General features: G+C 45.2%; 3 protein-coding genes across 3 annotated transcripts; 1 reads left to right on the top strand and 2 right to left on the bottom strand.

Annotated features, from left to right (window-relative positions):
- Positions 1–5,693: 5,693 nt before the first annotated feature.
- Positions 5,694–16,230, bottom strand: LOC135310328 (butyrophilin-like protein 9). The gene is given in 7 exon segments (XM_064437592.1): positions 5,694–5,939; positions 5,941–6,434; positions 6,987–7,013; positions 7,751–7,771; positions 13,333–13,431; positions 14,048–14,320; positions 16,158–16,230. Coding segments are annotated over 7 exon segments (1,056 nt in total). The 3' UTR covers positions 5,694–5,870.
- Positions 16,231–26,185: 9,955 nt separating this feature from the next.
- Positions 26,186–50,477, top strand: LOC104047295 (deleted in malignant brain tumors 1 protein). The gene is made up of 9 exons (XM_064437569.1): positions 26,186–27,070; positions 27,273–31,032; positions 36,834–36,860; positions 37,953–38,282; positions 38,676–39,003; positions 45,355–45,686; positions 46,528–46,851; positions 48,299–48,613; positions 50,019–50,477. Exons 2-9 carry the CDS (start codon positions 31,002–31,004, stop codon positions 50,396–50,398), a joined length of 2,067 nt encoding a protein of 688 aa, XP_064293639.1. The 5' UTR covers positions 26,186–27,070; positions 27,273–31,001; the 3' UTR covers positions 50,399–50,477.
- A 9,974-nt stretch (positions 50,478–60,451) lies between these two features.
- LOC104047296 (soluble scavenger receptor cysteine-rich domain-containing protein SSC5D-like) lies at positions 60,452–67,922 on the bottom strand. Its single transcript, XM_064437577.1, has 7 exons — positions 67,171–67,922; positions 65,086–65,112; positions 63,664–63,993; positions 62,941–63,270; positions 62,199–62,528; positions 61,305–61,634; positions 60,452–60,737 (listed from the first exon to the last, which is right to left on the bottom strand). The coding sequence occupies exons 1-7, from the start codon at positions 67,199–67,201 to the stop codon at positions 60,703–60,705; spliced, it is 1,413 nt and encodes a 470-aa protein (XP_064293647.1). The 5' UTR covers positions 67,202–67,922; the 3' UTR covers positions 60,452–60,702.
- Positions 67,923–71,267: the final 3,345 nt, after the last annotated feature.

Below are 71,267 nucleotides of genomic sequence, written 5' to 3'. Positions count from 1 at the left end.
GCATTACAGCGAACATTTTCACTTTTACAAAAAGAAAGAATTCATTCTGTAAGCATTTTTTAAAATGGTCAATATTGTTGATAAAACAGGAGCAATAAGGGCAACAGGAGCACCTAGGGCAATAAGCTGAATCAAATCAGATAATAGGCATAATGCCACTAGTGTCCCCAAGGGACAAATGTGCATAGCTATGACTTTTGGATGTTTAATGACAACCATTAATACAAAACATGCTCTCGGCTACAGGAAAACCTCATTTTTTCACTTTTCTAGTGAAGGCATGGCCATTTGAGAGAAGAGGACATCACTTTCTATATGCTATAAACTCAAAACAGTTTCAAGGCAACACTGATATAGCAGAACACAATAAGGAAATTCTCCCTTGTTCTGTTTTAGATAATGCAGAATCATATAAAATTATCATAATTGCAGACCAGAGGTCTGTTCATATCTTGCTGAAAATACGATCATTTTAATTTCTTAGCTTGAAGGTGGTTCCTTACCTGGACAGCAGGAAGGAAAACAGCCTTCACAAGCTTCCCTTGCATTTGGGAGAACTGGAGTTGTGTGCCGAGAAATAGATTGACTTTATTACTGTTTGCTTATTTTGCTTTCATACGTTGCACGGTCATAGAGTTGTTTATTAACCCAGGGACTTGGGTAAAGAGATATCACTCCAATAAAAGCAATACCTTTATTATCACAGCCGTGACACAGGGCTCTGTTCATCCCAGCTGAAACCTCAAGGTGAGGTTGAGTTACAAGGTAACACAATTGCATCCTTTCATATGATGGTCTTCCCCGGTACCTCAAGACATGGATTATTTGCCATGTGAACACGTGGCTTCAACTAGAGCAATGAATACCATGCTTTGTGTGAAAGGCATGCTATGAAAGGCAAGCATGAAAATACAACTCTGAATTTGTTGGTTGGAGGGAGAACTGAACTCCCCTGTCCGAGGTGTACATCTAGACTGTTGAGCTGCTGCCTACCTAAAAGCCTGTCATCATCCATTCGCACCCATCTTTTTGGTGATTTTCAAATAGCAGCAGGAACTTTTTTTGGTTCTTTGAAACAAAGGACACCAATAAAAGAGGATGGATTTTATATCCCCTTCTTTCTGTGCTGAAGCTATGAACCTACTTTTCCCAGGCCTCTGCCTTTATTACTACTGTGAAGTGGTGTATGGAAAAGCTGGTTGTCTTGTTTCCCTCTGGAGCTGATGGAGAAAGACAGGCATCTCTAGAGCATGATTCATCCCAGCAGGCTGAACAGGGAACTCCTGACTTAGTCTGAATACAAGGAAGAAGTGTATGGCAGGTGGAGAATGGTCAGGCAAACCAGGAGGAATGAAGAAGCATTGTCTGGGCTTGCACAGATGGAATTAGGAAGGTCAGAGCTCACCTGAAGTTAAAACTGGTGAAGAACAAGATACTTTGGCAGCAAAAGGAAGACTCAGAAAAGTGTGGAATCACTGCCTAAAGGGGTGGGAAATTTTCAGGTTCTAAAAGGACCTTTTCCCCCATTCTGAAACAATCTATGCCAGACTGTGGTGTAAACCTTGTCAAAGGCTGTGTGTCTTAGTATTTTTAAACCCAGGTGCATTCTACCCACTGGATTCCTTTTCTCTACGTGCTTATTGGCAGCTTCAGGAAACACCAGGCAGTGCAGACAGGTATGATTTCCCTTTCCAGGAGCTGAGCAACTCTTCTCCGACAGATTGCATTTGTCCCTGTGCCAAGAGTTCTTGTTTTTAAAACAGCCTCAATAACCTCATTGAGGTGACAGTCAGATGGCTGCGTAGTTTCCAACATCCTATCCAGAGCCTTATATGTAAACAGGAATTACAGAGGCAGCCACCAGTCATCAAGTGCACGGTCATTAAGTAAACACTTGGCTGACAGTTCTGCAGTTTCCTTCAGGACTTCTTTGTGACACCATGTTATTCTGACTTACCGATATATTTTTTGCCCCAGTCCATTCCCAGCCAATGGAATTTTCACTATAGTCTTGAACATCCTTTGCAAGATGATCTTGATATTACTGATTTTTTGGATCTCAATTTTTTAATATATATTTGACCTTACAGACTTTCCACTTATTCTGATTTTCCATTTTCTTATGCTGAACTTTTCTGTGTGACATGGTCTAAATTTTCATACTGAATCAGGGACTTTTTTTAGACAAGGTTTCTTTCTGTCTGAGGTGAGGCACACAGTCTATGAGAGCTTCCAAAGCAATGTCACTAGCGGTGTTCCCCAGGGGTCTGTGCTGGGTCCAGCCCTGTTCAATATATGCATCAATGACCTCGGTTATGGGATCGAGTGTAACCTCAGCAAGTTCGCTGATGATCCCAAGCTGGGAGGAGCGGCTGATGCACCCGAAGGCTGTGCTGCCACCCAGCGAGCCCTGGCCAGGCTGGAGAGCTGGGCCCAGGGGAACCTTGTGGAATTCAACCAGAGCCAGTGCAAGGTCCTGCCCCTGGGGAGGAACAACCCCCCCGCACCAGCACAGGCTGGGGGCTGAAATACTGGAAAGTGGCTCTGTTGGGAAGGGCCTGGGGGTGCTGGTGCGCAACAGATTGACCATGAGCCAGCACCAGGCCCTTGGGGCCAAGAAGGCCAACAATATTCTGGGGTGCATTAAAGGGAGTGTGACCAGCAGATCGAGAGAGGTTATCCTCCCCTTCTGCTCTGCCCCAGTGAGGCCACATTTGGAGTGCTGTGTCCAGTTCTGGGCCCCCCCAGTTCAAGAAGGGCGTGGAACTGCTGGAGCAAGTTGAACGGAGAGCTACCAAGCTGATCAGGGGCCTGGAGCATCTCCGTTATGAGGAAAGGCTGAGAGACGTGGGTTTGTTCAGCCTGGAGAAGAGAAGACTGAGGGGGGATCCCATCAATACCTATAAATATTTAAAGGGAGGGTGTCAGGACAATGGGACGAGGCTCTTTTCAATAGTGCCCAACAACAGGGCAAGGGGCAACGGGCACAAGTTGGATGACGGGAAGTTCCACCTAAACATGAGGAAAAACCCCTTCCCAGTGCGGGTGCCAGAGCAGGGGCACAGGCTGCCCAGAGAGGCTGTGGGGTCCTCTGGAGACATTCACACCCCGCCTGGACGCGTCCCTGTGCCCCCTGCTCTGGGTGTGCCTGCTCAAGCAGGGGGTTGGACAAGGTGACCTCCAGACATCCCTTCCAACCCCAACCAGAGCCTTGTCCCATCATCCAGACACCCACCTTTTAGATATTTATAGGCATTTATGAGACACACACATGCGTGTGTGCGCACACACACCCCCCCCCCCCACCCCCACCCCCCCCAGTCTTCTCTTCTCCAGGCTGAACAAGCCTAAGTCTCTCAGCCTTTCCTCATAAGGGAGATGCTCCAGACCCTGATCAGCTTGGTAGCTTTCCGTTCAACTTGCTCAAGCAGTTCCACGCCCTTCTTGAACTGCGGGGCCCAGAACTGGACACAGTACTCCAATGTGGCCTCACTAGAGCAGAAGGGGAGGAGAACCTCCCTCGCCCCGCTGGCCACACTCCCTTTAATGCACCCCAGAATATTGTTGGCCTTCTTGGCCCCAAGGGCCCGGTGCTGGCTCATGGTCAACCTGTTGCCCACCAGCACCCCCAGGCCCTTCTCAACAGAGCCACTTTCCAGTATTTCAGCTCTCAGCCTGTGCTGGTGCGGGGGCTTGTTCCTCCCCGGGTGCAGGACCTTGCACTTGCTCTTGTATGTCCCTTCGATATCCCTGGAAACATTCCCATGGTCCTGTCTCAGGGGACTTCAGAGAAGCAACACACCCCTCAGATTTGCAGCACTGCAGCTCCTCCGTGCACATGGTCCCAGTCATGACTTACCATCCCCAGCAATTGTCTTCCTTCTCTTAGAGCACTTCCTTGTGGCTGGGCTAAACCCCGACCTTTGTGTCCTGCCACGTACCACCACACTCTTATGGCCTCAATTCCAAAAGTATGTCTTTGCACCATTACCTTGTATCTTGCCTAGACTGCACTCCCATCTTGTCTAGACTGTGCTCTTCCTAGAAAGGTTGGCCTAGATGATCCATGGGGTCCCTTCCAACCTGTGATTCTGTGATCTGCAACCTCCCTTATCTCCAACAATCTTGTCCCCTTATCCTCTCTTAATGAACACACACTTTTCTTGCCCAGTGGCAGCGGGCTGGTTTTGGCTAGGGTAGAGTTATTATTTCTTCATAGCAGCTACTATGGGACTATGTTTTGGATTTGTGCACGAAACAAAGCGTTGATAATGCAGAGATGTTTTTGTTATTGCTGAGCAGTGCTTACGCAGTGTCAAAGCCTTTTCTGCTTCTCACACTGCCCCGCCAGCGAGTAGGCTGGGAGTACACAAGATGTTGGAAGGCGACCATGGCTGGGACAGCTGACTCCGAATGACCGAAGCGATATTCCATACTGCATAACGTCATGCGCAGCATATCAAGTTGGGGGAAGAAGGAAGTGGGGATGTTTGGAGTGATGATGTTTGCCTTCCCAAGCACCCGTTATGCGTGATGGAGCCCTGCTTTCCTGGGGATGGCTGAACACCTGCCTGCCCATGGGAGGGAATTAATTCCTTGTTTTGCTTTGCTTGCATGTGCGGCTTTTGCTTTACTTATTAAACTTTATCTCAATCCATGAGCTGCCTCACTTTTACTCTTCTGATTCTCTCCCCCACCCTACCAGGGAGGAGTGAGCGAGCGGCTGCGTGGTGCTTGGTTGCTGGCTGGGTTTAAACTACAACAGACAGTTATCTGTGAAATGCTCTAATTTCACCGTCAGTCATTGTTCAAGGCGTTGGTCACTTTGAGCAACTGACACATCTCATAGCATTGAATCAGTGCCCTGATTGTCCTTTCAATTATTTAAGAAATCTTTATTCATGAGAGTTTTTAACTCAGCTAAAGCGGTGGGATTCAGCTAACGTCTTTTTAAATGGTGGCTTCTGCTCACCCTGAATTACAGTTGATATTCAGCTTGCAAATTAAGTCACTTAATTCTAGGTGCCTGCACTGGGTTTATATGGCAAGCTTTTGGTAGCAGGTCTACAGGTGTGGAGACCCCCTTCTTCTCCTGCTGAGGAGGGGGAGTGGTAGAGCAGCTTTGGTGGGCACCTGGCATCCAGCTAGGGTCAACTGCCTACATGAGAGCATGAGTTATCTACTCCATTAACAGACAGACGACAATAGAATATCTTTCACTTGCCTGAAGACAGACATCTATTGCTACTTGAGATGTCACATCACATCTCCCCTCATCTTCAGCAGCTGTTTCAGGAGGGTCTGAGAACCCCATAAATCCTACAGTCTGATAGCACTGTGGGAGCTCAAATTGCGTTAGGCTTCCACATTTGGGCAGCTGAATCTAAGTCTTGACCCCCACTCCTTAAGTCAAATTGACTTAACCAACTGCTTAGTTATAAGCATTTGTTCCTGAATTTTATGACATCCAGTACGATCTGCGGGTTTCACCCTTATCACTTACCTCCTCTTATAGCAGACCTCCAGAAAGACTACTTGAATTTCATAGTTACAGCTTAGTTGTTATTAATAATTTTCTGACTGTGTACAAAATTTGCATTCATATTCTTCCTGGTAAACTGTTCTGATGGGTTTATTAGTTAAAAATCAATACACAACAAATACTGAAATAAATCCATATTTCTTTAGTCCAGGTAAAATGAAATAAAAATGCAACATTTGACAGGTCTGGGGTTTTACAAAATTAGTTCTTAGTACAAGATGAATCCCTAAGAAGTACTTTAGAGGCTATTTCTTTCTTGACCATGGTTTTAAGAGCAGGTATTACTTTTCCTCCCCTTCCTCTCTGCTTTCACATCCTCTGCAATTCTCTACATTATTAATTTGTTAATCTCTTCCTGGTCCTGTGGAAGGATGTCGCAGAGAGGGTAATGTGTTTTAAGTGTGTACAGGGCTTACTACCAACCATTTGCCATCAGAGCCTGGGCTGAAGAATGGGTACAGCTTCCCAGAAAACTCAACCGAGAGAGACTCGAGAAGGCACTTTTCTTCAACATCAAAGAATGAAAGCTTGTGAAGTTCCTGATCCAGGAAAACACCTACCATGTTGCAGGGCTTGTAATTTCTTACACCATTCCCACCAGTTAAGCTGTATTCTCCCTGAGAAAACCGCAGACTGAGTAAATTCCCCTTTGGGAAAGTATTAATTGTGTTGCTCCTCAGTGTATTTCTGATTTCCTCACACACCACACCCAGCTCCCACTCTGATTTGTCCCCCACCTCCACTTCCCAGTAATGTTTCTCTTCTGAAAACCCTTCAGTAGCTACCACCACTGCTTTGGGTGGGATCTCTTCCTGGGTAGAGGACTTGACCTTGTTTTTGTCCTCAATGACGAGGCAGGGATGTTTGCAGTCCTCATCCAGAGTGATATTAACTTGAGAAAGGAAGGAAAAAAAAAAAAAGAGAGAAAAAATACAAAACACCAAGATTTTCAGGAAAATAAACAGTAACGTCAAAGGAAGTGAATAAAAGAGAGAAATTTTGAAATTAAGAAAAGAAACCCTAAATGCCCCAGGAATATACAATGTGCTTTTATCAGACAAAAGCTCAATAGCAGAAATAATATCTAGCAGGGCATGTCTGTTCTCTGGGCCGTTATTACTTAATCCGTACTCTGACTGAGGAGATCCAGGCTCTCCGGTCAGACCCATCTGGCAGCTGGATTTTTTGGAATAAAACACAAAACCAGTTCTTTCAAAAGTCAGATAATATGTAAAAAAGTGCCAGTTCATGCAGAAACACTTCTCCCCAACTTGTCACACCGAGAACTTTGTGGACGGAAGATGCCTAAGAAAACCTGTTTCAACCAACAGGCCGCAAAATTTCCTCAAATTCTGACAGCCTGTGAGTTTTTCATAACAAAAAGGAGAGACTGTGGTATATGCATGGAAAAACATGAGGTTAATACAGGTGAGATTTGGCTTACCTGCATTGCTGTGAGCTCTCCTGAACTCTGCAAGAAAAGAAATTAATGATTAATTAAAATTACTGCAGAAGGTTAATATACCTAGTTTTAGTACAGTATGGGGTTGGAGGGGTGTAGATTTGATAAAATCAGTTTTCACCTTTATCATGGTTTAGCCCCAGTTAACAACTAAGCACCAAGTAGCCACTTGGTCACTCCCCCCAACCCAGTAGGATGGGGAAAGAAAGTCAAAAACCAAAAAGTAAGAAAATTCATGGGTTGAGGTAAGAACAGTTTAATAATTAAAATAAACCAGTAATAATAATATAACAAAAAGGAAAACAATGGGGGAGGGGGGCAAAACCTAGAGGCAGTGCCTGGGGGAAGAGATTAAAAAACCCAAACAAGAAACACATGATGCAACCACTCACTACCCACCCCTAAGCCACAATCACTGCTCCCCACAGCCAACTCCCCCCAGTTAATATACCAGCTATAACATCATATGATATGGCATATCGCTCCAACCAGATGGTTCCAGCGACACCCCATCCCCTCCCAGACACTCACACCCCCTGCAGAGCACTGGAAGACAGAAAAGCCCTTGACCAGCACAAGCACCACCTGGCAACACTTAGCACCTAATCAGCAATTACTTAGCAACACCTAAAACATCAGTGTGCCATCAACGCCATTCCCACACGCAAACCAAAACACACCACACCAGCTACAGTGAAGAAAACTAACTCCACCCCAGCCAAAACCAAGACAACCTTTCAACTCACCCAATTCATTCTGGACTTTTTCTGAAAAGGACAGAAATTTATATTATCCTCATGCATGGCAAGGCTCTTCTGTAGGATATCTGTGCTAATAAAAGAGTATTTCCAACACGACATGACCATTTTCCAACACTACTTGACCATTTTCCAACACTACTTGACCTGGCCTAGGCTTTGGAAAACTATGCTAGCTTAACTTTGGAGGGCTAGAGGTTATCTAAACCCAGGCTAGTCACCTGAGCTCTGCGTAGAATCAGGAGAAAGAGAATGGCACATCAGAAAGCGTTTGTTCTCTGCTGTTTCAGCTGCCTGTCTGAAACTATTCTTGAGTGTCTTCATCTCTCAGCGAGGGAGCCAAGAACACTGCCTTAGCCTCAAGGCCCCAGATTTAGATAGCTAGTTAGGTGGGCTGAATCACCTGCGGGTACATACAGGTCCTGTGGCCATACTTCCAGACTCAGATGACAAACAGGACCTTTGCGTGACCAACAGTTAAAATGCATAGAAAAATATATACTTTTTTTTACTTCTTTCAAAAATATCTATTCATTAGTAGGAAGGAAAAACCTGTTTTCTACTCAGCTACAGCAAAAATTAAACCCCTGAAGAACTGAAATTGTGTTCCCTTGTTACGGAAATAGACATTCTGGAGTCCAAGATTCTGTAAAATAAATACTGGTTTTAGGGATAACTAAGTCTAAGTGTGGAGGAGAATGAAGTGCTGCAATAGCCCTCAAACCACGGCACAGTTCAGTTCCAAAATGGTATTTCGGATTATAAATAATTGAAATTATTTTTAAGGGCCAAAGTTAACTTAATATTCTTACCAATTTTGGACAACAAGTCCTGATGTTCTACAAAGAAACAGCATTAAATTAAAAGTTAGGACAACAAGATCAGGCAAATTATGGTACAGTCACTATGCTTTTTGGAATACTAATATATAGGTTATCTATATATATAGGTTAATCTGTTGATTAATTTGTTTATATATCTGTTTATATCTGTATTCATATATACAGGATTAATCTGTTTGTAGAATAATAGACATGTATTATATAAATTTTCTCTAGTATTAAATAAAGCGTTGCACAAAAATTCCTGAACACAAGACATGACAAAATAAATCAATGAAAATATCAGAACCAATCCGGGAGTGATTCAGAGCAAAGAACTCCCAAGGATATTTACAGTTCACAGAGAATCATAAGAGAAGGAGAGTAAAACCTCTCTCAATTAACACAAAGCTTGAGATTATATTTGCCTCTTGTACAGAAATAAAACCCAATGTTATCCTTTTTATGGTTCTTAGCTTCACCTGGGGACCCAGTTGTTTTTTGAGGACTCTTATTCTCAGTGATCAACAGGAATTGCGCTGGGATTTTCTTCATTATAGTCTTTTTAATGCTGTGATTGATGCTTTAGTTCCACTTAAATATTTTCTAGCGGTGGAAAAATAACTCTATATCCATATATACTATCTATATAGATATATAACTACAGATAAAAGTCTGTGTGTACACATACACATAACACAACTTATCAATTATCTTTTTGGTTGGAATAGGGAAGATAATCTTTGCAGATGTGAAGTTCTGAGAGTGTTTTCCAATACCAGTGGTCTAAATTGCATAAAACGCCACTATTTTATTAGAACGGTCACCTGCAAAGCATCATTCAGGGTATGGTTAAAAGGGTAGAGTGTGGTACTAAATGCAAAGTAGGAAAAAAAAAGTTATTTTACCCTTCTGAAATCTCTCCTGTTCCTCAGCTGAAAAACAAAGCAACAAACCCAGAAATAGCAGAGAATGTTACATTTTTCAAGACAAAAACACACAAAATGTGAGTGGGAATTTCAGTGTTAGAGAATGTTCTCATTTAGGGAACTGAGGCTTGACATTAAGCTCAGGATAGAATTTCAGAACAGGTGGGGGATCAATTCTCCTCTGAAGATACCCATCCTGTAGAAGGAGTCTAGATCATTAGCTTAGACTAGATACGTAAAATTCACTGGTTAAAACCAGGTGATATTGAAGATAATAATACCAGATATCATTAGTTTAACTGAAAACCCTAGCTTTAGAATATACGGACATTTTCAATATGGGCCCTCTTTCATTATAACTTTTTTAAAATATAGAGGATTCTTCTAATCAAAGGAGACTCAAAACCATCATAACAAAGAAGTCAGAATGTTGTCTTACCTAGTTCATCATTGAGTTCATCTATCTCTGAAAGAGGTTACGTTTAAACATTAAAACATTTCCTTTCCTTTTTTTTTTTTTAAAAAAAACCACAAATACATTGACTTCTCTATCTGTTCCACTATGTTCTGTATAGCAAGAGCTAAGATTAAATTAAATGATTGGAGCTTCATAAAAAAGATCAGATGTTCCCCTGCTATGCAGCAGCCAGAGTTATTGTCTTCATTATGGTGGTACCTTTCCTTAAGGTGGGAATAAAAAGGCTGGTCAAGAAATTCACCTTGGTAAAATGAAGTACTTCAGATGACTGACCTAAGGGGAAAAACCAGGACTAATACTTAATAAGGATGTGATTGAATAGCATTAGCATGCGATTGAATGGCATTTGCACACCCACCTGCATTAGTAGTTATGTTGAGACAACTGAATCATATCCAGATAATCTTAAACATGGCTTTATAAAACCTATACCTGACGTTTCTCCATGGTACCATAAGGACTACTAAAAAGTTTCAAAAAAGTTTACTGGATTTACTACATCCCTGGCACACTTTGCATACCCAGCTCACTTGCTCTTCACAGTAAAAAGAATCTTCGTGTTCTATTTTTGTACAATGCAGTCCTAATCAGGACTTTTACAAAAGATCAGAAACCTATTTTTAAATTATTTTTCAGACTCCGGGTCTTAATTAGTTCTTTTACGACAGATGGAAATTCAGCATGAACCATGATCCCAAATTAAGAACGTATTAACTTACCCGAATTAACCAACAGAACAATTTGCAAGCTTAAATACTCAGCAAAAAATACCAGCCATAAATCACACTTCTCCACAGGATTGGTCCTGTTCTTTGCAGTAGGTATCTATTATCTTTAAATGGTCAATATACCAGTCACTAGTATCTCCTGAGCTCAGCTTTTATCTGGTTCTAAAGGACCAGAGAGATTTATAGATAGAAATTGCTGAGAAAAAGCTGCTACACTTACCTTTTTGAATTTCCTTTTGTGCATTTTCTGTAAACAGATAAATACTTTTATATCCTAAAAATAATTCTTCAAGCACTTAACATTCATTTTAAACACTACACAGAAGTGATGAAGCGACAATGATTTGTACAGAATCATAGAATCATTTAGGTGGGAAAAGACCTTTAAGATCTTCTTAAGACCTTAAAGATCATCTTACAAGATGATCTCCAGAGGTCCCTTCCAACCCCTACCCCCCTACCATCTTAACACTGCCAAGTCCACCACTAAACCAGGTCCCTAAGACATCTACATCTTTTCAATACCTCCAGGGATGGTGACTCAACCACTTCCTTGGGCAGCCTGTTCTGATGTAGTACTTTTTTTAAAATTCCAAAATATTTTTTTTTTGGTATGCAAATTTTTGATATTAGTCCCCGGGCAGCTGTTACCTTCCTTAATTATTGCAAAGGGGTATGTTCTTTCCTTTAGAGTTACCATCACTATAAACCAGCCACTATTCTGCTTTTCTTCTGTAAATCAAAAGTCCATGAAAAAGAATATATCTCATCCTGAAGTTTGAATTGTTCAGAAATTGAATTAAACATTCAGACGAACAATCAGGTTTTCATCGTAAAAAATGAAAATAACGTCCTAGCATGTGGTATTTTTCAAGCAGAATATGTTGGATTCTCCACTTTACAAAGGCTGCATTTAGCCCAGGAAGTTTAATTCTTTTACTTGTCTCTCTAGTCATCAAAAAGTGAAAAAACTCCATCTACAATTTAAGGGAGTAAGTTGGGCTCCTCCTCTGAACTGCATCACGATTTCCTTCATTGCTGGTGAAAGATGCAAGCTATCTAAAAGAAGCTAATTAATTTTCTCTTTTTCCTAATTTTTTTTTTTTTAAATACAAAAGTATTTCTAGAAAAAACATTTTATAAGTACCTCCAGTTTTCACATGAAACAAAATCTGGTATTGAAAATTTGGCATCTACTGAAAAGTGGAGTGGGTCTTGGTAGGGAAAAATTGGTCTGAACACACCTTCTGGCCAGAACATGCTGCCACTTCTATGCCCCGCTCAATCACATCTGTGTGGCAGCTTTAACCACGCTCCAACACGGTGTTTGGGGTGCCTGAGGGGAGTTTCTATCACAGTTTTGCATAAGGGCACTAGGAAATGTTCTAGTGCTCTAAAGAGCCTGGACGTGACAGCTCGGGGAACGGCCAAAAAGTAATTTTTGCAGAAATGGTAAACTTTGAGATAGATAGTCACGGGCAAGAACACCTGAGTAATTTTTTGCACAAAAGGTGACTTGTACCAAAAGCTTTTTGCCACTTCTTTCAACATCTGCAGGCAGAAAGGCAGAGGTTAAATGGGATGCAAGAATTCCCTCATTTCTCATCAGTTGCAGGAATCAGCAGCGGACCAGTCTTTCTGTGCTGGCTGTGCAGAAGGTGACTTACTCCCCAAAGGCAGCCTAACTGGATCCTACAGGTAGATAGGGTCAACCAAAGTCCCAGTTTTTTGAAGTCTCTGTCATAAAACAACCTTAGGAATACAACTATTTAGCCTTATGGTTTATAACCCTGGCCAAGATTTCGACATATCTTTCAAGATATTCACGGTGAGATATAGTATTAATATGACTTTTAAATATGTTTTAAATATGTTTTAAATAAATAAATATAAATAAATTAATATGACTTACGTTCAGAAGTAGTTGTCTTATTGTTCTCTGAGAGAAAGAGAGAGGAGAGAGGCAGGGAGAAGGAAAACGTTATCTTACTTCCTTCTTGCTTGTAGGTTTTCAAATGAAACTTCCCATATTTCATAGTGGTCATGTTTGGTAAGGAACTTATTTTCAAACTATACTGGTTTGCATATACTTATATCTTCCATTAAAATAATGAGTAATCATACAGTATTTCATAAATAAAACTAATGATGCTGAAGGCAGAAAAAAGTCAGACTTAGTATACTGTCTTGGCAACATAATTTTGTTGTAGAACTATCTTAGCAAGAAACTAGCTTATAAAGCAATGACTTGCAAATAATTTAAGCCAGTGGATACATTTGGGTACACTAACATATTTCAGTTATTTGAAAGAATTTTTATATTTCAAAAATGAGATTAAGTTGCAACGATAATTTCACTATAGTAATATATCAACTCATGTTGGCCAATGTGATTGTACAGGTGTATACCCCAAGATGTTGGAGTTAAGAGATGCTTAAAAATGAATATGCAAGGAAAGCAAAAATACAATAAAAACCCATGGCTGAAGGACCACCAGGGTTACTGTTCATAACCCTGTACCCTCCTCCCCAGATAATTCTGGATGCGGTGATGCTGTCTTTCCACTGGATTGTATGAAGAATTCATCACTTCAGCATTACGAGTGGAACTTACTTCTGAGTTTATAAATTGCAGCAATAACCAGGAGCACGTTCAAGAGCAGGATCACGACAAAAGCCGCCAGCCAAGGGGAGGTGGCAGGAAAAAAGACATCTGCAAATTATTTCAGATGATCAGTTATAACTTTCCTTGAACTACCTCCTTCATACTTTGATTACATGCCTAAAGTGAAACAAAATTAATTTGGATCTAAATTTCATTCCTAGACACCTGTAGGAGCAGTTCAGTGGGACTTTTACATCCCTAGACTATTTTATAAAGCAACATCAGAAATTCGTGTAAACCACTGCATAGAATAGAATAGAATAGAATAGAATAGAATAGAATAGAATAGAATAGAATAGAATAGAATAGAATAGAATAGAATAGAATAGATATTATAGCAATAGAAACAGAAGCAGAAGTGGAAGAAAATGAGAGAAAAAAAGAGAGATGGAACAGCATCCTCCATCCCTGCAAGTGAGAATAGGCACCACTCAATTTCATTTCCCCCAGATGGCATTACACCCATGGAAGGGTGTTTTTATCAATAACATTTTGACAGTGTTTGGAGGTTCCCATGGAACCTAATGGTGGTTCAGTGCAAAGACCAAGAAGTATCACAGAAGAAAACTTCCACTAGAAATCTGAGGTTCTGAGGTAATCTGCTCTGCATGCATCAGCCCGCTGGTTTTCCTCCCAGGCCACAAGGACACAAGGTTATACTCACCCGCAATGACAACTGAAGACTCTGTTGAAGTTTTCAGCAGTTTATCAACTATTTTGCAGGACATAGAGTTTCCAGATCCTGGTTTGAGAATGATGGAGCTGCTGGTATTACCAGTGGTGGTGTCAGTGGTGAGAGGAGTCCCACTGACATTGTCTCCTCTATCATCTGTCCACAACAACTGAACTTCAGAAAATAACCTCTCAGAGAAACATTTGAGTTGAATACCATCATCCTTATAACCATCCAAAACAAGCAATGGATCATGGCCACCACCTACAGAAGAGAAGGACAAATGGGTGAGCGGTGCTCAGCAATCACGGTGGTTTTAAAGGGGGAAGATGTTTGTGAGAGGTTTTGTGTCTATGATGCTCTGTAAGTGCTTCCCCACTGAAGCTGCAGCCCTTATCCTATGACATTAGCACGTCCTCTCACAGCTCTGATCAGGAGCAGCAGCTTCAAATTTGAGGATGAAGAAAAGTGCACAGAAGCATTTGAAACACAAAGCCATCCATTTCAAATTATAAACATCCAGCGCTGCCACACATGACACAAGTCAAAACTACCTATCACCTCCCTTTGTAGTGCTGACAACATTAGGTTATCTAGGTATGTTCATCTCACCAAATTTTAGCCACCTAAAAGTATCTCACTGAGGCAATCATCTTGTAGAGAAACCATGGAGAAACTGCCGTCCCCGCAGACTGACTCATTCCTGGGAAGATGGGAACCTGAGATAAATCAGTTACGTTATGCTCATCTCCTCCTATTGACCACACAGGTACCTTAAATAAATAGTTTTCAGGTGCTTAGTTTTAATGCCTACAGTTGAGCACACTGAATCCCAGAACATACATCTGTGCTCACATGAAAGCCAAAGAAATCACAGAGTCACAGAATGGCAGGGGTTGGCAGGGCCCTCTGGAGCTCACCCCGTCCCACCCCCTGCGTGAGCAGGCACCCCCAGAGCAGGGGCACAGGGCCGCGTCCAGGCGGGGGGTGAATGTCTCCAGGGAAGGGACCCCACAGCCTCTCTGGGCAGCCTGTGCCCCTGCTCGGGCACCCACACAGGGAAGGGGTTTGTCCTCATGTTTAGGTGGAACTTCCTGTCATCCAACTTGTGCCCATTGCCCCTTGCCCTGTTGTTGGGCACTATTGAAAAGAGCCTCGTCCCATCGTCCTGACACCCACCCATTAGATATTTATAGGTACTGATGGGATCCCCCCTCAGTCTTCTCTTCTCCAGGCTGAACAAACCCACGTCTCTCAGCCTTTCCTCATAACGGAGATGCTCCAGGCCCCTGATCAGCTTGGTAGCTCTCCGTTCAACTTGCTCCAGCAGTTCCACGCCCTTCTTGAACTGGGGGGGCCCAGAACTGGACACAGCACTCCAAATGTGGCCTCACTAAGGCAGAATAGAGGGGGAGGATAACCTCTCTCGATCTGCTGGTCACACTCCCTTTAATGCACCCCAGAATATTGTTGGCCTTCTTGGCCCCAAGGGCCCGGTGCTGGCTCAGGGTCAACCTGTTGCCCACCAGCACCGCCAGGCCCTTCTCAACAGAGCCGCTCTCCAGCAGGTCCCCCCCAGCCTGTGCTGGTGCGGGGGGCTGTTCCTCCCCAGGGGCAGGACCCTGCACTTGCTCTTGCTGAATTCCCTGAGGCTCCCCTGGGCCCAGCTCTCCAGCCTGCCCAGCTCTCGCTGGGTGGCAGCACAGCCTTCTGGTGCATCAGCCGCTCCTCCCAGCTTGGGATCATCAGCGAACTTGCTGAGGTTACGCTCTGTCCCATCATCCAGGTCACTGATGAATGTGTTGAACAGGACAGGACCCAGCACAGACCCCTGGGGAACACCACTAGTGACAGGCTCCATCCAGACTCTGCCCTGTTGATCATGACCCTCTGAGCTCTGTTGTTGAGCCAGTTCTCTGTCCACCTCACTGTCCACTCATCCAACCCACACTTCCTTAGCCTGCCTGTGAATTAAATCAACTAAATCTGGACTTCCTTCAGTGGAGAAGAAAGTCATAGGGACCATCGGTTCAAATCTATTCATAGCCTCTGAAATGGATTTAGTACAGAGTGAAAGTAATTCATTACAGAGCAAAATTACCTGCAGTGGGATGATGTGCAGGTACCAATACCAAGATGAAGATGACTGCTCTCACCTGGACTGAGAGCTCCATACCTATCTGGAAGAGAAAAGTCTATGTTTGAATGCAAAATAAATGGTGTAGGGTGCTGCACCGCTGAGTTACATCATTCCCAGATTCACTCCAACATCTTGTTGTCTGCTTATGTGCACTACCCACATGCTTAGCTGCAGCCCAGATGAACCTGGGGAGTGATTCAGCAGCCAGAGAAGTCCTATGATTGTTTTTATGGTCTGTATGGAGACACTCCAATACTGATAGTAGTCAATAGTTAGGAAGTGAGCAACCCCTTAGCTGGGCAGACATGTGTCTTGTTTGTAGTACCAGTAACCAGTAACAGGACTTGAGATGGCTCCTTGGAGTTTAAAGGCAAAGACAATACAGATACAAAAGGCCAAAACCTAAATAATGCCTTTAAAAATAAAAATAAAATTAAAAAAAGAACACGTTGGGATTTTCTAAATTAAATATTTTCACTTTGGAAATACTATACCCATTTTTTCTCTAATATTTTTAATGAAAGCAGAAATTAAAGTTTCTAAATTAACCAGGATTTTAAAGAAGTTTCCAAGATTTATATAACTAAATGCACTCTTTCACTCTCTCTCTACATATATAGATACAAAACCATATATAAATATTTATATTATAGTATAATAAATATAACTCAAATAGAAAAAAACTGAAGTTCTTTATTTGACTTTGACCTTACAAAACATAATAACCTCTGCTTTGAAGCGCACCACGTGTCCAGGTAGGTCATGGATTTGCTTCTCTCCTCCCCACCACACACTTTTTTGCAATACAAAGTGGATCCTCTCATTTGTTACGGCCCATCCAAACCTCCCTAAGGATTTTCAGAGTTTTCACTGGTCATAATAACTAAGACAACTAAAAATTTCTCAACGCATACTTTCACAGAAGGAGAAAATATATCATGATCCAGAGGTGACTGATTTTCTTCACTACTGGTAAAGGGAGACCAGGAAACTGGATTCTGTTAGAAGCCTTACACTCAGCCAGCTAACGATACTGCATATGAGTCCTACTTCTTTTATCTTTTTAACGCAAAATACAGTTTGTTCCTATAGTCATTAAGAATGTGAGATTTTGACCCATTTTTAAAATTTGTTTTTATAATTTCCTCTTTTTTTTTCAGCCTTCACACACCATTTTCAGGACTTCTGCTGCTGCAGAGATAACGAGAAATTGTTTCATGTTGGGATTTGTATCATAGCTGAGTGTGATAGAGCCACAAGAACTGAGATGCTTGGCATTTAAGGAAACAGAATAGAATAGAATAGAATAGAATAGAATAGAATAGAATAGAATAGAATAGAATAGAATAGAATAGAATAGAATAGAATAGAATAGGAAAAGCACAACATACTGCAAAATGTGTCATGGTTTCAGCTGGGATAGAGTTAATTTTCTTCACTGCAGCTGGCCCAGTGCTGTGCCTTGGACTTAGTATGAAAACAATGTTGATAACACACCCATGTTTTGTCTGTTGCTGGGCAGTGCCTGTATTAGTCAAGGACTTGTCCAACCTCCCATGCTCTGCCGGGTGCACAAGAAGCCAGGAGGGGAGGGGGCACAGCTAAGAGAGCGGATTCAAACTGACCAAAGGGATATTCCATATCATGTAACGTCATGCCCAGTATGCTACTGGGAGGAGCTGGCCGGGGGAGGGAGGCAGCAATCGCGGCTCGGGGACGGGCAGCGTTGGTCAGTGGGCGGTGAGCGGTTGTATCATTTGGGATTTCAGTTTTTTCTTTTCCCTTTTCCTTTTTATTATTATTATTATTGTCATCATCATCACCATTATCATTATTATTTTATTTTAATTATTAAACTGTTCTTATTTCAACCCACAAGTTGTTTTTTTTTTGCTTTTGCTCTTCCAGTTCTCTCCCCCGTCCCACAGGGGTGGGGGGAGTGAGCGAGCGGCTCCGTGGTGTTGAGTTGCCAACTTGGGCTGAACCACGACAACACGTAGGATAAAAAAGCCATGAAAACAAAGAGCAAGCCTTGAAGTGCCCGCCAAGTACTCCGTTGAGACTGGAATGCCAACACCATAACAAATGCAAAGACTGCAATGAACACCCTGAATAGGAAGAATGACGCTGCACACTGAGCACAGCAGCTACAAGCAGGGGCCAAGAGGAGGATGAACAACAAAAATGAAAGGAATAATATAGGAAAAAAACCCCAAACCCCACAAAATGGAGAAGCACAGTAAGGAATCTGTGCCCATTACATGATATTGATGCTCATCTGTGGCTTTCCAAAGGGTCCCACTGTCGGAGCATGGATTTATCTCTGCTAAATCTGACCCTACTCGACCCCAAAGCCAAATCTAACAGTAAGCATGATTTCAGGATAGATAGACAGATATGAAGGTCTGTTTAGGTTTTTCTTTCACTCCCAAGCAGCTTTTCACCATGCAAAAATACACACAAAACAGACCTCAGCAGAGATAATCCCCAGATCTTTCAGGACAACACCCAAAACTTCTGGCAACCAACACAACACAACACAAAGCCCGCAGTAAACAGAGGTCTAAGAAAACATTCAGAGCTCTTCTCTACAGCAGCAGCCAATAAATCTTTGCTTCGACAGAGAGAAACACAAACCTGGATTTCCAGAAATGCAGCCGCTCCTTGAAGAAATCTGCATGTAGGTGCTTTGCATCTGCTGGTACCTTTGGACCCTGTCAGCCACTGCAATCCTGACCATAAAATGAATCCTTTTATTTCCAAAGATTACCTGTTAACCTTTGCAATGCAGTACAGTGAAAGTGAAAGACAATAAAAATGGGTGGGGGTGGGGATTTATACTTTTTGATACCCTACGATAAGTAAAAAGAAGTGTAAAGAGCCCTCAGAAAACTTCAAACACTCGAAGCTTTCTATAATGTTGTGAAAAATAGACCCCCAAGAAACTAGTAGGTCTGGCCAACAAATTACAGTTAATCTAAAAGTAGAATAATCACTGGAAAGAGGAATGACTGTTATTGACTGTGCTGTAAAAAATGCATTGTTTTACCATCCTAGTAGTTACCCGATATTTGCCTTAGCCATGCTCCAAAGTGCTCGTGCAGAATAGGTTTAGAAGACCTGGAGGTAAAGCAGGGGGGGGTGGACTGTCTCCCATCCTGAACTACTTTTAATAGAAGGAAGAACCATGGTGAGGGAGGAGAAAAGGGGACGGGGAATAGCAGATTTTGCTAGGTGACAGTGTGAACTTGACATTGGGTATTTTGGAAGAGGTCTCTGGGGAGAAAAAAGCCTTCCTACTTGCAAGCTGGCATCTATGTCCTCACTTGCTTTGATATTAGAAGATAAAATATGTGCCCTTTCCAAACTGACAGCATTCTCTGTCTGTGTATAAATCAGTGTTAAATACTTTGCATTGCATAAAACCTTCCCCCTCTGGAAGTCTTCCATTCTTCTGAGGCTGTTTCTATGGAGCAAAAAAGAAAAAAAATCCCTTCAGTTAAAACATGCACACCCTGCAGAGGGGGAGTTTTAGCAAGTGAAAAGGCATGGGGAAGAGAAGTCAAACAGAATAAACTCACGCGGTTGTGTCTGACAAAATACTCCTTGCAGAGGCAGTGTCATCCCACCAGAGGGAGTTGCGACCTCGGCGGAGCTGCATGGAGTTTGCTAAAGGCAAGCCCTACTTCTGCCAATATTTCTATTTTTTGTGGATTTGGAAATGAGGAAGGGCGGCTCTTTCCTTCTACTGGTCATGGGAAGCTTGTGGATTACCTCTGACAAATGGCTTATTTTCCCTAGAGATGTGCAGTTCCCTTTCTGAACCCTTCACTTTCATCACCCAGTTGCTACAACTGCACATCCCTGATGACCAAGACAGTAAATATTATTCTCTATAAAGCATGCATTTTTAATAGTGTCTATTGCCTTGCGATCAAATGTGCTTTTGGAATTAAGTTACCTGCCCCCAAAAAGCCATTAGTACCAAAAATTATTACACCATTACTTGCCTCACCATTAATTTCTTTCTTTATTTTAATGCTACAAAACAGGTACATATGCAAATAAGCTGACAAGGGAACTTGGAAAAATGAGCTGTACCTGGACCTCTGTCAAAATACCTGGTGATGTGCAATGAAGGGCAGGTCCAGAGCTTGAACACCTCCATGTCTCTGCTCCGACAGGATTTGGAGCGAGTCAACCCTGGGTTTCTGCCCTGGTACTTCCAGGCTGTGGTGGGCTATCTGCAAGCAGGATTTTTGCAAGAAGAGCATGGACTAGCATCCAAAGAACTTCTTGCTCTTCAGCTGGAAAAAAACTCTTTGATTTCTTTTCAGGACAAACCTGTGTGAAGGCCTCTGGTCATTTTGCATACAAGACAGCCCAATCACAGATTCCCATTCAGATAGAAAAGGATGAATCAAGACACAAGGACTTCCTAGATAGTCTCTGCAACCTCAGGAAAGCTCACCTCACCCACCACCAGGCTAGATATGCATACCAAAGATGTTGCCTTTGGGTGATGCATCAGCCAAGAGTTGGAGCACCCTGCCATCCATCTCCACTGTCCTACAACTTAACCTCTTGTGTGCCTGCTGTGACCTTCTCCCACAACTGTTTTCGGGTGTCAGTCCAGTTGTGTCTCTCAGAGAAGAGAGGGATCACAAGCTGATGTAGAAAAAGAGGCAGAGACCTACTAACAGAGTCTGGGTTCATTATTAGTTAATGAGCTGGTGGATAACAAAACCACAGTGTCGATGTGATGGATAGTCCACATGCAGCCCAGCCAAACATATCTCTTACTGTGTCTCCAGGGCCTTTCTTCAGTGCTCGCTAAATGTTTCACCACACCCCAGTACCAAGTACCTTCCTGGTATCATCCTCATCAGAGACTGAGAATGGGCTGTTGTTTACAGAGAGATATTTCTAAAGGCTTGGCAAGAGCTTTACAGACCTCTCCTCCCCCATTCCTTTTCCAGCTTGCGGGTTTCACAGATGAGTCCTTGCTGTCTCCATCGATGCATAGGTGTCATCCACGAGGCATAAGAGAGCATCTGTTGCTGGTCTAGTGCAGGCCAGTGGAGATGGGAGTGACACTATGCTGGTCAGAATGGCCCTCCAGGTGCTCAGAGAAAAAAAAATACTAAACAGATTGTGTGGGTACAATTATGTCCTTGAACAGTTCCTTATTGGCGACCTTCTGCTTCATGCCCCAGTTTAGCTTTGGCCCCTCTTTGCTGTCATCCTAACAGATCCCCAGGAAGAGGCTGACTATAAATGCACGCTAGCTATTCCTTTGAGGATTAAACCTCTCTGAGCAGAAGGGGAGAGCTTTTTTGCTGTCGCCACTGCAAGCCTAAGCAATGGGATCCCCAAAGCCTCACCCAAATCAAGGTGCTCATGGGAAGGATGTGGCACTGTTCATTTCTCCCAAGATATGCTTCAAGAATGAGGAACCCATCTTGTTTCTGCAGAGCTGTTCCGTACCTGAGAAAGATTTGCTTTGGTCTCCTGGTTAGTTGAAAGCTTTCCAAGAGCTGTAATGAATGACAGGTCTGCTCTCCAGCAGAGAAAGCCTGAGGCACCTCACCAGACCGCTGCTGGGGGAATGGGGAAGAATTCACATGTCATTCACCTTGACAATGAACGCATTTTCTTCTTTGAGCACCTGAAATGACCCTCTCCACTGCAGTTCTACTTTCAGGAACTTAAGGCAGCAGGAGGATACCTCAAACACGCCAAGAAGAGGAAAGGTCATCTCATCTGAAAGGATGATGAGCTTTTTGGTAAATGTGTGAGTATTTCTTTAAAGAGGATGTAGGTGAAATACAGACATTTAAAACAAATCCAGTAGCAAAACTACTGGGAAAAGTAGTTTCAAACAAAAGAACACACTAAGAGGTGTTAAAGCTTCAGGAATTGGACTTAACAGTTGAAAAAATTAAAATACGTATTTGAAGTGAGAACAAAAGTAATTAAATGAAATTAATAACTTACACTAAAGATCTTTTTAAAAGAGATGAGCAATTTGTTAAATAGGTAACTTCTGCAAGTGGAAGAGAAGAACAAATATTAACACAATACTATTTGCATCTATAGTAATCTATTCTATTACTTTGTACATAAGATGAACCGAGAAGAAAGACTTCAGTCATCAAAACCTGGGTGAAAATATCACTCAACAAATGTTTACAACTGAAAAAAAAAAGAACTTTTCAACCCTAAAAAACCAGTCTCATAGCTATTGACACCAAACTTAAGTCATAAGAGCTGGGCCATTGTTAGCACTTGGCAAAGTTGTACAGTCGCCTTATCTCAGTCAGCAATTGGACAGTGTCTCCAAAATCTAGTCATTAGCAAACAGCACATACTTCCAGCCGTCACAACTTCTGATGGTCAGTTCCTGTGCCTTTCATCACCCTTCCAAACTGATGTTTATAGAGACAATCCTTTCCTGCTTTGCCCGAGGGATATAACGTTTGCAATGACTGACGTCAAACAAAAATGTGTACTCATTAGGACATGGTGTTTTAATATGAAGGATCAAGCATTTTTCACTAATCAAACCCTGTTCGGTGTGCAAAGCTAAATTTTGTAAACAAATTAATATCTACTTACAGTTACTTCCGCAATTGCACTATAGCACTTAACTCCTTCATGAACTATTTAATGCCTCAAACTCCCAAAGTTGCAGAACGAGTAAAAGTCTTGACTGTCACACAGCATGCCAAATTTAAGGTAGCTAAAGCCTTCAATTAAATATATTTACAGCCATTTGCTCCTAATGAAAGGGGGGTTTTGGTTTTTTTTTGTTTTGGTGTGGGTTTTTTTTGTTTTGTTTTTTGTTTTGTTTTTTAACAGTCCCAGAAGCTGCCATGATTTTAACACGCAATGCTCCAGTTTACACAGGTCAAAGGTCTCAAATGTCACCAATGCTGATGGTTTATCATACACCTTTCTTCTACACATGGCAGAAAGGTAATGCAGCTTGAGGCCTTTGATGAGCAGTTTGGGGTCTTGCACGAGAGTATCACTGAGCTGCCAGACAGCTCACAAATGAAAGCCAAGCAAGAGAAGAAACGTGAAAGCGGACAGATGCAAAATTGTTGAGACAATGATGGGGAACCTGCAAAATTAGAGCTGGTCTGACTTGCACATGTCCTTAGTAGGACTGTGGCACATGGCACAAGACTTAACAGCATTACTACCTCACTAGCTCAATGACTCGCTTTTAAATATGTTCTTTGAAGGTGTTAAAAGCAAATAATAAATAATAAACAAATAATAAATAATAAATAATAAATAATGAATAATAAATAATAAATAATAAAATAAACATTAAATATTTCTGGGTGACTTGGCCCTGTAGTACACTGCACACAGTTATCAGGCCTGAGAAACCTGAGAAAAGAAGGTAATTTCATTTCCTTTAAAATACAGGAAGGTGCGAATGCAATCTTTGCAAGATTTTTGTGAGTTGTTATTGCTGCATCATCAATCATCATTCTTATTCTTATTCTTATTCTTATTCTTATTCTTATTCTTATTCTTATTCTTATTCTTATTCTTATTCTTACTCTTACTATTATTATTATTATTATTACTATTATTGGCAAACAAGTGGTATGGAAGGGTTAAAGCAACCATGATGGTCGGCCTTGAAACCTTGAATAGGGAGAATGGAAAGTCCCCAAAACAAAGATCTGCGAATACCTGCCTTGGGGCTAGCCACAGCCGGAGGTGAGGTGATAACTCACTGATAACAGATAGGATGAAGCTATGACCTCTGGTTAGCTTAGGGAATTATACTATTAAATAGCACAGCCCTGGAGGAGACCTTAGATGTAAATTTGAGCCCACCTTAATATAAGGAGCCAAACTAAAAGACGTGCACACATGAACTTTGGTACAAGTAACCAACCAGATATTTTAATACAACTTCTTTTTCTTATTGCTTTGTATAAAAGACCCCATGTGTTTCTGTGTGTGCTGGCTGATGTTAAGTGCCCAGCACCCCCCTCTACAGACTGGCAATAAAGGCAAATATCTCAGCTCAGTGTGTTGGTTGGCGTTTTGCACACTGGGTGAAGAACCCTGATTTAGGGACAATATAAGGAGAACATACCTTATATTTAGAGCGAATTTACTGTTAGTTTAATTCATGTTTTAACAGTCCAAGAATTATTGGCAACAATTATTGGCAACTCTTATTGACCTAGTCAGAAATTGACCTGGCAAAAAATATAGACCAACAATTATTCTCTATATTGGCAACAACTATAGACCAACAATTATTGGTCTAATTGCAATTATATTAACACTTATAGCCCTAATTATATGATTATTACAGGAAAAATAATAGATACAAGCGGCCTACATAAACTTCACAATATATGTGCATGTTCAGCACCAACAAATTACACAGCAACTCCTCAGCCTCAGTGAAAATATACTGTTAATATATCTCAAAGGCTACATAGTTTGGTGTTTGGTTGAGGTTTGAGGGTCTTTTTAAAAGCATTTCCTATTTGTTTATAGCTTAGCTGTGCAAATACTGTTAGGCAAAAGTTAAGTGAGCATTAGACAATCACTGGCACATGTAAAACAAGCTAAAATCTGCTCACATCAAGGCAAATCCTGTGCCCTACATCAGTGTATTAGCACAAAATATATGGTTTTTACTAGCAAGTGCAAGGCTCTGGCTACTGGATCTACAAGGCTGCAGCATGCAAATATCACAGCTGGGTGAACCATACAGTCACAGCCGGTGTTTCCAGTCTCCCTGCTGCATATGCTGAGCTTCTTGCAGAGCCCTTGCACTTGGGTGAGCCAGTGAAAGCAGGCAGGCTGAGCCCTGCCTGCCGTAGCGTCCCACTGACAAATGTCCCTGCCAGCTTGTGACCATAAAGCCATGCATTAAATCAGCAAAAGCCACAAAGAGGCTGAATTTATACAAACAAAAAGTATTTCACCGAAAGGTCAGGGTGGCCTCACCAAGAGAAAAGCAGCCTAAGCCAAGCCTGAGCAGCCACCTCAAGTTTGTCTGAAAAGCTGGAAAACAAAAAGGCATAAGCAGAAATCTGAGACAGAAAAGTTGAGGAAAAGCAACACCTGCCCTGAAAGTTTAGGATTCCCAAGGAGCCAGGAGAGAGAGCTAAAATGGGAAGGGGTGGGCAAGGGTTTCAGAATGCTCCGGTCACCCTGAGCTGTGCCACAAGTAGCCCTGCATGGAGGGACAGTCCAGGAGCTTTTGTAGCTACAGACATTTACAGGAGAGGCAGAAGAGATCTCAGGCAGCCTTGACAGCACTCCCAGGTGGGACCAAGGGAGCCAAGGACAAGCAGAAGAGAGTATGAACCTCAAGGAACATCCGTTGTCAGATAAGGTCCTTGCAGATTCCATGGAAGAAAAAAATAGCAGATAGGATAGCTCAGACAATAAAAATCAGTGGAGCAGTATCTCCTTAAGTCAAGTGTCTGGGTGTCTTCATTTTTTTATAAAAATAAGAAAAAGATTTCCTCTCATTTGATGATGAAGAATACTATGTGAAAAAAGATATTATTAGAAAAGCCTCCTGCAGTGACAAAGTTACAGAAAACCTCCCAACTCCACCCTGCAAAACACAAATACCCACTGGTATGACTGCTAGAGCTGCTAGAAAATTCCTTCCACTTTCCAAGCCAATATTGCAAACTCTTCAAACGCATAGGATACGTCCAAGACAGACATGCACGGTCAGCTCTTGGGCCGGGGTGCTCTACAAGAGTTTAGGAAAGGGTGTGCAGACAGGACAGTGTGCCATTGCACCTCCCTTGGTCCGGCCTGATAGCGCCTAAACCAGGTGATGGGTTTCCATGAGGCAAGGCCAGTTGTGCAAGACGCAGTGGGATTTAGAAGCACAGCTTTGTCCTTGTGCTGAAAGTGCAGGATGGGATTTCCTCTTATATAAAGAGTTTGCCTTCAAGCTATATGTTGCTCATTCGACACCCAGCATTACGTTTCTCTCCCTCTAACATCCTTCTAAAATATTAGGTTTGGGTCAGTGCCTCAGCAAAGCTTTGTAAGAACATATACCATGGAGCCTTGGTGCAACAGCCCTCCACAGCCTGAAGTAAGGGGAGGGGAGAAAGCCAAGGTTAAAGGATCGTGGGATGTGGGAACGGATGTGGAGAGCTGTCAGGTCCCCAAGGACCCTGGCACATGACTGTTTGACAAAGGGCTGAGTGGTGTTCAATGTCTTGCAGAGGCCAAAATACTACTTTGAACTATGTGCATCGATTAAATCATTGGTAATTACAAAAGGAACCCTGAACGTCTACTAATCAGATGTAGGCACTGACACTACAGACAGCCAGGAAAGGGCTCATTTGTCTAAACAGAACAGCACCAACTACAGAAAATTGCTAGTCTCTGTTTATTATGCCATATTTATAATCTGGTGAAGATCTTTTAGATACTATGTGGTGACTCCAGTGTCACTCAATGCACATATCCCACCCATCTTGCCTTTAGAGACATCAGGGTATCAGACAGAGGCCAGTGGGACATACTACGGTGTGTGCAAAGGCTTTCCCTCAAAGATGAGACCACTGAAGGGCTTTGCTGGCTTTGGGAAACAATGTGACTTTTGCGTCCAGAGTTAGTCAAACTCCTTTTCAGCAGAAGAGCCCAAAGTAAATCAGCAAGTACAACTGTTCTAGCAAAATAGAATTCAGTTCATGATTAACCTTTCTCCTGCTAACTCATTCTTACATGCAAAGCCCTTGTTAAGCTGTAGAAAGCAATTGTTATGCTCAGGGAACGTGGTTTTGTGGCCTCCAGATGGAGCATGCAAACAGAGCCCGCTGCAGTTCTCTTCGGATGCACCTCCTCAGGTATGTGAAGAGCAATCTCCCCATCCCTACGTGCTTACCCCTTCCCACCTCAGATCAACCAACTGGGGTTGTAGATTTTACCTTGCCACAGGGCACGGACATCAGGTCCCCCACAAGATATCCCTTCCTTAACTAGCTTCTTGCCTGTTCCCTCTGTGTTTACACAACATGTGTGCTAATCCTGTCCCACCTTCTCTTCTAGACCAAACCATGTATTTTCCCTGGGGAAAACCAGAGCCCAGCTGAGGGACAGCTCACACCAGAGCCCACTCCAGACAAGCTGTGTGGAGACGTGTCAGACTGCTTTTGCTTCTCAGCTCCAGCTCTACTGTAGCCAGCTCTGCCTCCCCACGCACACGCTTTCCTGCCACTCCCCATTGTGCCCAGTGCACCTCATCTTCATCCTAGAGAAAACAACTCTCTGGCAGGCTTAAAAAAATTCCTACTACGTCCAAGATTTTGAGCTGAAAAACAATGCAAATATATCCTCAGGCATGGGACAAAGAGCCCATCCAAACCAAGCACCACGAAGAATGAGCATAGCTGGTCCACTTTGTGTGGCACTAGCCCTCAGTGGTGTGAATGTGAGCTGGTTCATGCCTTGGCTGCATGGAGGGGTCCACAGAGCCCCCTTCAACACAGCAGGCCTGATGTCAAAAGCAGAAATGGTTGAGTTTTCACCCTAAGAATGCCAGTGGTATTAAAGCTTGATCAACACAGCTGGTCTGATGGTGAACCTCAGCAAATGGTTGAGTTTTTACCCTGAAAATGCCAGTGATACATTAAAGCCTGATCCTGGCATGCCTGAGAGAGTGATGATATTAAAAGACAGCATGGACACTGCTTCCCTTGGGAGAGATTGAGTGCCTGGTTAAATAAATAGCAGGTCTTTGCTGCTCCATGTTGAGAACTGACTGACCGCTGTGATGCTAAACCAGCCAAAGTCGCTGCCTTCCCTGGTGTGCATGCACAGGACCAGCGTGCGGCGGACGGAAAATCAGGAAACCCAGGTTATCTTCAGCGGATCCTGAGCGGCGGTAGCAGGGCTGGGCAGGACTGTGTTTTCAACAGGTCAGCAGGGAGAAAAGAGGAAATTCTTTCTGAATTTTCAGCTACTCCAAGTGAAGGATGCTGGGAAACTCCAGGACATTTCAGAAGAGCCAGAGTGGATGTCAGGAATTGTGATACAGTACAAAGGCTACCACGCCTTGCAAGGACCCTCATGCACAGTCAGTTGCTCCAAGCCTCCCTTCGTGGTCAAAACTACTCTTTGATCCACTTGGATCTTAAGAGAAATGAATGAAGGAATACATGAATAAATGAGACAGAAAGAGAGGAAGAGAAGAATGAAGGAGGGAAGGAAGGATGTAAGGAAGGAAGAGAGGAAGGAAGAGGGAGCAAGGGAGGGAGGAATGGAGGGGGGAAGGACAGAGCTCCTGTGAATTTTAGAAGATCCAGTCTAAATTCAGTTCCTGGAAAAATATTGAGCACAAAGCCAGTAATTCTATTTGTAGCCACCTAGAAGATAAGATGCAAAGTGTTATCAACAAATACGGGTTTGTTGGGATTAACTATCAAGTGAGTAATCAACTGTACAAACAAAAACCCAGAATTATTGGCCAGACTCCCCGCAAGCGGGAAGAACCTAAGGATCAGTATCAAAGCACAACAGGCCATGGCTCAACAACCTATGGTTATTGCGAAAAAAGCAAACCTGACCTGAGACTTCTGGAACCGGGGTCCTCCCACGTACGGGGAGGCTGGCCAGAAGGCAGGCAGTAACAGCTACCCAAGCATAGACAACATGACAGAGATGGAGATATTGAAAATGCCCTCAATGAGCAAAACTGAAAACTAGGCAAACAGATGAGAACAGTCTTCAACTGCTAAGATACAGAGGTCGTCTGTATTCTCTCCTGTGAAGAAAGGCTGAGAGAGTTGGGGTTGTTTAACCTGGAGAAGAGAAGGCTCTGGGGAGACCTTATTGCGGCCTTCCTGTACTCAAAGGGAGTTTATAAGAACGATGGGGACAAAAAGTTTGAGTAGGGCCTGTTGCAGTAGGACAAGGGGTAATGGTTTTTAAATAAAAAAAGGGTAGATTCAGACTAGATATAAAGAAGAAATTTTTTATGATGAGGATGGTGAAACCCTGGCCCAGGTTGCCCCGATAGGTGGGAGATGCCCCATCCCTGGAAACATTCAAGGTCAGGTCGGTTGGGGCTCTGAGCAACCTGATGTGGTTGAAGATGTCCCTGCTCACTGCAGGAGGCTTGGACTAGATGACCTTTAAAGGTCCCTTCCAACCCAAACTGTTCCATGAGTCTATGATGCATCTGCTCTCAGCTGAATGCGGTGCTCTCCTCCAGCACACACAGCGTTGATACTGATTTACTATGGACGTGACTTACACGTGGACTGGTGCATGCCTTTGAGAAGGCCATGGTCCTCGGTGGCCTGAGATTTGTATTTATTCAGGCCTTCTTTTCTGGCCCATCACCTTCACCTTTTGTCTGCTGGACCAGCTGTTGCAAAGAAAAGACTTGCTACCCCACCCTCATTCACCTTCCCTCTGAGCTGTCGCCCACTCCTACCCCCCATTTCTGCCAGGGATGTTCTCTCCTTGCCTGTCATCTCCAAAGTGTATCTTCACGCGCTTCCTTGTCATGGGGAAGACAAATGACATGCTGCAAGTAGTCCCTGGGTTGTACATCTTAAGCAGAGCTGCACAAACTCTTGTCTGTCCAACGCACGCTCCCTGAGATGAAAGATATTTCTGTGTGTCTTCGGCAGTAAAGCATATTTTCTGTGTGTTCAGCTGAGCTATTTGCACCCACCCCTGTTCCTAGAGACGATGCTGAGCAATGGTCCTGTGGGCCAACCTTGCCCAGAGAGCTTGTGCAAATGCAAAGAGGGGGCTGAGGATTCTGCTGAGTGGTAGAGGTGCAATACGCCTAGCATCACATCGCCTTCCTTTCAGGATATCCAACCCCTCAGCCAGTCCTGGGCCATCTTCCCCCTTAGGCATCCCCAGTAGGGACGTGTGAGCCCAACACCTCACTGCAACCGCCTCCTAGGAGTGCTTGATGATCTCTGCTGAGCATACAAGGTCTCTAAACGCATTTTCCAGATAGAGAGGTTGGCAGGAGGTAGATTCAACCCAAGGTAGCAGCAGCGTCATATCCCTGCAGCGTCATTCCCCTCCTCAGCCGTGTGCCTACCTGGGTGACTCAAGCTCACGGGGGACCTGGGAGCCCAGCTTTGCCATCCAGGGGCAGAACCTCCTGCCGCTTGTACATCTAGCGCTGTCAAGGCTGGGAGGAGGCCCCACACCAACCAAAAAATTAACTGGATTGTGAACACAGACAAACCTTGCAACCACATTTCACAAAGCCTTCCTGTCTCTAGGGACAAACATGGGAGGAAACCTGGGAAAAACTTTCGCTTTTGGGAGACGCTGCTTTCAGCAGTGGGAAAAAGTTTCTTACATCTTCTTGTGCTGCACTACCAGGATGGGATCGTACCCGTTTTTGCAGCTAAGCACGGGCACTGATGCCTATTCCCGCAGCTGCCTGAAGCCAGTCCTGGAAGGCAACTTTCAAAACCCTGTCTCCCCCCATCCTTGCACTGATGGTCCAGAACTGGCTGTCCTGAGATGGCTTGTTTGCTCAGCAGATTCCTGAAACAGCCCGCTTTCACAATCCCACAGCTTACGTGATGCTCGTGGCACAAGAGTCGCTTCCTGGCAGAGGCTTGGCATTTTGTATTTGCTGAGCTCCTGCCGTGGGGCACAGAGGGAGGTTTTTGGGGTGGAGGGGAGGAGCTGTGACAAGGAGGACTTCTCAAATAGCCAGTCCCTTGGGTGCATGCCCTGCCTCCTCCCTGCCCTGCTCTCCCGTGGAGACGACAAGCGCACAGTATTTTTGCCACCAACATGAGGTTTGTCCTCCTGGCATGTCTCTGGGGTAAGTGAGGTGGGATTTTTTTTTCTCTTTGCTATCGGCTTGGCAACTCTTTGCCAATGGTTCTCCTCTTCCACTGTTGCTTCCTCAACAGCCTGTTCATGTCAGGTAGTCCAAGCCTCCTGCAGCGAGCAGGGACATCTTCAACCAGATCAGGTTGCTCAGAGCCCCAACCGACCTGACCTTGAATGTTTCCAGGGGTGGGGCATCTCCCACCTCCCTGGGCAACCTGGGCCAGTGTTTCACCATCTTCATCATAAAAAATGTCTTCCTTATATCTTCTTTGTTTGCTGTGCCTCAGGGATGAGAGGAGACCTGGTGGCAACGGGCAGGGCACTGAGCATGCTCAGTGGCTACGGGACGTGGGTAGGCACTTCAGGCTCCCAAGATGATAAGTTATCTGAATGCAGCTGGAATTTACAGAGAAGGGGGGTAACCGTTAGGCATCTCAGCCCATAAACCTTAAAAGTAGCTAATAGAAAAAAATTTTAAAAGCCGATGGGAAAAAGACTTACCTGGGCAATAATGCTAATGGTTGTCTTGGTGTCAGCAGTTCTGCTCTTGCCCAAAGCTGTTGGTCAACGCTTGGGATCTTGGCACACTGCTGCATTTAGGAGCAGAAACTGTTGTTTGTGTTGAGCTCTTCTTTGCTGTTGACCTTCTACTGTGGGTACAAAGTCCCCTTCTCCTGAGTTTCCAGCAAAAACAGATCTTGGCAAGTTTTCCTCAGGCTTTCCCTCCCAGGGTTTGTGTGGACGTCTAGTTAATCCTCGGGGAAATCTTCCGAATGGGAATAGCCTCTTTGCACAAGTCTCCAGACATATTCCACATTGAAGACGCTTCTTTGCACAGCGTCATTAACATGCCCATAGCTGTTTCCGTGCCATTTCATGGCTGCCATTAATGTCTGCAGGAGAGAGAGGGCTTAATTTTGTCTGGTGTCAGCCTGAAGTTCAGAGATGGCAATGCTCTTCATGGTCTGGCCATGACAAAAAGGAAAAAATAAAAATGCCAGGCTACTTGCAACTCACCTCATTTTCAGCTGTTTCATTCAGCAGTGTACCTCTTGCCTGGCTGTTGATAAGAGCTGGGCGTCACATCCTTTGTCTCCAGCAGAGACATGCACCTCCAACCCAGTGTGACCATCTGCTCTGGACACCAGACCTACGATGAGATTGAAATGCATCAGCCATGGCTGAACTCTTTCCACTGACTGGCATGGGAGACTACGTAATCAAATCGACTCGACTCGACTCGACTCGACTCGACTCGACTCGACTCGAATAGAATAGAATAGAATAGAATAGAAATAGAATAGAATAGAAACAAAATAGAACAGAATAGAATAGAACAGAATAGAATAGAATAGAATAGAAATAGAATAGAATAGAAACAAAATAGAACAGAATAGAATAGAACAGAATAGAATAGAATAGAATAGAAATAGAATAGAATAGAATAGAAATAGAATAGAATAGAAATAGAATAGAATAGAATAGAAATAGAATAGAAATAGAATAGAATAGAATAGAATAGAAATAGAATAGAAATAGAATAGAATAGAATAGAATAGAATAGAATAGAATAGAATAGAATAGAATAGAATAGAATAGAATAGAATAGAAATAGAATACAATAGAATAGAATAGAATAGAATAGAATAGAATAGAATAGAATAGAATAGAATAGAATAGAATAGAACAGAATAGAATAGAATAGAATAGAAATAGAATAGAATAGAAATAGAATAGAATAGACATAGAAATAGAATAGAATAGAATGGAATAGAATAGAACAGAATAGAATAGAAGAGAATAGAACAGAATAGAATAGAATAGAATAGAAATAGAATAGAATAGAAATAGAATAGAATAGACATAGAAATAGAATAGAATAGAATGGAATAGAATAGAATAGAATAGAATAGAATAGAATAGAATAGAATAGAATAGAATAGAATAGAATAGAATAGAATAGAATAGAATAGAATAGAAATAGAATAGAAAAGAATAGCATAGAATAGAATAGAAAAGAATTGAATAGAATAGAATAGAATAGAATAGAATAGAATAGAATAGAATAGAAAAGAAATAGAATAGAATAGAATAGAACAGAATAGACATAGAAATAGAATAGAAGTAGAATAGAATAGAATAGAATAGAATAGAATAGAATAGAAATAGAATAGAATAGAAATAGAATAGAATAGAATAGAATAGAATAGAATAGAATAGAATAGAATAGAATAGAATAGAATAGAAACAGAATAGAATAGAAATAGAATAGATTAGAAATAGAATAGAATAGACATAGAAATAGAATAGAATAGAAATAGAATAGACATAGAATAGAATAGAATAGAAGAGAATAGAAGAGAAGAGAATAGAATAGAAATAGAATAGAATAGAATAGAATAGAATAGAATAGAATAGAATAGAATAGAATAGAATAGAATAGAAATAGAATAGAATAGAAATAGAATAGAAAAGAATAGCATAGAATAGAATAGAAAAGAATTGAATAGATAGAATAGAATAGAATAGCATAGAATAGAATAGAATAGAATAGAATAGAATAGAATAGAATAGAATAGAATAGAAATAGAATAGAATAGAATAGAATAGAATAGAATAGAATAGAATAGAATAGAATAGAATAGAATAGAATAGAAATAGAACAGAGTAGAAATAGAATAGAATAGAATAGAAATAGAATAGAAGAGAAATAGAAATAGAAATAAAATAGAATAGAATAGAATAGAATAGAATAGAATAGAATAGAATAGAATAGAATAGAATAGAATAGAAATAGAACAGAATAGAAATAGAATAGAATAGAATAGAAATAGAATAGAAGAGAAATAGAAATAGAAATAAAATAGAATAGAATAGAATAGAATAGAATAGAATAGAATAGAATAGAATAGAATAGAATAGAATAGAAATAGAACAGAATAGAAATAGAATAGAATAGAATAGAAATAGAATAGAAGAGAAATAGAAATAGAAATAAAATAGAATAGAATAGAATAGAATAGAATAGAATAGAATAGAATAGAATAGAAGAGAAGAGAAGAGAAGAGAAGAGAAGAGAAGAGAAGAGAAGAGAAGAGAAGAGAAATAGAGCAGAATAGAAATAGAATAGAAATAGAATAGAATAGAATAGAAATAGAATAGAATAGAAATAGAAATAGAAATCGAATAGCATAGAATAGAATAGAATAGAATAGAAATAGAATAGAATAGAAATAGAATAGAATAGACATAGAAATAGAACAGAATAGAATAGAATAGAAATAGAATAGAATAGAATAGAATAGAATAGAATAGAATAGAATAGAAATAGAATAGAATAGAAATAGAATAGAAAAGAATAGCATAGAATAGAAATAGAATAGTATAGAATAGAATAGAATAGAATAGAATAGAATAGAATAGAATAGAATAGAATAGAATAGAATAGAATAGAATAGAATAGAATAGAATAGAATAGAATAGAATAGAAATAGAATCGAAAAGAATAGCATAGAATAGAATAGAATAGAATAGAATAGAATAGAATAGAATAGAAATAGAATAGAATAGAATAGAATAGAAATAGAATAGAATAGAAATAGAATAGAATAGAATAGAAATAGAATAGAAGAGAAATAGAAATAGAAATAGAAATAGAAGAGAAGAGAAGAGAAGAGAAGAGAAGAGAAGAGAAGAGAAGAGAAGAGAAGAGAAGAGAAGAGAAGAGAAGAAAAGAGAAATAGAACAGAATAGAAATAGAATAGAAATAGAATAGAATAGAATAGAAATAGAATAGAATAGAAATAGAAATCGAATAGCATAGAATAGAATAGAATAGAATAGAAATAGAATAGAATAGAAATAGAATAGAATAGAAATAGAATAGAATAGACATAGAAATAGAACAGAATAGAATAGAATAGAAATAGAATAGAATAGAATAGAATAGAATAGAATAGAATAGAATAGAATAGAATAGAATAGAATAGAATAGAATAGAATAGAATAGAAAAGAATTGAATAGAAATAGAATAGAATAGAATAGAATAGAATAGAATAGAATAGAATAGAATAGAATAGAATAGAATAGAATAGAATAGAATAGAATAGAATAGAATAGAATAGAATAGAAGAGAAATAGAATAGAAGAGAAATAGAAATAGAATAGAATAGAATAGAATAGAAATAGAACAGAATAGAAATAGAATAGAAATAGAATAGAATAGAATAGAAATAGAAATAGAAATCGAATAGCATAGAATAGAATAGAATAGAATAGAAATAGAATAGAATAGAAATAGAATAGAATAGAAATAGAATAGAATAGACATAGAAATAGAACAGAATAGAATAGAATAGAAATAGAATAGAATAGAATAGAATAGAATAGAATAGAATAGAATAGAATAGAATAGAATAGAATAGAAATAGAATAGAATAGAAATAGAATAGAAAAGAATAGCATAGAATAGAAATAGAATAGTATAGAATAGAATAGAATAGAATAGAATAGAATAGAATAGAATAGAATAGAATAGAAATAGAATAGAATAGAATAGAATAGAATAGAATAGAATAGAATAGAATAGCATAGAATAGAATAGAATAGAATAGAATAGAATAGAATAGAATAGAATAGAATAGAATAGAAATAGAATAGAATAGAATAGAATAGAATAGAATAGAATAGAATAGAATAGAATAGAATAGAATAGAAATAGAATAGAATAGAATAGAAATAGAATAGAATAGAATAGAATAGAATAGAATAGAATAGAATAGAATAGAATAGAATAGAATAGAATAGAATAGAATTAGAATAGAATAGAATAGATTAGAATAGAATAGAATAGAATAGAATAGAATAGAATAGAATAGAATAGAATAGAATAGAATAGAATAGAATAGAATAAAATTAGAATAGAATAGAATAGAATAGAATAGAATAGAATAGAATAGAATAGAATAGAATAGAATAGAATAGAATAGAATAGAATAGAATAGAAATAGAATAGAATAGACATAGAAATAGAACAGAATAGAATAGAATAGAATAGAATAGAATAGAATAGAATAGAATAGAATAGAATAGAATAGAATAGAATAGAATAGAATAGAAATAGAATAGAATAGAATAGAAATAGAATAGAATAGAATAGAATAGAATAGAATAGAATAGAATAGAATAGAATAGAATAGAATAGAATAGAAATAGAATAGAATAGAAATAGAATAGAATAGAATAGAATAGAATTAGAATAGAATAGAAATAGAATAGAATAGAATAGAATAGAATAGAATAGAATAGAATAGAATAGAATAGAATAGAATAGAATAGAATAGAATAGAATAGAATAGAATAGAAATAGAATAGAAGAGAAATAGAAATAGAATAGAATAGAATAGAAAAGAATAGAAATAGAATAGTGTTTTAATCCAGTCCCTCTAGACAATGACTTTCAGGTGCCTATTTCTGGTTGAGAGGAATCCCAACTGCTCTGTTATGGTATTTTCACATTATCCGTGCAAACAAATATCTGTTTTTTGCAGTAGACTTTTTTTTTAAAGTTTTCTTTCTTTATCTGATCTCTTTATCAACAAAGTCCTGTGGAGATGCACTAGGATAGGCAAATCCCATTGACAGCTGGGTTTTGGAGATGGAGGGCAAAGATGGGCTCTAACGGAACTCACAGAGTCTTGTGTCTTGCCTGGTGTTTCACTGTCCTGAATCTCCATGCTCTGAAGAACTCGTGAGACTCCAGCTAACACCCTGTATTTCTTCTATTTCAGCTTCCCTTGCAGGAGTCCTACTGGCAGGTCAGTATTTGTAGTAGAGAGTGGAGCATGAGTCAGCACACACAGCCATTATAGAAATTCATGTAGAATGATGCTATGTCTGACCCGGAGATTTAAATATGCTGCTCAGGGTCAAGAGACCTTGGTCTGAAACCTGTTTCTGTGGCCAATGATCTTCTCGCTGTAAACCACATCCTCCAGGCTCTGCCTTGTGTATGCTCTAGGAGGTGCAGCTGGTACCTGCTGGAGATCTCTGGGCCAAAGGAACAGTACTGATCCAAAAGATTGACAAACAGCTGCTCATTTTAGCAAAGTTAAATGAGAAGTTAGGATGTCCTCAATGCGGGGGTTTGATCTCCGTGAGATGGAGGAATGCCTGGTGTCCCCTTGGCTCCATGAGCCAGTATGGAGGTGCTTCAGGGTTTCAGACCGTGCCACTTGAGAGGGTGATTTTCTCTCTCTACAGCAGCCCAGTCCCATGCAGAGGGACAGCAGTATCCAGAGAGATTTGGTTCTTGATATTAAGGTGGCAAACAGTGTTGTGATTGGAGGTTTGGCAACTGGAGGCAGGTTCTGAGAGGGATTGTGAGTCCTGGTGGGGTCAGAAGCAGGGACAGGACTGAGTAGGCCTTTTCCACTCCTGAGTACTGACTCAGTACTGTCTGTAGGTCCACAACAGCACCCAGCAATCACTGCCAATAGCTGAGCAAACCCAGCCCTTCCCCTGAGGAATGGGCAGAAATGTCTCCATTCTCTCCTCCCTACTTCCAGTTCTTGTAGCAGCATTGGCTGGGAGACACTGGCCTTAACTGTGGGGAATCTTAGCCAGAACCTGAACTCTGGGGTAGGTTTTGGGGGGGCTACACTTCTCCCTTTACAGCTGAAAATGAACCCTGTGATTCGTCTCTCAAAACAGACCTATGGTCCCACAAACAGCTGTTACTTTTGGCCATTCCCAGCTCAGAACCTGGTTCCCAACCACCAAAGATTTGGGATGCTAGAATATTCTGGGGTTTTCTTCCTCCTGGTTTGGCAATAAAGACAGCCTCACTGGGGAGGAAGAGCCCTCTTTCTCAGGCCTTTCATTCACCCTGGGGCATCTGCTCTCTCCAGAAGATGTAGACACAAGCAAATTTGAGATCCGCCTGGTGGATGGTGCCAATAAGTGCTCTGGGAGAGTCGAGGTGCTTCACAAGGACGAATGGGGGACCGTCTGTGATGATCACTGGGATTTACGGGAGGCAAAGGTTGTGTGCAGGCAGCTGGGCTGTGGGACGGCGCTATCGGCCCCTCGGGAGTCTAAATACGGGGAAGGGAAAGGCCAAATCTGGCTGAGTGACGTGAGCTGCAAAGGGACAGAAGCGTCCCTCGACGAATGCAAGGCAAAGCCATGGGGCGAGAACATCTGCAACCATGTAGAAGATGCCAGCGTGGAGTGCTCAGGTAACACCCTGTCATTTTCTGATTCATGCCACATTGGCCCTTCTTCCTCAAGTAAGCCGGGGTGCAATTTCTGACCCGTTTAGAATGCCTTTGTTCAGCTCCAGCTTACCACTGCACTTGACCCAGAGAAGCCGCCTCGCAACTCCTGGGCCTGGAAGAACCTGCAGAACTGGGAGAAGACACAGATAATCCCCTCGCTCCCCTGATGGCTTCCATGCTGATATTATTTTCCCTTCAACTTTTCTTTTCAAGCAAGAAATTAGGAAGGGAGCCTTTGACAGGCGTTTGGGGTGAGCAGAGACAGTGTTGATACATCACGGAAGATTCTGCCTTCTCCAGGTGATGAGGGTCAGAGACTTGTGCCAAAGCTTCTCCCTCATTTGTTTTTGGCAGGAACAGAAATACCTGAGCCAGGGCCCATCCGGCTGGTGGGAGGCCCGAACCGATGTGCTGGCAGAGTTGAGGTACTTCATGAAGACCAGTGGGGCAGTGTGTGCCATGACGACTGGGATCTAAACGATGCCCAAGTTGTGTGCAAGCAACTGGGCTGTGGGGATGCAGTGCTGGCCCCCATTGGAGCCAAGTTTGGACGGGGATTTGGCACCATCTGGCTGGATGATGTGAACTGCACAGGGGTGGAAGCTGCTCTCTCTGAGTGCCCTGCGAGGCCGTGGGGGGACCACAATTGTTACCACGGGGAAGACGCCAGTGCAGTTTGTTCAGGTAATCCTCCCGTTCTTCTGCTCTTGTCAGCGACATGTTAGGGTGTCCTACAAGTCTACGTGGGCACAACTTTGGACAGGCAGACAAAGAAGGAAAACATAGGCACACTGTTAAATGGAAAAGGAGAGTCAATCAGCGACGATGCAGAAAAGGCAGAGGTCCTCAACACTTTCTTCACCTCTGTTTTTACCAGCACTGTAGGGTTCCAGGCTTTGGGAACAAAATTGCTGATTGAACCAAACACCGACCCACCATCAGTGAAGGAAGAGTTAGTATATGAACTACTACAGGAGCTTGACCCCCACAAATGAATGGGCCCTGACAACATCCACCCGAGGGTGTGAGAGAGCTGGCTGACATCATTGCAAGGCCACTCTCCACAATCTTTGAGAAGTCATGGAGAGAAAGGGATGTCCCAGAGGACTGGAGGAAGGCAAATGTTACCCCTATCTACAAGAAGGGCTTGAGGGAGGATCCGGGTAACTCTAGGCCCATCAGCCTCACTTCAATCCCTGGGAAAGTTCTGGAATGAATCCTCCTGGGGGCCATCACAAGTCAAATGAAGCACGTGATTGGGAAGAGCCAACATTCTTCACTAAAGGCAGATCGTGCTTGCCAAACCTGGTGGCCTTCTGTGACAAAGTGACTTGCCTGGTTGACATTGGGTGAATGGTGGACATTGTCTACCTGGACTTCTCCAAGGCCTTTCATACGGTCCCCCACAGCCTCTTCCTGGAGAAATTAATGTGTTATGGCCTGCTGCTCTTCAAGGAGATCTGGATAGGCTGGAAGAGTGGGCCAGCAAGAACCTTATGAAGTTCAACAAGGAGAAGTGTAAGATCATGCACCTGGGAAAACATAATCCAGGAGTGCAGCACAGACTGGGATCCACCTGGTTGGAGAGCAGCTCTGTGGGAAGGGACCTGGGGGTCCTGGTGGACAGAAAGCTCAACATGAGCCAACAGTGGCTGCTGCAGCCAAGAAGGCCAACAGGATGCTGGGCTGCATCAAAAAGGGCATCGCCAGCAGAGAGAAAGAGGTCGTCATCCCGCTCTACTCAGCGCTGGCCAGGCCACACCTGGAGTCCTGTGTGCAGTTCTGGTCCCCGCTGTACAAAAAGGATGTGGCCAGGCTGGAAGGGGTCCAGAGAGGGGCCACCAGGATGATCAGAGGACTGGGAAGCTGCCATATGAGGGTAGGCTGGGAGAGCTGGGTTTGTTCAGCCTTGAGAAAAGGACGCTCAGAGGGGATCTCATCCCCGTGTACCAGCACTTAAGGGGTAGCTACAAAGAAGATGGAGACTCCCTTTTTACACGGAGAGGACAAGGACAAGAACAAGGACAAGGGAATGGACACAAGTTGCTCTTGGGGAGATTCCGATTGGACACCAGAGGGAAATTTTTCACAGTGAGGACAGTCACCATTGGAATAATCTCCCCAGGGACGTGGTTGACTTGGCCATGTTGGACACCTTTAAGAGTCATCTGGACAGGGTGCTGGGCCATCTTGTTTAGACTGTGCTCTTCCTAGAAAGGTTGGGCTAGATGATCTCTGAGGTCCCTTCCAACCTGTGATTCTGTGATTCTGTGACCTTTGTGCTGGCTCATTACCTTGATCTTAACTAATGGTTATTGTACTGTTGGTAGATCCCATTGTTCTCATTATCCTTCTCTGCTCTTCTGGTGCTGTGGGACTGCTCCCTGTGGGCGAGGTCATTGGTTTGCCTGTGCGGTGGCTGTCCTCCGTTCTGTCTTTTCTTCCTTTGGAGAACAGCTCTGTCCTTATATACTATAATACTTATATATATATACACTATATAGTATATATACTATAAATGTATATATACTATATATATCTATATACATACATGCTATAGTCAAATGCCTTCACTCGCGTGCTGTGCTCTAGATGTTACATGCTCCTGAGAAGACTTTAGGAAAGAGCAATGCAGCAGACCCCCCTCCTCCTAATACAGGGAGGGGAAAGAAGCCGAGGCAGGATGCTTTCAAAAGCAGAGGAATGCAGAGCCGCTCCACTGCTTGGCCAAAGGCCTATTGTTTCTGGTAAGTGGGGACAAGGAAGTTATATTAAAGGTCAACAGGAATAGGACTGAAGAGTAAACAAAGCCAACTGAAGTTGAAGCAAATAGTAAATAGTCGTCTCAGAATGCAAGCTGAAAGAACAATGGCTACTTGTGAAAAACGTATCTTGATAGAAAATGTGAAATACTAAGGCAGAGTGGGAAGACTAACTGGCACCTCTGACAAAGATCTGGGCATGAGGACTCAGTGGCTCCCTTCAGAGACATAGAAAGTGTTACTGATATCTTGTCCACAGCAGACAAGATCTGTTCATTGTTGCTCCTATATCTCATGGGATCTCTCCTCTTGGCTTACGGTCTCTACTCCCCTTGCAGCCCGCTCTGTTCAAAGCCTTTCTTTCCAGCTGCCAGCTCATCTGCTCAATTTTCTTCATGGCACGTGATTCAGTAAGACTCACCTCTTCACACTTTTCCTGTGCAAACACGACTCAAAATGTGCTTCCTCTTCCATCTAGGAGTCTCCCAAAATAAAGAGAGATGGAAAAATTAGGAAAGAACAAATAAATTGAAAGACCTGAGTATCTGCTATATTCCAAATGTTTCTGCATTCAGCCTTGGTCTGCGCCACAGTTTGGCTCAAAGGTAAGAGCTACCAGGATGGCCAGGGACCTAGAGCACATGATCAACAAGGAGATGCCAAAAGAGTTTGGTTTGTTTCTTCTGAAGAAGAGAAAGAAAAGCACAATAAAATAGCAGCTTAGGATCACGTAAAGGCCAGCAGTAAAGATGACAGGCCCAAAAGCTTCCTGACAAGGGCAGGGTAGATAACAAGGCAATCAGACAGGCCCTGCACCTTATATGTTCCTCATGCCTCCAAACGTTGATCTTGGACATCTTCTAGAGTCAAGGCCAATCACACCCCAGATGTCCAAACAATTATCCATAATCGGTGTCCATGAAAACTGGTCCATGGCATCGAAAACATCGTCATCAGGATGAAGCTGAGCTGGTGACTCTGTGTTTGGCCCTGCAGGTCTCAGAAAGTCTGCTTTTCCCCAGGAGTGAACCAGTGAAAAACATTTCTCTAAGGGAAGACTTAGTCCTGAAAATAAATGAACTGCAGGCTAACTTAAAGTTTTTCTGAAAACAAATGTTATTTTAATCATCAGTGTTAAATACCAGAAATGCAAGTTCACCAGTGTTATTTATCCAAGCTGGTGTTAAGCAGATTCCTCGCAAGTCATAGGTCTCCAGAGGCCATGTCTATCTTCTGCTCGCTACTTCAAATTCTTATTTGCACATGCTTTGTCCCTGTCCTGAGACAATGTCTTGCATTGCACTCTTTGATCCTGAAGTTCTCATTATTGCAAGTGGTTTACTCTGACTTTATGAATGTGGCCCCACCCAGTTCCTGAAAGACCCTTCCCTACTACCACTATATGGAGACTGTGTTTCACTGTCCCCCAGTTCAGACAGGAATTAATCCACAGAGTCACTGAGGTGGGAAGGGACCTCTTCGTCCTCATCCAGTCCAGCTCCCTGCTCAAGCAGGGTCAGCTAGAGGAGGTTGTCAAGGACAATATCAAGTCAGGTGTTGGCTATCTCCAAGGATGGAGACTCTACAGCCTCTGCAGGCAACCTGTTCCCGTGTTTGAAAACCCTCACAGTAAAAAAAAAAGAGTGTTTTCTTGTTTTCCACACACTCCCTGTTCCTAGACAGCATTTAAGAGTCAGAGGAGCAGGCAGACAGAGAGATCATTCCTGCCTTCCCCAAGAAGTCTTCCTAGGGCACCACCTGTTTGCAAGCTAGTCCTGCCAGGAGAATGGGAGCTCTAGAAGTGCCAGGAACAGTTTGCTATTTGCCAGAACAACAACAGAAGAGAAAAGATCCAGTGCTTTCTCGCAGGGGTCGTTTTCCCTTGATATGTTGACGAACAGAAGAGCATGGGAGGAGGGAAGTAGCATAGGGATATACAAGGAACTGGAAGGAGGGGGCCAGCACTGGAGGGTAAAGGGGGAGAGGCCAATTAAGGGGAGGAGTCAAGGTAAGGAATATTTGCCATCTACCTCCCGTCTTGGTCCTTACTGTCTTCTCTCCTGCCTCCCCAGCCAGCCACTGACTCTTAGTCACTCCTACAAAGACAATCTTCCTGCTCTTCCCTGCCAACCAGCCCTTCAGGAGCTGGATTGTATAAGGTCTCTACTGCTACCATGGGACCACCAGGAAATCTTCCACCCAGGGATGCCTGCAGTGGGACCCTGGCTGCCTTCACTGGATCCAGGATGGAAACTGTGCTCTTCCTCTTGGCATGTCTTTGGGGTAAGTTTTCTCCTTTGCTCCTGGAGAAGAGGGTTCTAGATACAGCCTGATAAATGGGACTCATGATGGACTGACCCCTCTCATATCCCCAGTCTTGGCAACGCAATGGGTTTTGTGGCTGGAATAAAGGACTGAAGATCCAGGAAGCTTAGGTTCTAACTCCTGACACTGGGAAAGGGCTTGATGTTTCTAAGAGAAAAGAAGATGATCTAAGAGAAGTAAAGATGATCATTTGGCTTCTGAAGTTCACCTAGAGATTTAGAGGCATTAACAGTGCAAACATACAAAGGCAAACCCTGGGAACAAACAAATGCAAGCATCAAGAAAGAGCTTCCTTTGATTGATCTGTGTAATCCAGAATGCATTCCTGCTTTTTCCTCCACACTAGATTCACACTCTGCGTTGCAGCCAGGACCTAAGTATGAATAAGTGTAGCAGACCTCCACTGCCTCCCTGTCAGAGTCAGTGCTTAATGCAGCTGCACTTATATCCTGCAAACCAGTACAATTCAATAATTTAAACTAAGAAATAGTAAGAAAATTGGAAAAGGATAATCCTGTGACAGTGATGTTGGTTTTCAACAAAACCTGGTACAAGTTGAGGCTGTTTCAGGGACTTGGAGGAAGTAAAGGCTGCGCCAGGTCTGTAAATGATCAAAGAGGATGATCTGGGAATTTAACATTCATTAGAAAAATGTCTGTGCTTTCCAACAGCACGGAAGTGTCGACCTGGCAAGCTTTAGGTGAAAAACCTTGCTCTAAAGCCTCTAATATAAGTGTGTAAAGGCCGTGGGGAGCAGCACCCAGGACCAAAGAGGTAGACACAGTTTAAGCATCTGACAGGGCCTTTCTCAAGAAGGAGGGATTTTTGGCATCTTCTGCTAGGCTTAGATCCCAACAGTAGCCTGGATTTTCATTATACCCATAAAGAGAAAGAGGCCCCGCTCTATTGCAAGTCTTCCTCCCTTTTGGAGGGATGTTGATTGGAAATACCTTCTTTTCTGCACTCTATGGGAGTCCAGCTGTTCAGTATGGACAACATCGCAGCTGTCAGCAGCTGGGAGGTGAATCCTACCCTATGGACTGTCGGCAGTTGCCTTAATGTAGGTGCCTGGAGCCATTTTGAGTTGCCCTAGTTTCTCAGTCCTGGACTCCAACTACTGCTTTGGAGGGTGCAGGTCTATAAATGGCACTAGAAACCTTCATTTAGGTGAACAAACTGTGCTCCACATGGCACAGGCGAGCGAGCTCTGGGTAGCGGAGTTCTGACAAGTGTTTTGGACAAGGATGTGGATATCCTAATTTGTGCCCAGAGAAGTAACCTGAAAGCTTTCTTTGATTACTTGCACAGCACAGGGAGAGTGGCAGACCTCAGGAGGAATGATCATAGTCCTGTGCATGGAGATGGGAGCTGCACAACGAAGGTGGAGAGGGATGATCTGAAACCCATGGTGCTAAAGCATCTCAGGTTGTGTAGAGGCACTTCCTCAGGGACCTCCATCTTCCTAAGGGCCATAATCTGAGGTTTTCCTCTTGTCTTCCTGACTGTGTGCAGGGTATAGTCTAGGGTTTCTGTGGTGTGGAGCTGTCACACACCATGTTGGAGGGTGTGTTGGGTCTGTTCCATGGCTGGAAATGGTTGGTTCTCATCCAAGGCTTTGAAGGTCTGCCATGTCTCTGGGAGGGACATGTTCATAGGAATCCCATGATCAGAACTGTCCTAGATGACTGAGATCTTGCAGCTGCTTATAGAGATGCAGAGATGTGTTACAGGTCCTAACGCCACCCGTGCAAGAAATTCACACCACTAATGAGCCAGCAAGCTTTTCTTATGATGCTCCTGCTGGAAAATAAAAAAGTAGTGATGGGTTTGGCAATCCTTCCCCAGACGAACCCAAAATGGCATTATTCACGCAAGAGCAAGCTGTTACATTCTCCACTATCAGCCAAAACCTGGCTCATGCCCATTTCCTACCTTGGCTTGTTTTGGGATTCAGGTGTTGCCGTCTCGGTTCCCATCAGACTTGTGAACGGCACAAACCGCTGTGAGGGGCGGCTCGAGGTGCTTTGGAAAGAGCAGTGGGGAACCGTCTGCGATGATAGCTGGGATCTGCCCGATGCCATGGTCGTATGCAGGCAGTTGGACTGCGGGGAAGCGCGGTCAGCCCCTGGCTTGGCTCACTTTGGCCAAGGAACTGGTCATATCTGGCTGGACGACACAAACTGCACTGGTACAGAAGCTGACCTTTCTGCCTGCGCGGCCAGACCCTGGGGACAGCATAACTGCAATCATGGAGAAGACGCAGGTGTCGTATGCTCAGGTAACTCACGCGTACACCCCTCCCCGTGTGTGGTGTGCTTCCCAGGATGCTGCGCCGTGTAGAGGGAGGTTCTTAAGCCTCTTTGCAGAATCTTATTTCTCCATCAGTGCTACCCTTAGGGCTCAGGATGGGCATGGCTGCCTCAGGTACTGACTGGTACTGTGTCTAGGACTAAGTTATCCAGCTTAGTTCTACCAGCTAAACAGTAGGTGGGTGGGGGTGGTGTTTGTGCTCATTCTGCCACTGGGGCAGAAGAGAGCTAGTGTTTTTTTTTTCTCCTGGTCCTCATTATTCTTGCCTCTTATGCCATCACTATGAAGTTAATGGGCAAGGAGACTGAAGGAACCCCACCTGAATGCACATACTCTCCATGCACATGTTTCATGGCTGAAATATGCCAAAGAATTTGGGCATTTACATGGCCTCTTTCCATACATATTTTGTAACAATACTCTCTCCTGGATGATGTGTTTCTTCTCCAGACTGGGACTGGGATGATAAATTCAATTGTGGGTCACTTCTGTGAGAACCAGTCCTAACCTGGACATCACAGCATGATGGTAATGAGTGCTGAGCTCCAGGAACTGGGTGGGGAAGGCTTGAAGGCATGCCCTACGCCCCTACATCACGGTTAACTGGGGAGTAAATCTTCATGAAGTGGTCCATGGACCCCAGGTGTTAGAAATGGCATTGGGATGTTGACAGGCTTCCCATTGACCTCTTTCACATCAGTCCTGGGCAGTGCTAGTGGATACCTCTCCTTGCCTCTAGGCAATCTTTCCATGTGCAATCCCTGATCCTGTTTTTGCTGCTGTTTTTTTGGTTTTTTTTCTTCATGCAGAAATTGAAAAACCAGTTAAGCTGCAATTAGTGAATGGCTCAAGTCGCTGTGCTGGGAGAGTGGAGGTGCTTTATAGCCAGCAATGGGGAACTGTCTGTGATGACAACTGGGATATAATTGACGCTGAAGTTGTATGCCGGCAGCTGAGCTGCGGGTCCGCTCTATCTGCTCCTTCCTCAGCTTACTTTGGGGGAGGGCCTGACCCCATTTGGCTTGATGATGTGACCTGCAAAGGAACTGAAGCTGCCCTCTCCGACTGCAGTGCAAAACCTTGGGGCAGCCATAACTGTGTGCATGGAGAAGATGCTGGCGTTGTGTGCTCAGGTAAATCCCACTCCGCAAGACACAAGTGGGTTTTGTAGGGTATGGGGAGATGCTGGAGGTGCTGTAGGAGGCCCTGTTGCCTTTGGAGCAGCGCTGGTCCAACAACCAAGAGAACTGTAAGATAAAAAGTGATTCACACCATTAAGCCCTAAAGAGGTCTTGTCTCTTCTTAACTAAAACCCACCGCCACATGAGCCACTGGTAAAAGGCAGTGGAGCTGCAGGAATTATCTGTAGGGCTCCCTGTGCTATAGGACATGCTGTGGCTTTGGCAGCCCTGCCATCCCACCCTCGTGCCAGTAGACATAGCTCCTTCTGAAGTGCCCCAAAAACTCTTGCATTAGGACCCGAGGGAAAGGCAGGAAGATGTGCCAGGGGAGTTTAGGTTGGATATTAGGAAAAGGTTCTTCCCCCAGAGGGTGGTGGAGCCCTGGAACAGGCTCCCCAGAGAGGCATCATGGAACCAAGCCTGGCAGTTTTCAAGAAGCCCTTGGACAACACCCTCAGTGACATGGTGTAAATTTGGGGTTGTCTGTGCAGGGACAGGAGGTGGACTTGATGATCCTTGCAGGTGCCTTCCAATTCAGGACATTCTATGAACCTAAGATTAGGCGAGGTTCTTCTCTTCACCTGCCGTGTCCCACCCAGTGTATTAGTATCAGGTCGTCCCATGTAACTAGAGCTCCAAGGTTACACCTCCAAGCCTCCTTTCGTGATTCCCAGAGCCACCCACTCTTTCCCAGTCCACCAGCTGCCTGGCCGAGCAAGAGGCAGCATATGTCACAGCCGGTTTACCATTCAGCATTTGCTGGTCAGACGGTTATTACGAATATGCTGATCGCTTGGACAACACTGGAAGGAGAAGAGGTGGTTTCCGCCTGCCTTTCCTGAAACAAGGTGCTGATTAGCGCCTTTCCTCTGCAACCACGTACAGAGTTTTGCAAAGTTTGTAGGGTCATTGCAAAATCCACATTTTGTTCATTGACTTATGGGTAAAAACAGCATTAACCTGGGCCTGAGAGGTGGATAGAGATAGACAGTATGAGTGATTTTGGCACCTTGAGGTATCTAGCACCTTCTGGTGTGGGTTAAGGGACCTGGGACATCTGTAAGGGGCAGGCAGCAAGACATACAGCAGACCCGAAACCCCTTGTGATGGCAGACAGAGTCTATAACATCCTCAAAGCACTGGACATCCATATTTAAACAAGACTGGGGCTTGCCCTCTGCTATCCCACATATATTTCAGTTTGTAAAACCCACTGTTGAGCAGCTAATGCTGTGACAGTGGAGGAAGTGCTTGTGTTGCCTCTTTATGCAATGTCTTCCCATGCAAAACTGCGAGAGATGCCATGTTCATTGCCAGGTGGAGGACAGATACACCAGACTCTGCACCGGCTACTGACCTGATTTTGTTTTCTTTTTTTTTCCCCCTGTAGGCTTTGTAGCACCTGCCCCACTTCGATTGGTGGATGGATTGACCCACTGCTCTGGGAGAGTGGAGGTGTTTTATGGCCAGCGCTGGGGAACTGTGTGTGATGATGAGTGGGACTTGGTCGAGGCAGAAGTGGTGTGCAGGCAGCTGGGCTGTGGGAAGGCCTTGTCGGCAACCCGTGAAGCTTACTTTGGGCAAGGGTCTGGCCCCATTTGGCTTGATGATGTCAACTGCACAGGGACAGAAGCTGCTCTCTCCCAGTGCAGAGCCAATCCTTGGGGAAGCCATAACTGCAAGCACGGAGAAGACGCTGGTGTGGTTTGTACAGGTACCCATCGCTCATGGCATGTCATGGGGGAAGGTGTTTGTGGGTGATCCTTCCAGACAGATATGGAGGCTCAGGTCCTTCAGCACAAATATCTCTTCCAAAGAAAGTGACACAGAGCGCTTCAAAAGCGCTTCGGAAGGTGCATCTAAACCTATAGACAATTCTGACCTCTCTGTTCTCATTTAAGTCTTTTTCATGGATTGCTTCTGGAGGCCAGTTTGCTACAGCAGAGAGAGGAAACACTCATTTTGGGGTGTTTTCTCAGCTCAGCTACTCTTCAACACAATAATTTTGCACTTCTTATAGTGCAACAGTATATAGCATAACATGTGGAGTAGGAGGGATCTTCTGGCTGATTAAGTCAGCTACTGCCCAGTCCATCCATGGGTGACAGCTCTGGGTCTCAAACTCTACCATTCTTCTTTCTCTTGGTCCTCTGCCTTCATACAGCTTCACGAAAATGCGTCTGTCAGGAATGCCTGTAGGTCTTCCAGTCCACTGTTCTACCCAGCCAGTCCTGGGCAGTTCCCATCAGCAGCTGCATAGTCTGAGCAGGAGGTATATATCTCAGACAGTAGATGTGAAAAATGCTGATGTTAAATCAACAGTGTGGGTTGACTTCATATCTGTGAAGGAAACAGCCACCTCTAGTGAGATTCGTCTGGCCTGTATCATGGTCCCCAGCACCAGATACTTGATGTTCACCAACACCAGAGCTAGAAAACATCAACATATGATACTAGATGTCAGTCAAATCCTTCTGTTTTACCAAAATTCTGATCCCAGATGCTAAGGCTCCTTCACACAGCCCAGACCATAAGGCCACCCCATGCTCCTGCACCAGTGTTTGTCCACAGGTCCCTGCCCCTTCCCACCTGAGATGGCCAGCCCAGCGCTACTCCCACTAGTCCAGTCCACCACAATAACACGCTGCAGGCATACTGTCATGTCATCCTCTGGTGAGATAAAGGTTCAAACAGAGCTGGCTGATTGTAGAAGGTACTAGTCAACAAGAGAGGTCAGCTGGAGACCACTGCCTAAGGGACTGAAATTCAGGCAAAGGTCTGCTGAGCTGATGAAAAAGCAAGCGATCACAGAATCACAGAGTCACAGGTTGGAAGGGGCCTCAGGGATCAACTAGGACAACCTTTCCAGGTAAGAGCATGGTCTAGACAAGGTGGCCCAACACCCTGTCCAGCTGAGTCTTAAGAGCGTCCAATGTGGCAGGGCCAACCACTTCCCTGGGGAGATTATTCCAATGGTTGACTGTCCTCACTGTGAAAATGTCTGCCTATGCCAATGTCTGTCCTGATGCAATCCAGGAGGGAGCAGCACAGTGCTCTACCCTGCCAGCACAGACCAAAATACAACAGAGAACTGAGGTCTGCATTATTTCTCAACATAGGATTTGGTGAGCTGCTTCCAGTCCGGCTGGTGAATGGTTCGAATTTCTGCTCTGGGAGAGTCGAGGTGTTCCACGAACAGCAGTGGGGGACCGTCTGTGATGACAGCTGGGATCTGACAGATGCTCAAGTGGTGTGCAGCTATCTGGGCTGTGGGACAGCGGTCTCAGCCCCAGGTTCTGCTCAGTTTGGGCAAGGAACCGGAAAGATTTGGCTGGATGATGTGAACTGTGAAGGGGATGAAACCATCCTGACTGAGTGCCGGGCCAAGCCCTGGGGGGACCACAACTGTAACCATGGAGAGGATGCTGGTGTGGTCTGCTCAGGTACAACTAATGCATGTCATGAAATGTGGGGTAGGAGGGATGGCCTGTATATGTAGGAAGGGTGCCAATGGCCCTGGACCTCCTGTGGGGACTAGGGTGCTGCCAACTTTGTTGGCCAGTCCCGATAGCCAGGCTTGTAGAGGCTCCCAAGTGGGCACTCAGCACTCTCAAATGCACTCTTTCCACCAGTGCTCTCTTCCCTCCTCCCCGTTGCAGTGCTCTGCTGTTAGGGAAGCAACCTGGGTGCTCATCTAGGGTCACTCTGCAAGTGATTGATTGATTGATTTATTTATTGCACAAGCTCCAGCCAAGGATGTGGGATAGAGCTGTGAGGTCATAGGCATCTAGTGCCACTTTACAAACCATGGACTCGAGCCCTGTTGGCCTCCAGACCCCTGCAAGGAGGGTCTTTTGCCCTCGCCACAGAGCTCTGAGGCATGCAAAGCTCCTCAAACACTTTGCAATTGTGTTTTGTTTGGTCCAGGTGGCGTGGAACCAGCTCCCATCCGGCTCGTGAATGGTTCGAGTCATTGTGCTGGGAGAATCGAGGTGTTTCATGAGCAGCAGTGGGGAACCGTGTGTGATGACAGCTGGGATGCAGCTGAAGCCAGCGTGGTGTGCAGGCAGCTGGGCTGCGGGGCAGCGCTGTCAGCCCCTGGTTCAGCTCATTTTGGGCAAGGGCCTGACCCCATCTGGCTGGACGATGTGAATTGCTCAGGGACCGAAAGTGCCCTCTCTGAGTGTAAGGCCCAGTCTTGGGGGTCCCATAACTGCAAGCATGGAGAAGACGCTGGTGTGGTGTGCTCAGGTAACCTCTCTCTGTGTCCATCTGCATGACGGGGAACTCTTTCTATGGCCAAGAGGGGTATTCACGTAGCACCTCAGCAGCAGGATCTGTCTTGAAGTGTCCTGAATCTGGATTGTGTACTCTCTTTCACCATAGTGGAAGCTTGTTACAAATTCCTCTCTTATTTTTGGCATGCGTGTAGCTGTTTCTGTGAACAGAAGCGGCGTGCTTTCCTTGCCTGGGATTTCTAACCTACATTCTGGAGAATACAGTACGCCGTCTATTTTCCACTCATCTCTGAAGACAAGAGCGGGGGAAGATATCCCAACATTATGCAACTGGATAAATGCATCCTGGATGTCATTAGGCTCACATACATTTTGTTTTCTTTCTTTTAATCACGCAAATGGCAACCTAATGTCTAACCCTGCCCTTGTTTTTTTCTTCAGATGTACCAAGAATAGCTCCAGTGCGGTTAATGGATGGACCAAACCGTTGCAGTGGGAGAGTTGAAGTCTTTTATGGCCAGCAGTGGGGAACAGTATGTGATGACTACTGGGATATAAGCAATGCTGAAGTTGTTTGCCGACAGCTGGGCTGTGGGAGAGCACTGTCCTCTCCGGCCTCTGCTTATTTTGGAGAAGGATCTGGCCCTATCTGGCTGGATGATGTGAACTGCACAGGGACGGAAACCGCCCTCTCCAAATGTGAGACCGCTCTATGGGGAGTCCATAACTGCAGGCACAGAGAAGATGCTGGTGTTGTGTGCTTGGGTAAGTCTCATCTGTGTCAACAGCTGCTTGACTTCTGGGGTACGCGGAAGGGTGTTTGAAATGCCACAGGGCAGGGTACCCTCTTCCCCTCTTATGACTCTAAAACCGTAGTACCGTGCAGAGAAAGTGCTTCAGACAGGAATGGGGGTAAATCATCTGTGTTCCCCTCTCCTTCCCATCCAAAAGCCAATCATGGCATTGTGATGCTGTGGTCCAGCCTGCTGCTGGCTGTGCAGAACAATTTAAATTTGGGACCCTTTCCCACGTCAGTTACTAGTAAACCTGGTGGCATTGCCGGATGGCTGTGATTCACCCTGTTACAGAGGGTGTAGAGTCACTTGGATCTACTGCTGCGGCCACTAACAATCCGAATGAACATATCACACTTGAAAGTCACAATACATCCTCCAATTTCCCCTCTCTTTTCTCTTCTGGACAAGAATACTAAAAAAACTTGCAGAAGTACACTTGATCTACCTCTCCTCCACCCTCACTTGCTAGAACCATCTTCATGAGACCTTTTTTCACCAATGTTTTTCCAGTGTCTTCTCTGAAACCTCCACAGCCAAGACACATTTACTCAAAGTGTTGCAGCACTGCACTGTGTTGCCACTAGCAGGAAACCCTGAGCTCACTGTCATTACCCGGAATTTATTCTACAGCCTCTTGTCTCTTTGCAGTGCCCATTACTACCATATATTCTTTGCAGCTACTATACTGTTATGTTCCTTTGCCATTTCCTCAGTGTCTTCCCATTTCCCTCTTGAGAAACATTTTAAAGCTTCTTCTCATTCCTGTCATTCTTCTCAGGTTTCTCCTTAACCTTTGGGCATATTTCTTTTAGTCTGTTAGGCCAGCTGAGGCTTTGCCAGTGCTGAGTAGCACTGAAGGCTTGGTTTGCATAACTTGTAGCCAGCCCTCCCACTTACACACATCCGTGCCTTTCTCAGAACAGCATCACACTGTAGAGTGTCACTCAATCCTTCTTCTTTCTTCTTCACCCTCTATATGATCATTTTACCTCTCTCGCAGACGACTGGAATGTACCTCACTTGAAAGGGAGAAGCAGAAATATGTTTTATTGAGGTAAAATAGCAATTTGACAGAGTTCAGTAAGTTTGATGGAATTTAGCAAAGTTTAGCAGTAATTTTACAAGGTCCATTAAGTTTGCTGGCAAGGTTCACCTTATTAATTACTGCATGGAAGAAGCATACAAAGGAAAATTGAGTTAGAATGATTCACACAGAGACTGGAAAGGCAAAGACTAAGGAGGACCCACTCATTGGGTCATGATGCTCAGAGTGGCCCCCTTGCTTTCCAGACTCCTTATGGAGCCTAGGTGCCGCTGGGTCCAACCTTAGTCTCAGACTTGGACAACAGTTTATGTCTAATGGAAATAGCCATACAAAGTTTACAATAATATTGAGCAGCTACACGGATTAGTAATGTTTCGTTAGCATTAATTCAGCATGCTATCAGTTACTTACAGAGGATCTGTTGCAGGTAAGGGATCTCTCCACGTTGGGTAAGGAAGGATCTCTTAATCTCAGGTACAGAATCTCTAACCTTGAGGGGTCCCTGCTCAAGGGGAGAGGCACCTCGCATACCGCCCAGCCACAGTTCGGGGACAGCTCAAACTGGGCCGACCCTGATGGTAATATTTGTAGAGTGAAGTAGCTGGCTGATAGTCAAGAGTATAGGCAAGACAGAAGACTCTGTTTCAGCTCTGGTATCCTCTTCTGCACTTTGGTTCTCTTCCATTTTGGGGTTTTGAAACCACCTCTTGAAATATCTCTGTCAAGACACCTTCACTTCCTTGTACGTGAGACGGGCTTTCCAGCTTGCAGGTTCACTGCAAGGGCAAGGCCTGTTGCTCCTTAGTCAGCTGAACCAAAGCACGGCTCAGAGTCAGGTGTATCCATCACAGCCTCTCAGAGGTGTGAACTTTTGCCTTGCCCTTGCAGGAAGTAAACTGTTTTCCTCTGGTTTCTTGCCCTCATCTTGAGAACACCCTGCAGATTCAGTGACTAAACACAGATGCCTGTCTCTGAATTAAACATCCTCCTGTCCATTTGCAGCCACCGAGGACTGAGTCAGTGCGGTCCATGGCAGGATTTGGCCCATCCTCATGCAGATCCCTAATGCAGATTAAAGAAGTTGCACCCCAACAGCACTCATTTCCTTCCGTTGACTACAAAGGGTAGTGAGGATCCTCAGCAGAGCTGTAAAAGTGAAGCTTAGGTGCCTAAACGCAGGTGGCTAGTGTCATCTGAGATGTCCCACTATATCTCACCCAGTCTCTAATTGCAGATCCAGAAGGACACCAATCTCCCTTGCATCCTGCATCAAGTCTGCTAACTCCACTGGGTTGTCTGGGATTCTCTGGGCATCTCAGATAGCCCCAGGTACCAACGCTGAGGAGAGCCAATCAGCCCCTGGAAATTTATGATGAAGGGCTCCAAGTCTAGCTGAGAGGAATCATATTTCAGTTTTCTCACTCTTCTCCTTCTTGCTAAAGGCCTTTTCCTTGATCAGGAAAGTTACTTGCATTTGCTGTCTGGGCACAGGTACATCTTTCTAGTCAAAGACAGAGGGGGAAAGAAGCCCACAGTCTTGGACAGCACCTTGCCTTGACCTTTGGGAAAACAACCGTGCTGAACTTTCTTGTCCCTGTAGGTCATACAAAACCAACAGGTACACGCTGCGTTTGCCGATGTGGCTAGCAGGAACATGCTTGCCAGAATAAAACTTACCTGCTCTTACCTTTTTGGTTCAGGTATTCCAGAACCCGCCCCGATCCGGCTGGTGAATGGTTCGAATTTCTGCTCTGGGAGAGTCGAGGTGTTCCACGAACAGCAGTGGGGGACCATCTGTGATGACAACTGGGATGTGACAGATGCTCAGGTGGTGTGCAGGCACCTGGGCTGTGGGACAGCGGTCTCAGCCCCAGGTTCTGCTCAGTTTGGGCAAGGAACCGGAAAGATTTGGCTGGATGATGTGAATTGTGCAGGGGATGAAACTGCCCTCTCTGATTGCCGGGCACAGTCCTGGGGAGACCACAACTGTAACCACGGAGAAGATGCTGGTGTGGTCTGCTCAGGTACTGTTTTGCCACGTGACGGGCAGGTGCAATGGGGGCTATGTTTCAGGAAGAGTTGCCTGTGGCCCTGTGGGGACATGTTTTACCATGAGGTTGCTTTTAGATGAGATACAGAAGGAGTGAATCCAGTGCTGTTTTAGATTTCTCAGGGGACCCAAGACACCTGCACAGCACTGGGGAATATGAAGGAGGACCTGGTGCTCCTCTGGAGCAGCAGCTGGAAACCAGGCGGAATAAATTGGCTCCCAAAATGGGCATGTGTAATTAGGTATCTAAAATCCCATCTGCAGTATGAGCCATGCGGGGAGAAGTCAGGCCCAAGCACTGTGGGGTGATGGCTGGGAGGGTTGTGTTGAGTAATGAGATAAAGGGCACTCTCCACTCTAAATCTCAGCAGCACAGCATCATGACAGAGAGATCTGTGCCACGATGGCTGGGGAATATTCCTCGGAAGGTGATTTGGTGAGGAAAACCAAAGGGACAGGCTGTTCTGGCCATCCTTGACCCATGCAGAAAATGGCAGTGTTCTGTAGCCAGTGGTGGCATCTGCATCTCCCCCCTCCCCTGGGGGCCTGAGCCAAGAGTCCAGGCCCTGACTTCAGCTCCTTGAAGCTCTCTCCAGTAGGAATCCGCTGCAGGTACAAATTGGCTCTTCCCGGTAGCAAAGCTCACATGCTTGGCTGATCAACCTCCATCTCCACAACTGTTGTTGGCCTCCAGACCCCTGCAAGGAGTGTCTTTTGCCCTCGCCACAGAGCTCTGAGGCATGCAAAGCTCCTCAAACACTTTGCAATTGTGTTTTGTTTGGTCCAGGTGGCGTGGAACCAGCTCCCATCCGGCTCGTGAATGGTTCGAGTCGTTGTGCTGGGAGAATCGAGGTGTTTCATGAGCAGCAGTGGGGAACCGTGTGTGATGACGGCTGGGATACAGCTGAAGCCAGCGTGGTGTGCAGGCAGCTGGGCTGCGGGGCAGCGCTGTCAGCCCCTGGTTCAGCTCATTTTGGGCAAGGGCCTGACCCCATCTGGCTGGACGATGTGAATTGCTCAGGGACCGAAAGTGCCCTCTCTGAGTGTAAGGCCCAGTCTTGGGGGTCCCATAACTGCAAGCATGGAGAAGACGCTGGTGTGGTGTGCTCAGGTAACCTCTCTCTGTGTCTCAGTCTCAATGGTGTTGGAGAACACGGAGGAAAGGTTTTCATCCTCAGTGGAAGCTCTTCTCTGAGCTCATGCTGCTCCTTGTGTATGCTATTAATCATAAACCCATTCTTGTGTAATTTATGCAATGCTCATGGCTCTGGCCATGGTCAGCAGTCACCACTGGAAGCTGATCCAGAATTATGGCGTTACCATCAGCAAGCCCCACACTGATAGCTGTACCAAGGCTTATATCCCATACCTAGGCTCCTGAAGGCTCCAAGACTTTTCCAGGGCCAGACAGGTCCCATAGATATCCCATTCCTGCTGAGGTATAGGCTTGTGGTGTCATATAGACAGAGTCACCTCTGAGCCTGCACTTTTACATGAAGATCACAGGTAAAACTGGGCAGTGTTGTCAGCATGTCTTGGCCTCTGGCTGATTGGGAAGTCCATTTCATTCTACCACGTGAAGCAGTAAAATGTCTCATTCCAGGATTCACAGAGAATTTTAGAAACTTAAAACCACTGAATGAGTCTTTACAGTGCTTGTCTCTAAGTGCTTTTCCAGTTTTCTCTTCAGGGTCTCTTGCAGTCTGAAATCCTGAAGAAACCTCTTGTTTTGTTAAAGCAATTGGGAGGCTCATAGGACAATTCAGGTTGAAGGGACCACAGGAGGTCTTGACACCAGTCTCCTGCTCAAAGCAAGGTCAGCTATGAGGTCAGACCAGCAGACCTTTATCCAGGCTTAAAAATCCAGTCTAAAGAGTCTTTCAGAGCAATCCTACACAATCCCAATGTTTTCTTTAAAATCAGGCATCCCATTTGCTCAACTTTTAGCCATTCTTCTCTACATTTCTGAGATGTCAGAGCGAGAAGCTAGCAGAGCTTTCCTGGAGGCCCTCATTCCTTCCACAAAGAGCTTTGGGAAACTTCAGGAGAACTCAGTGCTCTTTCAAGAGGAGTCCTCTCCCCTACCGTGAACATAGCAAAGTACGCACCCGCAGCTGGCGGGCACTGGCCAGTCTGTTCACAGGGCTCCCGTGTCACCGTAGCATTGGCAGCGATTCAAACAAACCATCTGAAACATGTGTACTTGGAAGGGATATATTAGCATGTCTTGCTGGCTAGGAAACTGAAATACCACTCTCAGTCCTAACTGGCACTTTTCTGCCAGTCTGCGGGCAGTGCAGAGCCACACAGACCTTGGGGTAACCCTGAATGGACACCCAAAGTGTCCTCTTTAGCCCTCTGTTTTTCATCCGTGGGACACCCTGCTTGGCACTCGTCCTCTACAATGTGTCAGCAGCGTTCCGGTGCAGTGTCTTTGGTCGCATTTATCTCTCTTTGGTTGCTTTTCATGCAGATATTCCAGAAGTGCCTCCTCTCCGGCTGGTGAATGGCCCGACTCGTTGTGCCGGGAGAGTTGAGGTGCTGCATGGCCAGCAGTGGGGGACGATCTGCGACGACAGCTGGGACTTGAGCGATGCTGCAGTGGTGTGCAAGCAGCTGGGCTGTGGGATTGCCATGTCCGCCCCAGGTTCAGCTTATTTTGGGCAAGGTGTTGGCCGTATCTGGTTGGATGATGTGAAATGCTCCGGTAGAGAATCAACCCTCTCCAAGTGTGCGGCAAGGCCCTGGGGTGTCCATAACTGTAATCATGGAGAAGATGCAGGCATCGTATGCTCAGGTAACCTTCATCCGTGTCCTGTCCTACCAGGCATTAGTTGATACTAAGCTTCCAGGTTGGATGTTGGGGCTGGTGGCTCTTTGTCCTTTCCCGGTCTAACCTTCTTGTCTTAGACAAGTACCATGGGGTGATGTTGGAGGCATGGAGTTGGAGCTTGGTGTTTTGAGGGATGATTCCCACCTCTTCATATGGCAGCACATTTTTCCTATTTGCATTTTTCAAACAGCACCAAATATTATATGCACACTAGTAACTTTCAGTGGCTTGTCAGGCTAAATCAAGCTGCTTTTACAGGTCTGGATTGTATACATTTGCTTCCAGGTGGGATCTAAACCTCACAGATGTTCCAGAGTGCAGAAGACAGATGAGATTGCCAGCCAACATGACTACGACATTCACTTAAACTAAACAAAAGTGATTTCTGAAGTCTAAAGAGCATGCAGTTCACAGAATCACAGAATGGTGGGGTTGGAAGGGACACCCAGCGCAGGGGGCACAGGACCGCGTCCAGGCGGGGTTTGAATATTTCCAGGGAAGGGACCCCACAGCCTCTCTGGGCAGCCTGTGCCCCTGCTCTGGCACCCGCACAGTAAAGAAGATTTTTCTCATGTTCAGATGGAACTTTCTGTGCTTCAATTTGTGCCCGTTGCCCCTTGGCCTGTCATTGGGCACCGCTGAAAAGAGTTGGGCCCATCCTCTTGACACCCACCCTTCAGATACTTATAAGTTTTGATGAGATCCCCCCTCGGTCTTCTCTTCTCCAGGCTGAACAAAGCCAGGTCTCTCAGCCTTTCCTCATAAGGGAGATGCTCCGGTCCCCTGAGCATCTTGGTGGCTCTCTGCTGGACTCTCTCCCATAAGTCCCTAGCTTTCTTGAACTGGGGAGCCCAGAACTGGATGCAGCACTCCAGATGTGGCCTCACTGGAGTGGAGCAAAGCTGGAGGACAACCTCCCTTGACCTGTTGGCCACACTCCCTTTAATGCACCCTAGGATACCATTGGCCTTGGCCACAAGGGCACAGTGCTGCCATGCGGTCCCCTTGCTGCCCACCAGCACTCCCAGAGCTGAGCCCTGACGTTCAGCCAGTAGCAAACAACTGAGACTCAGATCTGTCACACTCAAATGCAAACGCCCAACTGACGTGCCCAAATCAGAGGCATCTTTGCCCTGGGAACCTATTCAGATAATGAAGAGAGAGAGGCACTTTTAAGGGGCAAGAGACCCCAGCCACCCTCTGAATCCCCTCAGATGACTCTCACTGCTGGCTGTAGAATCAGCTTTGGGTGACGTTGCGTCTAATTTGGGTGCCTCTGGGGATGCCTGCAAATGGTCCCACTGGTCACAATCCCTACCACAAGGCAAGCTTCCAGGCATCTTCTCTCAGGGTTGGAGGGAATATTTGGAGAACGGTGTTGGGCACCTGAAGTCACCTTGAATCCTTGCAACATCTCACATTAGCGTGCCTTCCCTGCCCAGTGGGTCATATGCTACCCATGCCAGTTCATCCTCTCTGCTGGTATTGCCTCTAACCCATAAAAGTTGTCTTGTGCTGACAGTCAGGATACAGTATATAAACATTTGTCTCTTTCTGTATGGGCTTGGACAGCCTTGGGTAGCTTCCCCCACGCATTCAGTTACTGCAATGAAGTCCTCACATAGCTTGCCCTCTCATAAGTAAGACAAACTGAACCTCGTGGCCCTCTGAGACACTCCCTAAAAGCCTTAAACCATTTCTGTGCCTCTTCTCACCTTCTCTTAAAAAAAAAACAACACAAAAAAACCCCCAAAAAAGTAGACACGTACCTGAACTTCCTGTTCCTGTGAGCCTGTGCAATGCTCTGTGTTGTGGTCAGATCATCAGATCACCACCAGCTTCACCTCACATCTGCCCTCCCCAGAGCCACACTGAACTAGGGCACCTCCCAAAAGCATTGATGCTATGAGCTGCTTTGGACCTGCTTTAGAATGGGGTGAACCAGTCTGGGGGGAGGTCGGGGGGTCATCTGAAGGACAGTCATCTGTCCTTCCCAGAAAAACTAGTCTGAGTTGGCCAACTAACGTGGAGACACCCATGGTCAATATTGAGCTAAAGACCTTTGCTCTTTGCTTTGTTGGGATTAAAGCATTTGTGTTGTGCTGACAAGCACAAAGCACATTGCTTTCTGGAAAGCAACAAATCACAAAAAAAAGCTGAGTTGGAGGTTAAGTCTTGATTGGGCATCCCTGAAATGAGGAATTATCCACTCATAAAGTGCCAGCTTTGGTCTGTGGGACAAGTGAAAGAGGAAAAGGGGTGCACTGTTCCCCGTGGCGGGGCAGATCCCCCTCTAACGAGGGACAGACAAACCTTCAGGGATAAGCTTCTGTTGTGCAATGTTCAATGCCCCTCCCATGGCTCTTACGGCTGCCTTCGTTACTGGACTGAATGTTATTGGAGGCAAATGTTCCTCTGCAGACCCGAGAAATGGTATGCTGTCATACCACCGGTAAAAATATTCATCGTATTGATTCATCACATAAATGTTCATCATGGTGAACCAACAGCCCCCCGCCAGGTATGTGCTCAGGCAGCAGAGGTCCAGAAGCGATTTATGAGTCAGCCAGAAGTTCAGGTTTAGGGGAACTTTATTGATACTTTGTGATGTTTGCTTTTCAGTGGGAATAATGTGTTGAGATGGGTTTTCCATCAGTGCAGTACTAACCAAGTTTGTAGATCCTTCAAAGGATGAGAGGGAATGGTTTTGCCAAACCCTGGGTCCTGTTATGGCACACTGATGGTTCTGTGACATCCCTGCCCTTTGCTTCTCAGCTGAATCTTGCTGGCCCATTTTCCTGTGGCAAGGCGAGCATGGTCCAGTAGGGCCAGCCTGGCACTCACGACGCTTCTGGGTCCTCCAGGTTCTTGTTAACTGTAAAGAAAGGGAGCAAGGTAAAGCAAAATCTGCTCCCAGGAACTGTCTGACACCAGAATTGCCTGCTAGATGTGACAAGGGCTCTGCTCCTGATGAAGGTCTGCAGGCTGACTTGCACCCCTATATTTAGGGCTGTTGGGAACATCTCGCCCCAGACACCGTTGCCCCCACAGATGCTCATTGTTACCTCCTGCCGTAGAAACTGCCTTACCTGCCATCTTTCTGCCCTTTGGGAGCCGTGCCCTATAAAAACCCCCTTGTCAGCATCTCCCCAGCAGGATTCATCCCATAGCCGGACTGTCACTGGTGTGTTTGCCTCTGCTCGCTGATGCCCATCTCCCACCAGCTGGTCCCACCACATCCATCCTAAACAGATGCTCTATAGTCCTTACAGCTCCCTGCTGTAACCATTTCCCTGCCTCCACCAGCATTATCCTGAGCTGGGGAGAGCCTTCCTGCCCTGGGATTCACCTTCTGTACACTGCAGTCCAGCCTGCCGGCTCTCCTAGAAGCATTTGACCCTGTCCCCACATCGCCACAGATGCCACGGTGATGGGTAGTTACCTGCACAAACAACATCAGCGTCCTCTCCGTGATAGCAGTTGTGTTCACCCCATGGCCTGGCCTGACAGTCAAAGATGCTCTCTTCTGTCCCGTTGCATTTGACATCATCCAGCCAGATGATGTCAGGTCCTCGCCCATAGCGGGCACCTCCCAGAGCTGACAGCGGTGACCCGCAGCCCACCTGCTTGCACACCACCTTGGCGTCCTTCATGTCCCAGTCATCGTCACACACGCTGCCCCACCGGTTCTCGTGAAGCACCTCGACTCTCCCAGCACACTTGTTCGGGCCATCCACGAGCCGGACCGGCCCTTCCTCAGGAATGTCCACCTCTGCATCAGTGCCCAGAAAACAAATGTTAAGGGAGCGTCCTGCACACCCCATCGCCTGCGGGAAGTCTGCCTGCTCAGCAAGAGGCTCAGGTGTCTCTGCGCACACCGGAGTTAGGGCAAGGGCTCTGCTTCTCTGGAGTGGGAAGGAAAACAGAAGAACCAGGGAGAGAGGTTGTGGGAAAAGGGCAGGAGGGAGCTTTCCTGGTCTTCACGGATGGCTGCAGGCTCTTCTGGGAGTCTGCTTCAAGGAGTCTGCTGATGCTAATCAGCATCAGATGCAGGACAACGGACCAGGGCAGGCTCAGGTAGGAGAGGATTTAGTGCTGCCCCTGGGTCAGCTACATCCACATGTTCCCTCCGAGTCATTGGGCAAGCACTGCACCCATTGATGGGATGAGTTAATCAGCTGCATCCCTCTCCTGTTCCCACCAGCAGATATCCACAGAGCTGCACTGGGGCTCAGGACCAGCCCTGATTCAGGCAGGGGGCATATGTGTGGTGGGATCTGCTACTACAGCATCCTACTACCCAGAACATGCAGGATGGGGGACAGAGGGGGGTTACCTGAGCACTCCACGCTGGCATCTTCTACATGGTTGCAGATGTTCTCGCCCCATGGCTTTGCTTCACATTCGATTAGGGACTCTTCTGTCCCTGTGCAGTTCACGTCACTCAGCCAGATTTGGCCTTTCCCTTCCCCGTATTTAGACTCCCGAGGGGCCGATAGCGCCGTCCCACAGCCCAGCTGCTTGCACACAACCTTTGCCTCCCGTAAATCCCAGTGATCATCACAGATGGTCCCCCATTCGTCCTTGTGAAGCACCTCGACTCTCCCAGAGCAGCGGTTGGGGCCACCCACCAGGCGGACTGAAGTGGAGACGGTGATCCCCGAGTCTGCAGACACATCCAGAGAGGGTGTGCTCAGGCTGTGCTTTGGTGTGTGCCCCCCTCTTCCCTGAGTATCCCTGCCCTGCCCTGCACTCAGCAGCCCCTCCTCCATAGCTTTTTCCACATATAACTTGTAACTGTCCAAGGAAGAAGGACGATGGCAGTCTTAACCTCAAGGCTGAGCTGAAGAATAATGGCCCCAGAGCGCCCTAGTGAACAGAGAGGAGAGAACCTCCAGACTGAAGCCCTCTTCTGTGGTATAAGGACCCCAGGCCACCAGCAGGACTATTAGATTAGCACCAACTTAGTAGGAGAGTGCTCTGTAAGAAGCCGTTGATCCTGTCCAAAGTTGTGCCCACGTAGACTTGTAGGACACCCTAACATGTCGCTGACAAGAGCAGAAGAACGGGAGGATTACCTGAACAAACTGCACTGGCGTCTTCCCCGTGGTAACAATTGTGGTCCCCCCACGGCCTCGCAGGGCACTCAGAGAGAGCAGCTTCCACCCCTGTGCAGTTCACATCATCCAGCCAGATGGTGCCAAATCCCCGTCCAAACTTGGCTCCAATGGGGGCCAGCACCGCATCCCCACAGCCCAGTTGCTTGCACACAACTTGGGCATCGTTTAGATCCCAGTCGTCATGGCACACACTGCCCCACTGGTCTTCATGAAGTACCTCAACTCTGCCAGCACATCGGTTCGGGCCTCCCACCAGCCGGATGGGCCCTGGCTCAGGTATTTCTGTTCCTGCCAAAAACAAATGAGGGAGAAGCTTTGGCACAAGTCTCTGACCCTCATCACCTGGAGAAGGCAGAATCTTCCGTGATGTATCAACACTGTCTCTGCTCACCCCAAACGCCTGTCAAAGGCTCCCTTCCTAATTTCTTGCTTGAAAAGAAAAGTTGAAGGGAAAATAATATCAGCATGGAAGCCATCAGGGGAGCGAGGGGATTATCTGTGTCTTCTCCCAGTTCTGCAGGTTCTTCCAGGCCCAGGAGTTGTGAGGCAGCTTCTCTGGGTCAAGTGCAGTGGTAAGCTGGAGCTGAACAAAGGCATTCTAAACGGGTCAGAAATTGCACCCCGGCTTACTTGAGGAAGAAGGGCCAATGTGGCATGAATCAGAAAATGACAGGGTGTTACCTGAGCACTCCACGCTGGCATCTTCTACATGGTTGCAGATGTTCTCGCCCCATGGCTTCGCCTTGCATTCGTCGAGGGACGCTTCTGTCCCTTTGCAGCTCACGTCACTCAGCCAGATTTGGCCTTTCCCTTCCCCGTATTTAGACTCCCGAGGGGCCGATAGCGCCGTCCCACAGCCCAGCTGCCTGCACACAACCTTTGCCTCCCGTAAATCCCAGTGATCATCACAGACGGTCCCCCATTCGTCCTTGTGAAGCACCTCGACTCTCCCAGAGCACTTATTGGCACCATCCACCAGGCGGATCTCAAATTTGCTTGTGTCTACATCTTCTGGAGAGAGCAGATGCCCCGGGGTGAATGAAAGGCCTGAGAAAGAGGGCTCTTCCTCCCCAGTGAGGCTGTCTTTATTGCCAAACCAGGAGGAAGAAAACCCCAGAATATTCTAGCATCCCAAATCTTTGGTGGTTGGGAACCAGGTTCTGAGCTGGGAATGGCCAAAAGCAACAGCTGTTTGTGGGACCATAGGTCTGTTTTGAGAGACGAATCACAGGGTTCATTTTCAGCTGTAAAGGGAGAGGTGTAGCCCCCCCAAAACCTACCCCAGAGTTCAGGTTCTGGCTAAGATTCCCCACAGTTAAGGCCAGTGTCTCCCAGCCAATGCTGCTACAAGAACTGGAAGTAGGGAGGAGAGAATGGAGACATTTCTGCCCATTCCTCAGGGGAAGGGCTGGGTTTGCTCAGCTATTGGCAGTGATTGCTGGGTGCTGTTGTGGACCTACAGACAGTACTGAGTCAGTACTCAGGAGTGGAAAAGGCCTACTCAGTCCTGTCCCTGCTTCTGACCCCACCAGGACTCACAATCCCTCTCAGAACCTGCCTCCAGTTGCCAAACCTCCAATCACAACACTGTTTGCCACCTTAATATCAAGAACCAAATCTCTCTGGATACTGCTGTCCCTCTGCATGGGACTGGGGTGCTGTAGAGAGAGAAAATCACCCTCTCAAGTGGCACGGTCTGAAACCCTGAAGCACCTCCATACTGGCTCATGGAGCCAAGGGGACACCAGGCATTCCTCCATCTCACGGAGATCAAACCCCCGCATTGAGGACATCCTAACTTCTCATTTAACTTTGCTAAAATGAGCAGCTGTTTGTCAATCTTTTGGATCAGTACTGTTCCTTTGGCCCAGAGATCTCCAGCAGGTACCAGCTGCACCTCCTAGAGCATACACAAGGCAGAGCCTGGAGGATGTGGTTTACAGCGAGAAGATCATTGGCCACAGAAACAGGTTTCAGACCAAGGTCTCTTGACCCTGAGCAGCATATTTAAATCTCCGGGTCAGACATAGCATCATTCTACATGAATTTCTATAATGGCTGTGTGTGCTGACTCATGCTCTACTCTCTACTACAAATACTGACCTGCCAGTAGGACTCCTGCAAGGGAAGCTGAAATAGAAGAAATACAGGGTGTTAGCTGGAGTCTCACGAGTTCTTCAGAGCATGGAGATTCAGGACAGTGAAACACCAGGCAAGACACAAGACTCTGTGAGTTCCGTTAGAGCCCATCTTTGCCCTCCATCTCCAAAACCCAGCTGTCAATGGGATTTGCCTATCCTAGTGCATCTCCACAGGACTTTGTTGATAAAGAGATCAGATAAAGAAAGAAAACTTTAAAAAAAAAGTCTACTGCAAAAAACAGATATTTGTTTGCACGGATAATGTGAAAATACCATAACAGAGCACTTGGGATTCCTCTCAACCAGAAATAGGCAGCTGAAAGTCATTGTCTAGAGGAACTGGATTAAAACACTATTCTATTTCTATTCTTTTCTATTCTTTTCTATTCTTTTCTATTCTATTCTATTCTGTTCTATTCTATTCTATTCTATTCTATTCTATTCTATTCCATTCCATTCGATTCGATTCGATTCGATTCGATTCGATTCGATTCGATTCGATTCTATTCGATTCGATTCGATTCGATTCGATTCGATTCTATTTCTATTCTATTTTATTTCTATTCTATTCTATTTCTATTCTATTCTATTCTATTCTATTCTATTCTATTCTATTCTATTCTATTCTATTCTATTCTATTCTATTTCTCTTCTATTCTATTTCTATTCTATTCTATTCTATTCTATTCTATTCTATTCTATTCTATTCTATTCTATTCTATTCTATTCTATTCTATTCTATTCTAGTCGAGTCGAGTCGAGTCGAGTCGAGTCGAGTCGAGTCGAGTCGAGTCGAGTCGAGTCGAGTCGATTTGATTATGTAGGCTCCCATGGCAGTCAGTGGAAAGTGTTCAGCCATGGCTGATGCATATCAATCTCATCGTAGGTCTGGTGTCCAGAGCAGATGGTCACACTGGGTTGGAGGTGCATGTCTCTGCTGGAGACAAAGGATGTGACGCCCAGCTCTTATCAACAGCCAGGCAAGAGGTACACTGCTGAATGAAACAGCTGAAAATGAGGTGAGTTGCAAGTAGCCTGGCATTTTTATTTTTTCCTTTTTGTCATGGCCAGACCATGAAGAGCATTGCCATCTCTGAACTTCAGGCTGACACCAGACAAAATTAAGCCCTCTCTCTCCTGCAGACATTAATGGCAGCCATGAAATGGCACGGAAACAGCTATGGGCATGTTAATGACGCTGTGCAAAGAAGCGTCTTCAATGTGGAATATGTCTGGAGACTTGTGCAAAGAGGCTATTCCCATTCGGAAGATTTCCCCGAGGATTAACTAGACGTCCACACAAACCCTGGGAGGGAAAGCCTGAGGAAAACTTGCCAAGATCTGTTTTTGCTGGAAACTCAGGAGAAGGGGACTTTGTACCCACAGTAGAAGGTCAACAGCAAAGAAGAGCTCAACACAAACAACAGTTTCTGCCCCTAAATGCAGCAGTGTGCCAAGATCCCAAGCGTTGACCAACAGCTTTGGGCAAGAGCAGAACTGCTGACACCAAGACAACCATTAGCATTATTGCCCAGGTAAGTCTTTTTCCCATCGGCTTTTAAAATTTTTTTCTATTAGCTACTTTTAAGGTTTATGGGCTGAGATGCCTAACGGTTACCCCCCTTCTCTGTAAATTCCAGCTGCATTCAGATAACTTATCATCTTGGGAGCCTGAAGTGCCTACCCACGTCCCGTAGCCACTGAGCATGCTCAGTGCCCTGCCCGTTGCCACCAGGTCTCCTCTCATCCCTGAGGCACAGCAAACAAAGAAGATATAAGGAAGACATTTTTTATGATGAAGATGGTGAAACGCTGGCCCAGGTTGCCCAGGGAGGTGGGAGATGCCCCACCCCTGGAAACATTCAAGGTCAGGTCGGTTGGGGCTCTGAGCAACCTGATCTGGTTGAAGATGTCCCTGCTCACTGCAGGAGGCTTGGACTACCTGACATGAACAGGCTGTTGAGGAAGCAACGGTGGAAGAGGAGAACCATTGGCAAAGGGTTGCCAAGCCGATAGCAAAGAGAAAAAAAAATCCCACCTCACTTACCCCAGAGACATGCCAGGAGGACAAACCTCATGTTGGTGGCAAAAATACTGTGCGCTTGTCGTCTCCACGGGAGAGCAGGGCAGGGAGGAGGCAGGGCATGCACCCAAGGGACTGGCTATTTGAGAAGTCCTCCTTGTCACAGCTCCTCCCCTCCACCCCAAAAACCTCCCTCTGTGCCCCATGGCAGGAGCTCAGCAAATACAAAATGCCAAGCCTCTGCCAGGAAGCGACTCTTGTGCCACGAGCATCACGTAAGCTGTGGGATTGTGAAAGCGGGCTGTTTCAGGAATCTGCTGAGCAAACAAGCCATCTCAGGACAGCCAGTTCTGGACCATCAGTGCAAGGATGGGGGGAGACAGGGTTTTGAAAGTTGCCTTCCAGGACTGGCTTCAGGCAGCTGCGGGAATAGGCATCAGTGCCCGTGCTTAGCTGAGAAAACGGGTACGATCCCATCCTGGTAGTGCAGCACAAGAAGATGTAAGAAACTTTTTCCCACTGCTGAAAGCAGCGTCTCCCAAAAGCGAAAGTTTTTCCCAGGTTTCCTCCCATGTTTGTCCCTAGAGACAGGAAGGCTTTGTGAAATGTGGTTGCAAGGTTTGTCTGTGTTCACAATCCAGTTAATTTTTTGGTTGGTGTGGGGCCTCCTCCCAGCCTTGACAGCGCTAGATGTACAAGCGGCAGGAGGTTCTGCCCCTGGATGGCAAAGCTGGGCTCCCAGGTCCCCCGTGAGCTTGAGTCACCCAGGTAGGCACACGGCTGAGGAGGGGAATGACACTGCAGGGATATGATGCTGCTGCTACCTTGGGTTGAATCTACCTCCTGCCAACCTCTCTATCTGGAAAATGCGTTTAGAGACCTTGTATGCTCAGCAGAGATCATCAAGCACTCCTAGGAGGCAGTTGCAGTGAGGTGTTGGGCTCACACGTCCCTACTGGGGATGCCTAAGGGGGAAGATGGCCCAGGACTGGCTGAGGGGTTGGATATCCTGAAAGGAAGGCGATGTGATGCTAGGCGTATTGCACCTCTACCACTCAGCAGAATCCTCAGCCCCCTCTTTGCATTTGCACAAGCTCTCTGGGCAAGGTTGGCCCACAGGACCATTGCTCAGCATCGTCTCTAGGAACAGGGGTGGGTGCAAATAGCTCAGCTGAACACACAGAAAATATGCTTTACTGCCGAAGACACACAGAAATATCTTTCATCTCAGGGAGCGTGCGTTGGACAGACAAGAGTTTGTGCAGCTCTGCTTAAGCTGTACAACCCAGGGACTACTTGCAGCATGTCATTTGTCTTCCCCATGACAAGGAAGCGCGTGAAGATACACTTTGGAGATGACAGGCAAGGAGAGAACATCCCTGGCAGAAATGGGGGGTAGGAGTGGGCGACAGCTCAGAGGGAAGGTGAATGAGGGTGGGGTAGCAAGTCTTTTCTTTGCAACAGCTGGTCCAGCAGACAAAAGGTGAAGGTGATGGGCCAGAAAAGCAGGCCTGAATAAATACAACTCTCAGGCCACCGAGGACCATGGCCTTCTCAAAGGCATGCACCAGTCCACGTGTAAGTCACGTCCATAGTAAATCAGTATCAACGCTGTGTGTGCTGGAGGAGAGCACCGCATTCAGCTGAGAGCAGATGCATCATAGACTCATGGAACAGTTTGGGTTGGAAGGGACCTTTAAAGGTCATCTAGTCCAAGCCCCCTGCAGTGAGCAGGGACATCTTCAACCACATCAGGTTGCTCAGAGCCCCAACCGACCTGACCTTGAATGTTTCCAGGGATGGGGCATCTCCCACCTATCGGGGCAACCTGGGCCAGGGTTTCACCATCCTCATCATAAAAAATTTCTTCTTTATATCTAGTCTGAATCTACCCTTTTTTTATTTAAAAACCATTACCCCTTGTCCTACTGCAACAGGCCCTACTCAAACTTTTTGTCCCCATCGTTCTTATAAACTCCCTTTGAGTACAGGAAGGCCGCAATAAGGTCTCCCCAGAGCCTTCTCTTCTCCAGGTTAAACAACCCCAACTCTCTCAGCCTTTCTTCACAGGAGAGAATACAGACGACCTCTGTATCTTAGCAGTTGAAGACTGTTCTCATCTGTTTGCCTAGTTTTCAGTTTTGCTCATTGAGGGCATTTTCAATATCTCCATCTCTGTCCTGTTGTCTATGCTTGGGTAGCTGTTACTGCCTCCCTTCTGGCCAGCCTCCCCGTACGTGGAAGGACCCCGGTTCCAGAAGTCTCAGGTCAGGTTTGCTTTTTTCGCAATAACCATAGGTTGTTGAGCCATGGCCTGTTGTGCTTTGATACTGATCCTTAGGTTCTTCCCACTTGCGGGGAGTCTGGCCAATAATTCTGGGTTTTTGTTTGTACAGTTGATTACTCACTTGATAGTTAATCCCAACAAACCCGTATTTGTTGATAACACTTTGCACCTTATCTTCTAGGTGGCTACAAATAGAAGTACTGGCTTTGTGCTCAATATTTTTCCAGGAACTGAATTTAGACTGGATCTTCTAAAATTCACAGGAGTTCTGTCCTTCCCCCCTCCATTCCTCCCTCCCTTGCTCCCTCTTCCTTCCTCTCTTCCTTCCTTACATCCTTCCTTCCCTCCTTCATTCTTCTCTTCCTCTCTTTCTGTCTCATTTATTCATGTATTCCTTCATTCATTTCTCTTAAGATCCAAGTGGATCAAAGAGTAGTTTTGACCACGAAGGGAGGCTTGGAGCAACTGACTGTGCATGAGGGTCCTTGCAAGGCGTGGTAGCCTTTGTACTGTATCACAATTCCTGACATCCACTCTGGCTCTTCTGAAATGTCCTGGAGTTTCCCAGCATCCTTCACTTGGAGTAGCTGAAAATTCAGAAAGAATTTCCTCTTTTCTCCCTGCTGACCTGTTGAAAACACAGTCCTGCCCAGCCCTGCTACCGCCGCTCAGGATCCGCTGAAGATAACCTGGGTTTCCTGATTTTCCGTCCGCCGCACACTGGTCCTGTGCATGCACACCAGGGAAGGCAGCGACTTTGGCTGGTTTAGCATCACAGCGGTCAGTCAGTTCTCAACATGGAGCAGCAAAGACCTGCTATTTATTTAACCAGGCACTCAATCTCTCCCAAGGGAAGCAGTGTCCATGCTGTCTTTTAATATCATCACTCTCTCAGGCATGCCAGGATCAGGCTTTAATGTATCACTGGCATTTTCAGGGTACAAACTCAACCATTTGCTGAGGTTCACCATCAGACCAGCTGTGTTGATCAAGCTTTAATACCACTGGCATTCTTAGGGTGAAAACTCAACCATTTCTGCTTTTGACATCAGGCCTGCTGTGTTGAAGGGGGCTCTGTGGACCCCTCCATGCAGCCAAGGCATGAACCAGCTCACATTCACACCACTGAGGGCTAGCGCCACACAAAGTGGACCAGCTATGCTCATTCTTCGTGGTGCTTGGTTTGGATGGGCTCTTTGTCCCATGCCTGAGGATATATTTGCATTGTTTTTCAGCTCAAAATCTTGGACGTAGTAGGAATTTTTTTAAGCCTGCCAGAGAGTTCTTTTCTCTAGGATGAAGATGAGGTGCACTGGGCACAATGGGGAGTGGCAGGAAAGCGTGTGCGTGGGGAGGCAGAGCTGGCTACAGTAGAGCTGGAGCTGAGAAGCAAAAGCAGTCTGACACGTCTCCACACAGCTTGTCTGGAGTGGGCTCTGGTGTGAGCTGTCCCTCAGCTGGGCTCTGGTTTTCCCCAGGGAAAATACATGGTTTGGTCTAGAAGAGAAGGTGGGACAGGATTAGCACACATGTTATGTAAACACAGAGGGAACAGGCAAGAAGCTAGTTAAGGAAGGGATATCTTGTGGGGGACCTGATGTCCGTGCCCTGTGGCAAGGTAAAATCTACAACCCCAGTTGGTTGATCTGAGGTGGGAAGGGGTAAGCACGTAGGGATGGGGAGATTGCTCTTCACATACCTGAGGAGGTGCATCCGAAGAGAACTGCAGCGGGCTCTGTTTGCATGCTCCATCTGGAGGCCACAAAACCACGTTCCCTGAGCATAACAATTGCTTTCTACAGCTTAACAAGGGCTTTGCATGTAAGAATGAGTT

This window comes from Phalacrocorax carbo, chromosome 33 (genome assembly GCF_963921805.1).
Source record: "Phalacrocorax carbo chromosome 33, bPhaCar2.1, whole genome shotgun sequence".
NCBI lineage: Eukaryota > Metazoa > Chordata > Aves > Suliformes > Phalacrocoracidae > Phalacrocorax > Phalacrocorax carbo.
This window is presented reverse-complemented; position numbering and strand designations above follow the sequence as displayed.

Bases quoted from the DNA above. Each gene is read 5' to 3' on its own strand.
- LOC104047295 (XM_064437569.1), top strand. From the start codon at position 31,002: ATGAGGTTTGTCCTCCTGGCATGTCTCTGGG. The intron at 38,283-38,675 runs GTAACACCCTGT...TGTTTTTGGCAG, and splicing joins TGCCAGCGTGGAGTGCTCAG to GAACAGAAATACCTGAGCCA. The intron at 46,852-48,298 runs GTAAATCCCACT...TAGGCTTTGTAG, and splicing joins TGCTGGCGTTGTGTGCTCAG to CACCTGCCCCACTTCGATTG.
- LOC104047296 (XM_064437577.1), bottom strand. From the start codon at position 67,201: ATGAGGTTTGTCCTCCTGGCATGTCTCTGGG. The intron at 65,113-67,170 runs GTAAGTGAGGTG...CTTCTATTTCAG, and splicing joins CCTCCTGGCATGTCTCTGGG to CTTCCCTTGCAGGAGTCCTA. The intron at 63,994-65,085 runs GTCAGTATTTGT...TGCTCTCTCCAG, and splicing joins TGCAGGAGTCCTACTGGCAG to AAGATGTAGACACAAGCAAA.